The sequence below is a fragment of the Globicephala melas genome, chromosome 6 (genome assembly GCF_963455315.2).
Source record: "Globicephala melas chromosome 6, mGloMel1.2, whole genome shotgun sequence".
Taxonomy (NCBI): Eukaryota; Metazoa; Chordata; class Mammalia; order Artiodactyla; family Delphinidae; genus Globicephala; species Globicephala melas.
This window is the reverse complement of record NC_083319.1, coordinates 42,190,063-42,251,010: the sequence shown is the minus strand read 5'-3', so window position 1 is coordinate 42,251,010 and position 60,948 is coordinate 42,190,063. Positions and strand designations below refer to the sequence as shown.

The following is a 60,948-nucleotide window of genomic DNA, read 5'->3' as shown; positions in this document are numbered from 1 at the left end:
TGTTTAAGAATACCTAAAAATATAGCATAAATCTAAAGACATCCATGGCAGTGATGGAGACCAAGTTCAGAAGAGTGGTTACCCAGGGTCAGCTGGGGAGTGGCTGTGTTTGGGAAAGTGGTCACACCAGACTCTTCAACAGGAATGGTAATGTTTCACTTCACACACTGGCTGGAGGACGGAGGAGTGTCTGCGATGTTATAATGTGAGCACGCTGCATGTGAAAGCCATTGCTGACCACATCTAGGGGATCTGATGCGCGGGAGATGGTAGTGGATGGAGGCATCCAGAAGGTGGTGGTAGAAGAGGAACGTTGTACACGTAACACCTAAGGCCTGACCAGAGGACGACCGCTGTTCTAGACACTGGATACGGTTTGGAGCATCCAACTTCTACGGCCAATGTTAAAAGACAAACTGAGGCATATTTAAAATTTTAAGAGTTTATTTGAGCAAAAATAGATTCAATTCAGGCATCACCAAACTGAAAGTGGTGAGGAGCACTCCAGCCACAGGAGCTGCAGAGGTTTTTATTTTAAAAGGGCAGAAGCAAAGCAAGTAAATTACTGACTTGCTATGGCTTTAAAGCCTAGTTGGTGGTTTGTGACTGGTTGTCCTTAGCGGTTTTCGTAATCCTGAGGCATTTACAGGCTTAGATTTTGGTTGGTTTATGCAGGCGGCCACATCACTAGTCTAACGGCCTCCTTGCAGGGTTAATTTATTAACACCAATTGTCTGAGTTCTTCCTCTTACTTAGTTACTTCACTTCCTACGCCTCAGTTTCTCTTTTGTAAAGTGGATATTCAGTAGTAAATTCTCTGTGGAGTTGTTAGGAAAACTGAATGATTTCATACTGAAACAGTGCTTAAAATAATGCCTAGGAGACAGAAAGTACTAGTTACCAGAGTTAGCCATCATTATCAGTACAAAACAAAGTGATTATTAGTAACCACGATCATGTCCTGAATGCATGGAACACGTGACCATTTGCCAACCACCTTGTCAAGTCAGCAGAAATTACAGAAATTAAGAGCTCTCCGCAGAAATTTACACACCCGTGCACGAGGTAAGGGACCACAGGCACTCAGCTTTTCATGTGTCCCTCACGGAGTGCACGCTTTCTCCTGGGCGGGGCGAGCACAGACACTTATCAGGAGTTTAACTACTTTTAAAATGCATTGAGGGCTTCCCTGGTGGCGCAGTGTTTGAGAGTCCGCCTGCCAATGCAGGGGACACGGATTCGTGCCCCGGTCCGGGAAGATCCCACATGCCGCGGAGCGGCTGGGCCCGTGAGCCATGGCCGCTGAGCCTGCGCGTCCCGAGCCTATGCTCCGCAACGGGAGAGGCCACAACAGTGAGGCCCGCGTACCGCAAAAAATAAAAAAAAAAATAAATAAATAAAATGCATTGATACAACCATATCTCACTTTTATTTGGATCAGTCAGTAAACGCCTTCTGGAAACCCCCAACTCTCCAAACCACCTACTTTTCGCGCTGCCCTAGTCTCGAAGCTCCCTCCCCTGCTCCTCAGGCCGGGTCCCCATGGGAGCCGGGGCTGCGTGCTGACGCACGACGAGCGCGCTGACGTCCTCTAGCCCCGCCCCCACGGCGCCGCCAACCGGCTTGAACCGCAGCCCCGCGGCGCGGAGGGCGATGAGGCTGGCGCCAACTGCCTGCTCTGCGGCGCGGGAAGCGGCGCGGGAGCGCGGCATCGAGGGGCAGGCCTAGCTGGGGCCCGTAGCCCTCCGTCTTCTGGCTGGTACGCAGGTCCTGCGCACGCTGCGTGGCCGCAGCCGCCGGGCAGTGGGCGCCGGAGGGACCGGGAGGCGAGCCGGGGTCCCCAGGCGGGTGTGGGCATCGTGCCCGCAGCCAGCGTCCCCCGAGGCCGCGCTGGGGCCATGATCCACTCGGTGAAGCTGCGCCGCGATAGCGCGGCCGACTTCGTCTCGCACTATGAGTACCTGTGCGCGCTGCAGGACTCGGTGCCTCTGCCCGCCGTGCGCGCTTCTCTGCGGGGGGGCGTGCTGGACTTCAACGCCGACCGCCTCCGCGGGCTGGACTGGGCGCCGCTTCTGAGCACCCTCAAGATTAATAAAGATCTGCCCCTGATCTGTATCAGGAGCTTCTTCCAGCCATGGCTTGGCGAGACAGGTTTGTAGTTCCCGCTTCCAGGGGCTCTGGTGTCGGCGCTGCGAAGCGGGGTTTGATGGTGCAAGGTGGAGGGTGGGCACTAGAACCGGTGCCCAGTGCCCGAGTGTGCGTGCACCAGACGGGGCGTGCGGCCTAGGACTCCTGCGGAGTGCCTTAAGGCTTCTAGGTCTCAGTGTTCTCATCTGTAGTATGGGCTTAACAGGACCCACTCTCTGTGGCGGTTACAAGGAGGCACTCTGTTAATGCTTGTAGACTCTACAATGTAGAACACTTAGCACAGTTTGGAGCATCGTTAATTGTTCCACAGATGTTACTTGGTCTGTTGCATGACTTTGTCCCGTACAGACCAAAGCGATTAGGAAATTGATATATCCCAGCTTCATTTCCTTTCCATTAAAACAGGGCTCAGGAAAAAAAAATTTTTTTTCGAAATAGTCGTATCATATAGTGGGAAGAGCACAGGTGTGAAGGCAGCTTAGGGTTTGAATTCTAGGGCTTATGCGCTCTGTGGCCTGGGCAGGTTACTTTTGAACTACATTCCTCACACTTGTAAAATGACATTAAAAACCACTCTTTCTGTGGGTTCTTAGAATTAATGAAGTAGGTTATGTGGGTAAAGTATCCTGGCACTTGAATGAGTTGTCAGAACCAAGGGCTGCTGGAGACGATGCTTCTGCCATAGGTAATCTTCCCTTCTACTGGGTGGCAGGTAAACACAAGCACAGTAGTCAGTGCTCTGGAAGAAGTGAGTTCTGGTGCTAAAGAGCACAGAATCTTTCTTTTTTTTAATTTAATTTTTATTTTATATTGGAGGACAGTTGATTTACAATATTGTGTTAGTTTCAGGTGTACAGCAAAGTGATTCAGTTATACATATATCCATTCTTTTTCAGATTCTTTTCCCATACAGGTTGTTATAGGATATGGAGTAGAGTTCCCTGTGCTATGCAGTAGGTCCTTGTTGATTACCTATTTTATATATAGTCGTGTGTATATGTTAATCCCAAATTCCTAATTTATCCTTCCCCCCCACCTTTCCCCTTTGCAGAGCACAGAATCTTGGAAGGGAAAGTTCAGGGTAGGCTTCTTGGAGGAGGTGCCATCCTTTCTAAGGATATGTAGAAGCTCCTGGGGTAGTAGGAGGGAGAAGTGTGTGTCAAAGTTTGAGAAATATAAGAAAAAATGGCAAAACTAAGGTACAGGAGTGGAACTCAGGGTTTGGGAAAGAAATGAGAGTTGATACTGGAAACCTAGTGGGGCCCAACAGAAAGGGGCCTTGTTTGTCCTGTCAGAAGTTTGGATGTTTATCCTGAAGGCTGAGGGAAACACTAAAGAACAGTGAGATGGACTTCTGGTTTAGAGGCTCACTCGGACCTCCGTATGGAAGGCAGTTGATTGGGTGCAGGGTGAATTGTAATCTAAGGGTCCCACTTAAGTTATAAAAGGTGGGACTGGATTTTAGAGATCCGAGAGAGATTGGGTGGGGCCTGGTGACCAGTTAGAAAAGGGAGGGCAGCAAGTGTGGGTGACAGTTTACAGCTGCATCTTTTTGTGAGATACAGAGCACAGTAGGAAGGGATTGGGGATGGGGAGAGGATCTTACTTCATCTTCAGTGCTTTAGAGGGGCCTGGTAGATGGGTCTGGGCCCAAGGTACAGATGTGGGCTTTTTGGGAGGACAGGTGTTTGAAGGCATGGGAGAGACTTAGGTTACCCACAAGAAGATCCAAAGAATCATAGGTCTGAGAGTTTTTTAGGTGGGTATATTTGAGGATGTTTATAAGCTGAGAAAAAGTAGCCAGCAGAGGAAGGGTGTGAAGATCTAGGAGAGGAAGTGATTGTTCATTTGTTTTCAAAAACCTGAATACTTGTCATTTGCCTGGCCCTTTTCTAGGATCTGGGGTTCACACCATCTGTCATCTCTTCTTCAAGGACAGTTCAACTCATCCCCTGGTGAAGAGAAGTCAGATTATTCTTTGCATCCCATTCAGGTGTAGGAACTGTTCTGTACCTCTGAAGGGACTTTACTTAACCAGAGTACTAACTTAGAAATCAAAAGAAATTATAGCTGGAAGGGACCGTAAAGGCCACTGTACTTAATTTTGCCTAATATTTTACATTGAATGTAAGAAAAATTTATTGCAGAGCCCATTCTCTTCAGAGCTCCTTCACTGAACTTTCTTTATGTCTTGCATCCAGTGGGTCTAGCTTGTAGATTTTGGCCTCCTCCTAAATTTGCTTCTTCATCCATATTACATTTTGCCAGGACTATGGCAGAAGCTCCTAGGTGATTTCGCGGCCCCTGGGCTCAGTTCCTCTAAGTTCATCTGCCTACTTGGGTTGAGTGATCTTCTACAATAGAAAGATACGCTTAAAACAATGCTGCTAATGGCTTGCCCACACAGATTTAGTGCATACTAGCCGCCAGCGTGTGCTCTGCACAGAGGCGTGTAGTCTGAACTGTGCTCTTCCAAGCCTCATGGGGCTATTTGGCCCTGAGGAAGGGGAGCTTTCTGTGATCACTCCCTTTATCTAATCGGTCCTTCAGCAGGCCTCATCACCTGTGGGATGCAAGCCATGCTCTCTCCCAGGCTTGCTTCGGCCAACATCTCTATTTTAATTTCTGTCTCTTCTCACACTTGGACCCCTGGCCTTTAGTCATCCCCACCTGCAGTATTTACAGTGCCCAGCAGGTGTCAGGCTTGAGTGTCTTTGCACAGGTGCTCTCTCTGCAGTTAATGCACCTCCTACTGCAACTCTGCATAGTCTCATCTTTCTAGATTCTACTTCAGGGTTATCATGAAGCCATCACTTAGATATAACTTTTTGCCTCCAAAAGAATCTCTGTGCATAAAGGTTATGTTTCTTTATCTCATGTGATTGAAATTTTGAGTTTACACATGTCCCTCCTTAATCAAGGCTTTAAGGGCAGGAGTCATTTCTAATCCTTAGCACAGAGCAGATGCTTTTTTTTTTTTAGGTGCTTTTTAATGATGATAAAATGTATGGTTTAAATCACTCATCTTACAATAATTTTGCTTTAGGTTCTGACAGAAATAAAGTTTACAGAAGTCGTGTTCCTGCGATAAGAAATAAAGATGTGACCTTCCAGTTGTGTAAAGCTCTTAAATGCTGTGTGAGTGCGTCGGGTGCGCTAAGGAACCTGGAGCTAAATGGGCTAGTTCTGAGAGAGAGAGACTTAACTATGTTAACAAAGGTAAGCCTTCATTGTGTCCTGCCAACATTTGATAGTTGCTTTTGGGGCATACTAAACCAATAAAATTTTAAACTTTTTCTCCCCATTAAAGGGATTGAATAAATCGGCCACTTTGGTGCACCTGTGTCTTGCGAATTGTCCAATTGGAGATGGAGGTTTAGAAAGTGAGTTTCAGTCTTGTTTAAGTCTCTTCCCATCAGACTGGTCTCATGATTTCCTACACACCATGTTACTTCCTGTCCACCTTTTCTTGCTGTTGTTCATGCCTGGATTGTCTCCTGTACCTGCTCAAACCTTGGTCCATTCTCGTTTGTACCATGGAAGTTTGTCATGCTGGATACTGTCACAACTAATATTACTTAAGTTTGTGTTAAGCCACAAACCACACATTTTGTATATTTTCTGTTTTTTGTGTTTTTTTATATTTTTATGGTTTCTCTTCAAGAAATATTACGGGAAGGGAAATAACAAGATGTAAAGAGCAAAAAAGTCATCATTATCTTTAAATTGTTAAAACATCTATCTGCAATCATAATTATAATGCACTGTGGTATGTGTTAAAATAGGAAATATTTGTAACGTCCCATAGGAGCAGCAAACTCAGTGGTGTTGGCGGGGGTGTGTCATGGAAGTAATCACAAAGCAGGTGACTGTTGGCTGGGGTCCTGAAATATTAGTGTGTGTTCCCTGTGTCCAGTAGTGGTCTGGAGGGGTCAGGAAGCCTGCCTTTCAATTTGAGGGAACAGAGTGTTTGAGGTCCTCTATCTTCTATTGCTCTAGTATATTGCATAGCACCTAATAAAATACTAGATTTATAGTTGACATTTAAATTGTTGATTGATAATCAAGATTGGGAAGTATCATTGGAAATGAAAATCGGAAGAGTCTTATGCTTTTTAGGTTTTTCTTTTTCTTCCTATGTCTCAAAAGGTATGTAGTACTTTAGTGGTTGGGAATAAAGTTTGCAGTATTCAGTGTATTCAGTTTTAGTATCTAAATAGAATTAAACTGTTGCTGTAAACTGGAATAACACTTTGTTACTGACAAGTTTTAGAATGTATTGGTTCGTCAATTACCTGTTTGGGAAGATTGTAGTTAATGATTTCAAGAATGTGGCTATAAACCTCCAATTGACTCAAGAAAAGCAAATAAGTCAAGATTGACAAATGTATAGGCTCTTCATCTTATTGTGTGTGTGGTTTTTTTTTTTCCCTTTTAGTTATTTGTCAAGGTATAAAGAACTCTATCACTCTTAAGACAGTAAACTTCACGGGGTGTAATCTGACATGGCAGGGAGCAGATCACATGGCCAAGATCTTAAAGGTGATTTTATGTTTAAACTTTCATGAAAACATATGTGATTGAAGCACATTAACATATTGATACAGATGGCAGTTCATTTTTGTGTGATACCTGTGAGTGCAGCTTTAGTTTTGTTGAAAGAATGTGACCAGTTTTCAGTTTGGGATTCTACCATTTAGTAAAGATAGTCCACTTAAATTTAGAAATCAGACATTTAATATATAATACATAATAATACTTTCATGTATTTTTAGTTACTGAAAACATTGATTGTGATGCTGTGCAGAAACTATGCCATTATAGTCTTCAAGACTTAAATGAATCCAGTGTTTATTAGCTGATGTAGTTTATAAACTAATAAAAATCACTACATCAGCAATTTGTAAATACAGTTTTTAAAATAATGCCTTAACAACTTTACAGTGGTTATAATTACTGTATTTAGGCTTAAAGTTATTTAATAATTTTACATGAAGCCTTTTTAATAGTTTGCTGGTGCAGATCAGGGATAGGTAAACTATGGCTGGTGGGCCAGATCCAGCCCGTCGCCTGGTTTTGTAAAGAAAGGTTTTTTGGAACATAGTCGCACCCATTGTTTACATGGTAGCTGTGGCTACTTTTACCCTACACCAGTGGGGTTGAGTAGTTGCAACAGAAACTGTATAGCCCACAAAGCTGGCAATTTTTAAATTTAGATTTTAAAAATTGAAAAATTCTTTGAGCCCATACAGGGCAAGTCCATTGACCCCTGGGAATGAAAGCAGTCAAGAACTTGGGTGCCAAAGCCAAATGGCCTAGGTTCAAATTCGCTTTCTCCCATTTCATAGCTAGTGACCATGGACAAATCACTTAACCTCTATGCCTCATTATGAGGTTTAAATGAACTAATTTGTATAAATAGTGCCTGGCACATACTAAGCACTGTGTAAGTGATTGCTGTTATTTCTGCTTGTAGCTTTTATAAGTTATTGTTAATAGAAAAATGACACTAATGATTTTCCTTTTAGAGTGTCAAAGGCACTTTGAGTCTTATTTTTTCAAGAATGTAATAAGACTTTTTTCATTTAAAGTCAGTGTTCCCTGTTACCAAAATTTATTTTATAAATATAAAGAATTGAATGTCTTTAAGACAATACTTGTGGTTAAATGTCAAACCATTATTTTCCCAAGGCACATCAAACTGGCTCTGCATAGTCCAGGCCTCTGAAGTTTGTGTGCATACCCTAGGGAGCATGTGAGATCCATTTTTGTAAATATAGTTTTTAAAATAATGCCTGGGACTTCCCTGGCGGTCCAGCAGTTAAGACTCTGTGCTCCCAATGCAGGAGGCCTGGTTTCGATCCCTGCTCAAGGAACTAGATCCCACATGCATGCTGTAACTAAGAGCCCACATGCCACAACTAAAAGATCTGGCATGCCGCAACTAAAGACCCGGCACAGCCAAATAAATAAATAAATATTTTTTTAAAAATAAAATAATGCCTTAGGAGTTAGGAAAAGAAAATATTAGAACCTGTTTACCTTTGTATCACTTAAAAAATATCTGTGTAGTTTATAATGTACATAAATTATATGTATAGAACTTCGTGTATATTATTTGTTAATAAATAAGATGCATATTAAAAAGTTTTCTTATGGGTTGCCCAGTTAGGTGTTTGGAGACCGTAGGACAGAATGATGAAATTTAGAACCTCAGCAATGATAGAATTTAGAACCAATTTCCTGACTTAGAAGATAAGGAAAATAATTCATGGACTGTAATTGAGTTGTCCAACTTTACGTAAGTGTTCAAGAACAGGTCATCCAGTGGCTGGAATCTAATCACTGACCGACTAGACTCTGGGTCACTGGACTCGTAAAGCAGAACTGACTGTTTAATTTCTCAGGTTGATTCTCCTGGCATATATGCTTGATGTGTGTGTGTGTAAATCTCTGACATAATAAGCCATACTCAGTAGGCACACCGTGTTTCCTTATTCAAGCATCTTAATTTCATCCCATTAAATCTTTGAAGTATCAGACTATCAGAAGGCATGAAGAAACCTGGGCTGAGAGTCTTCGTTACAGGAGACCTGATCTTGACTGTATGGCTGGTTTGAGGCGCATCACTCTGAACTGCAACACGCTTATTGGTGACCTGGGTGCAAGTGCTTTTGCAGAATCTCTTAGTGAGGATTTATGGCTTAGAGGTAAATTCTAAAATTGAAAATATTGAATTTTTAATATTATATGTGCTTAGCTTTTGGCATGATACGTTGTGATAGGATTTTTCTTAAAGCCTCATTTCTCTGACAGCTTTTATTTTGCTTTTAAACTTTCTCTAAGAGTTGCATATATCCTTTATAGAAAATACAGAGTAACAAGAGAACAATTACCTATAATCTGAATACCCAGACATAATCACTGTTCATTTTGGTGTATATACTTTAAGTCTTTTTTTTTCTATAAATATATTTGTACACTTAGGGATTACAAAAATAGAATTGTAGTATACTTGCTATTTCATATTCCTGCTTTTTTCACTTAATGATGTATCATGTAGTATTCCATCGTATTGATGTCCCATAGTTTAATCAATTCTTTGCAATTAGATTTAGTTTGCTTTTCCCTGTCAGAAACAATGTGAATACGTTGTATGTACATCTCTGTGTCCTTCGGGATTACTTCTGTAGAATAAGTTACTAGAAGTGGAATGACTAAGTGTGACATATTTTTAAGACTTTTGATACACGTTGCCAGCTTACCATCCAGAAATGCTATGCCAATTTGTAGTCCACCCCAACAGTGGATGTGAAGCCTCCCTCTCACAAACACTGGCTTGTAGCACTTTTAAAAAACTGTAAAACTACAAAAATGAGTACCTCTCCCTTTTTTATGCAAGTAGGATTACTCCAAATTTTATAACTTGTTTCAGTTAATTTAGTATGAGCATTTTAGCAAGTCAGTAAATTTGCGTTTACTGCATCATTTTTTGTGACTGTTCAGTGTTTCATTATATGAATATGCCACAGTACACATAGCTTATCCATTCTTGTATATAAGCTATGTCCAGTTTTTCAGTTACAAATAGTACTCTGATATATATCCTTACCTATATCTCTGACTATTTATTTTGGTTAAATTCTTAGAAAGACAGTTGTTGGATCAAAAGGGTATAGACGTTTTAAAGGCTTTTCTTACAGAATCGTGGCTTAATCTGATAGGAGAATAACCACATTTTATTTTGTATTCATTTGATTTACTAGAGAGGTTTACTGGCTGTTTGTATTAATTTGGCTAGTTGGTTAATTACACCGTGTGTCCATTCTTCTGTAGTGAGAGTTTGTAAGGGTTGTATCATATCCTGTCAGATCCATATGTCTGACTTGCTATTTCTGGGTGTCGTGGGGTGTTGAAAGACTTCAGTTATTTTAATGCGATGGTACACACAGCACTTAAAAAAAAGACTCATGATAGTTTCCTTTCATGTAATATTTTTTAATACCTGTGCTTTTGTGATGATCCCTTTTGTTTAAATGAGTAGGTTGTTCAGCCCCAGAACTACTAGAAGTCATGATCATTTGTTCTGGTTTTAGTCTGACCTTTTACTGAGAAAGTTCTTGACCATGATACTTTCAAGATAGGTTTTCAGTATGTATTCTCTATTCACACATTCTTTGAATTTGTTATTATTTGTATCCTCTTAGACTTGTCTTTTTGTTCTAAAACTAACAGAACAATGGAAAAGTTGTTACATTTCTTCTATTTTGTTTTCCCCTTTTAACTAGTTTCAAGTGTGATTTGGAGCTCAAGATCATGATCAAAAGAATGCAGTGCATTTCTGAGCTCCACCAGTTTTTGCTTGTGAGGTTTACATGCCACTGCCGCCCTTGCTAATTATGAACTGAGATTCATTTTGTGATGTTTTTTGCTCATAGGTTATATACAGTTATTCTTCAGTTCTTTAATTGTAAAATATGTTGGATGATTTATTGGCACTAAAGGCAGGGTTATCATTGCACATCCAAGAAGAGGTTTTTAAATTAGATTATGCATTATGTGTGTGTGTATACGTTTCTGTTTTTTTCCATACCCAAAATTACAAACCTGCCATGACTGGTCTTGTGCAGGACTCTTCCACACGTGAGAAAATGAGAGTTGTCTATATGTCAAATCTGTATAGAGTTAGCAAGTGACCTTTTGTCTTTCATCCAAAGCACTTGACCTGCAGCAGTGTGGCCTCACCAGTGAAGGAGCAAAGGCTTTACTAAAGGCCCTTGAAACCAACAGAACTCTGGTCGTTTTGGATATAAGAAAAAACCCACTTGTCGGTATGTGGTCACTTTTTTTTTTTAATTGATTAACACCTAGCAAAACAAAAAGAATTTGTTCACATATTGACAGTTTTTAAAACTTCGTGTGTTTAACTTTCCTGATCGTATACAGTTGGTCCTTGAACGACGTGGGGGTCAGGGATGCCGCCCCCCAAGCAGTTGAAAATCTGGGTATAAGTTTATAGTCAGTGGTTCCACATCTGTGGATTCAACCAGCCTTGGATCGTGTAGGACGATAGTACATACTTATTGAAAAATATCTGTGTGTCAGTGGACCCGCGAGGTTCAAACCCATGTTGTTCAAGCGTCAACTGTACTTTTCTAATGTTGCACTTCCTGTACATTTTTAGCAGATAATTTACCAATTAAAGTGAGTTATACTTGTAAATTTTTCTTATCTCTACTCTGAATAGAGGTGAACCTAGATACTAAGCCTGCTTCCACCAAGAGCATTATTTCCTTCTTGTGCAACCTCTGAATTCTTGCAAGGAGTACTTTATTCATTTGTCAGTTTAACAATATTTTTAATACCTTCTGTGTGCCAGGTACGGGTTTAGGCACTAGGGAAAAAGCAGTGAACCAGACAGACAAAAGCCTTGCCCTCATGGCGCTTACATTCTAGTGAAGGAGTTCAGATAGAAATGAGTAAACAGATAAGTAATATAATTTTAGATAGAAGGAAGTGCAGAAATATCTTAATGTAAGGAGAGTGGCGGGGGGCAGGTAGGACTCCATTGGATAGGTTTGTTAGGGGACAGCTTCACTGGAGAAGTGGCATTTGAACGGAGACCTGAATGAAGAGAGGAGCAAGCCATGGAAGATATGCGGTAAGCACATTCCAGGACAAGGAGGCAATGCGTATGCAGGCATGTAGGTGGGTGGAGTATTCAAGGAAAAGCAAGGAGGCCAACATGGCCAGAGTACTGAGTGAAGAAGAGTGTGGCATGACATGAGGTCAAGGAGCTAGCCAGGGGTCTGCTCTTGTAAAGTCTTCAAGGCCAGAGTAAAGATGTGGATTATTCTAAATGAGTAGACGGTTTTGAACTGGAAAAAGGCATGATCCAAATAGTATCTCAATAAGATGACCTGGTATAGAGAATAGACTTGGGGGGATAAAGAAGAGAAACAGGGAGACCAGTTAGGAGACTATCACAGTGGTCCAAATAAGAGATGTTTATGGCTTAGCTTAGGCTGGAAGTTTGGAGCAAGTGAAAAGTGGTTGAATTCAGGTTGTGTTTTGAGGGTGTAGCTAACAAGACTTGCAGATAGATTAGATGTGGGGTATGAAGGGAATAGTAACAAGGAGACAAGTCATTGATGATTATGTGTGCAACTGGGTGGTATCACATAGAAGAAGGGAGCTGATGGGAGGAGCGGCTTTTGAGGGAATATCAGGACTTTGGTTTGACATCTTAGATGCCCTTTAGGTATCTAAGTGTCTGGACAATGCTCAGACTGTACTTTCTATCCAAAGGTATCCAAAGCCGCTTTAGATGCAAAATGTTTAAAGTTGTCCTTTGCTGCTGCCAAAATAGTAGCCATTGGGGGCAGTCTGCAAGATGGCATCTTAGGTTTTTGAGGAAGAAATTAGAATACACAAAGGGGGAAATAAGTGTATGATTACGTAACGTAGATTTCATATTTAAATTTATGGGAAGCGCAATAATTAGTTGGCTTTTGGTTTTAAATGGAAATAGCTACTCATTGGGAAATAATTATTCTAATTTCAATTTATTTTACTTTAGATCATTCTGTGATGAAATCAGTTATCAAAAAAGTTCTCCAGAATGGAAGGAGTGCCAAGTCAGAGGTATATAATGTGTTTTAGTTCTCTCGGAATAATTTCTCTTTAATGGTTTGTTTTTCTTTCTTCCTTAAAAGGAAATTATCAAGGTACTTTCTGCCATCTTAAAACTAAGTTTTTAGTCAAATCAAATGGCTTTTCTGTCTTTGAAAATGTTGTGTGATTCTTTAATTTAGGTTCTGAGAAATGCAGATTGAAAACCTTTTATTAACTTAAAATATCTTAATTTCCAGTTAAGATCAAACCCTCATAAATTACCTGGAACTTAAATGGCATATTTATTATTTCTCAGTACCAGTGGATAACTTCTCCATCTGTGAAGGAACCATCCAAAGCTGCTAGACAGAAAAAGAGAACTATAATTTTGGGAAGTGGTCGAAAAGGAAAAGCTACTATTAGAATTGGTAACTTTTTCTTGTTTTTAATGCTACTAGAATTTATACCCCTTATGTTTTCCAGTGTGCTAAAATTAAAACAGCCAATATTAATCACATGCATATTAGGAGGACTATAATTATTTTGATACTTATGAGAATTTATAGAATGTAGATATAATAAATGAATTTAAAGAGATATTAATATTAACCAACATTATTGTTTGGATTTCATAAAAAGTTCATTATTTTGAAAATATTTCCTGGTTGATGATTACTTCTAATACTTTGCAATTGAAATTTGGGGTGCACTTTGATGATAATTTTAGTAGTGGTGCTTTTGAGGGATGATTTTTTTTTTTTAATGCAGAATTACCTTTTGCGCTATAAGAAACAAAATTTCTTCCCAGTTCCAACCTTCCCATTGTTCCCTTCTTCTTTCTTAGAAATTCTTACCTAAATTTTTGATTCAGGTAATATCTTGTTTCTCTCAATGATAACAAAAACTTGAAATATGTATTATCCTTATAAAAGACTTCTACAGACAAGTTTATTGACCTAGATGGAACATTTTAGAAAAACATTTTCTAAATGCTTACTGTAATGTGTATTTAATTTTCCAAATGATAGTTAACCCATAGATAGTTAGCCCATGAAATCTAAAATGATAGATTTTACAACTAAGCCTATAATTTTGTTACCAAATGTAATAAAAAGCTTTTAAAACCCTTTAACAATCAATGGAATAAGTTTCACATTTCTCCTGAATATATAAATGTGGTGTAATTCACTTCTACTGATAACGTTTGTATTGTTTCTAAGAGACCTTAACTTTTTATTTTCTGGAACATATTATCTTTAGTCACAAATAGTCTTTTTTTGTTGTTGATAAGAATGAATAGCAGGAGCAGCATTTGTGAAACCAAATCTAATATGAAACTGACTCTTTCTTGTGAGTAAATTTGAATTTTGAAACAGTAAAACAATAAGGTTTAATATAAACCAAAATAAATTTTTTATGTTTATGATCTGCCAATTTCCCAAAAAAAGTTTTGTGGTGACTTTAGTTATATACCAGATACATTAAAAATGGACAACAACACATCTTTTATTTAGGTGCCATCTGAAAGTTTTAAAAATTTGTTGACTTAATATCACTGAACTGTCCACTTTAAAATGGTTAAAATGATAAATTTTCTGTTTTGTGTATTTTACCACAGTTTTTAAAAAACATGTTGTTTGAAGATTTTTAGGTTTTATAAAGGTATTGTATTAGCATAAGAATGAAAAATTTAAAAGACCACCTCTAGTCTCATTATCCTATCAAGCAATATTTACATTTTTATTTTCTCTTCCTGTTGTCTATAAACATAATTCCACATAGCTTAAATATAATTTGCCATTCTTATCTTTTCATATTAAATTTAAATTTTATGATTCATAGTTATACTTTTTAACGTTGTATTCACAAGTTTTCATTGAGTTGGTCAATTTTTTAAATTGGTGAAAAATTGGAAATAACCTAAAATAAACTATTGTAAACATCTTCATAAGTACAGCCTTTTTTTTTTCTACTTAAAGGTGTATGTTTTTGATTCTCCATTAATCAACTTGCTTGGACAATAGTGTATTAAATAGAAGTTGTTAAGAGTGTTTATTAAATCAAAAAAAAGCTTATGATTTGTCTGCCAGTTATTTCAAGACAGTGATATTTTAATAATCAAATAGTACATACAAAGAAGATTTGTGATATCACTAATTACATATTATTATTAAAAATTTATATCATATGTAAAGCATTCTTAAAACAGCTAAGTTGACTTTTGCTATAATATTAGAAATAAAAATATATATAAATAAAACATGTATATGTAAAACATATTAGGAATTCTATAATATTAGTACCTGGTGGTATATAATAGGGCATCATGGAATGAGAATAAAACAATTAAATTTTTTTTTATTTAGCATGATTAAACAAAGTGGAAATGTAACTGAAGTATACGAGCTCATTGAGCTATTTTAAGAGTAATTTTATTTCTTGGGCTTTTTTTTGTATTTGCCTCAGTTATTTGGAGACATAGAGGTAAGCCAAATCAATGACTGGGTATATAGTTAGATCCCGGTGAGTATAGGGGTGAAATAATGGTGTGAATTGTGTCACATTTATATTGTAATTATGTATGCCTAAAAAAAGATGGGAACTTTTATTAGAAATTTTTTTTAGCTCCTAACAAGAAAAGTGTAATTTTAAAAAATTTTATTACAAATGTATTTTCATTAGTTTCTGAAAGTAAAGGAAGGGTATACACATACAAACCACATGCATATAAACATTTTTTTTTGAGGGTAATTAAGTTAGACAAAATAGAATAGCACAAAATGAACTGAGCTCCTATATATTTTTAAGAGACATGTAAGTCACACAGGATCATATGGTGATTATCAATAAGCTACACTCTATGAAATATTTGTCCTATATTACCACATGCACTCTATTTTGCACTCCATCCTAATGCTGCTAAAATATAGTAGAAAACAGCAGCATAGCACAGGGAGATCAGCTCGGTGCTTTGCAATGACCTAGAGGGGTGGGATAGGGAGGGTGGGAGGGAGGCTCAAGAGGGAGGGGATATGGGGACATGTGTATGCATATGGCTGATTCACTTTGTTGTGCAACAGAAACTAACACAGAATTGTGAAGCAGTTATACTCCGATAAAGATCTATTAAAATAAATAAATAAAATAACATAAAATATAGTAGATTTGAAGGATAAATATAACCATTTTAACCTATGATGTTTGTTTTCAGTAAATACAAATTAAATATTTAAATGTGAATTTTAATATATGGCTTGTTCTAAATAAAATATTAACACGTAAGTCTGGTTTTTGCTACCAAATATTTCATATAAAGATACTTGACTCTCTACTACTGAAATATAGGATGTCTCCACATTTCACTCTTTTATCCAGTGGGTTTCATTTGTTTTTTGTGTGTTTTCTATATGAAATCAAATGAGCAGTGAATGTTGACAGGCTTATAGGAGGGTAACGTTGACTCACCTACCACTTGTAGTCTTATAACTTCTATTGTTTTTACATAGAAAAATTCATCTTAAATTGAAATTTTGGTCTAATTCTAAAGATTCTGTTTGTCAGAAGTCATGGGTGTGTATCTGTGTTTCTCTATCCTGGAGATTCAGAAATGCCAAAGGTGTTCTAAGAGTCAATAAACTTGAGTGTTTCTGCATGATACATAAAATGTATCATTCTTTGGGATTTTTTAAAAATTTATTTTTGCATTTCTGCACATCTCAGTACTTTTGTTTTAGTTAAAATAACTTGTTACTGTAGAGAACTTATATTTTTTAAAAATGCTGGCTTATGTAAAACCTTTTTACAAAAAGATCCTCTTTTTAATGGCCTTGGCACCATTGTCAAGTGCCTGTTTGATTCCTTTCAAAGTGTACACGTGTGACAGTTGCTCTGTAGACCTTTGGTGCATCTTGATTCCTTCTTATCATGCTTTGTCAAACATAGGCTTGGCCACAAAGAAACCTGTAAGTAATGGAAGGAAACACTCTGCTGGTAAAGAATGTTATGCTCCTGAACCTCTACCACCTGGTGTGTCTGGTTTCCTGCCATGGCGTACTGCAGAACGTGCAAAAAGGAACAGGTAACGTGCTTGCATTCCCTGTCTTTTTCAGTCATTCAGAATTCTTTGTTTTGGAACTTCTATTATGTGGGCAGTCTCTGGTGCTTTCTATAGAGCAAAAAAGATAACTCACACATGGCTTCGGCCTAATGAGCCCTCTAAGAAAGAAAAACAAAAAATAATTGGGAGTTTCAGCTTGTTTCTCAAGTGTCACAACAGAGGTAACCCGTGGGCATCACGAGGAGACTAAAATTATCTCCAATTGTGCAGGTGAGAAAAGTTTCACTAAAGGCAGGTGTAGTTGAGCCAAGCCCTACAGCACAGAAGTAGGAATTTGGATATGTACGAATGGGAAAAAAAACATTTTAGGCATGGGAAATAGTTTAATGCAGAATGGATGAGAAATATGGAGTAGAGGGCTTCCCTGGTGGCGCAGTGGTTGGGAGTCCGCCTGCCGATGCAGGGGACGCGGGTTCGTGCCCCGGTCCGGGAAGATCCCACGTGCCGCGGAGCGGCTGGGCCCGTGAGCCATGGTCGCTGAGCCTGCGCGTCTGGAGCCTGTGCTCCGCAACGGGAGAGGCCACAGCAGTGAGAGGCCCGCGTACCGCAAAAAAAAAAAAAAAGAAAGAAAGAAATATGGAGTAGATCTATTCTAAACCAACTGGCTTAACTCAGTAAATCAGCTTTAGTGAGTCAAACTAGCTTTAGCTGATTACTTATCCAGGGGATAGCTGTTCATAGTAATTTTTGTCATAGAACTGTAAATAAAATTGTTGAACTATAGCTTCAGGCTTGCTAAGTGAAATAGATGGCTCTAGATTATTTTCAAGTGACTTACCTGGTAGTATTCACGAAATTGGAGGTTAACAATTGCTTAAGAAAACAAAGAGAATTGATTTTAAATAGTACTTGAAGTAGTTACTGTGTAAAATATCTGTTCAGTTGCTCATGTTAAATGGATGTTTATAATCCCCATTGGACAACCGACTACTTTTTTGCAAATGGTAATGTGAATTGCTGTTGCATAAACTATAGTGTTGAATCCCCAGTCTTTGCCCTTGAGTTTAACAACCCTGTGGTTTCCTATCTTCTTTCTGAGACACTTCATGTCAGGTCCATCCTTGTCACATGGAGTGGTAAATTAGAGAATGATTAATATCACCAGTTAAAGAAGTGAGCCTGAAATCTCAACCATCCTGAACATAGGAACTGAAGGGGCCTCTCAGCAGTTCAGAGAGTTATTACCAAGCCAGTCGGCTGAATTCTGCTCAGTTTTCTCCATAGCAGAGCCCTCCAGGTCCTTCTTTTGAGCTTATTTTCATACACAATTCTGTATGGATACTGTACATAATACTAAATAGTTGCATTAACTGGGTTTAACTGGTGATGTATTTACATCAAGATATAACTTCATTTTGTTGATATCTTTTTAGGGGTTTTCCATGCATCAAAGCTCGTGATGTATGTAATCGGTTGCAGGTATGTAGCTATCATATTTATAATATATAGGGGGTTGAATTGGGAAAGGGGGATGGTCATTCTTTTTGCTTTTTAAACTGACAGAGCCTTACAAGAAGCATTTCCCTCTCTGAAATAAATCGATTTAAAACTTGTCTGGTCGCTCTCCCAATGCCACTGTGTAGTTGTGTGGATTTGCCACACAACTGGCAGCCTTGTGGTTATGTCTGTAAACAAGGAAGCCTGTTCTCCGGTCCACAAATCAGCTGTTACCCAGTGAAACGAACTTGACTGCCATTTCTGAGCCCTCACATGGAGCTGTCATACTCAAGAATGTTCATATGTTTTCAAGAAATGTTGTTTGTGGGCTATATGTACAAATTCCTGATCTTAAAGCCAATATAAAGCAACATATACCAAACCTCTGCTCTCTCACCAAGGCCACACACATTCCCTCTCTTTTGGCCTCATGGCAAGCTAATACTGTCAGTATCAGATTCTCCTTCCCAGTGGTCTTGGGAGACTGCATAGTTGCTCTGTGAAAGGCAACACTGCTGAGACTGAGAGAAGAGCACCTTGGGTGTCAGTCCTGCCCTTGCATGCCCAGAGGGAGGGGTGTGTGCCTCGTTCTACCTTTGGGATTTTCCTGTGCTGCAGGGTTTGCTGCTTGTTGTCAAAATGATGTCCTAGTGACTTGTCTTCTGCGTGGTTATATAATCCCAGTACACTTCTTTATGATCTGTAGACTTTTATGGGGTTGTGACCAGGTCAGTTTTTAAATGTTTGGAAATGTCATATTGAACAACATTGCAGTGGCAGTGAAGCTTGACAGGAGAATTGTATTACTATTACACTAGTTTGGGCTTAAGGGTGATGAGAAGATGAAATTTTTGATGGGTCAGTTTTAGTTGTGTATGTGTATGTGATTTATTTTTTAAAATTCTAATGTTTATTATTCACAGCTTAGATATGTTGACTTTCTGATTATTCTTCTGATTCTTTATCAGTCCTCTTACTGATGAATTCTCCTCCGAAAAACTACATTTTCTTCCAGACTGTTTTTGTCTGATGGTAAAGAATAAATTTTTCATTTGCAGTATAAAGTTGATCTGAGAAAAATGTTTACCTTGGCTCTTCACTTGGCTTCTGCGAAAGAAACTTAATAAAATAATATGGGCAATTCCCATTACTAATCCTAACCATGTACAACAGAGGTCTGTACAGTAACATAGCAAAAATAAGTTCCTGTAATTTTACTTAGTCATTGCCTGTTTTAGACTAAGGAGCAGTGAGAGACATTTATAAATAATGATACCTCAGATCACTTTTGTTAAATGTCCTCTAATATTTGGATATTTGGTATCTGCTTGTGTTATCTTTTATACAATCTTGTCTTCTTTCTTCAAGCAGTCAGAATTTCCTGTGACTGTGACAGTAGAGAGTCCTTCCTCCTCAGAAATCGAAGAGGTCGATGATTCCTCAGAAAGTATTCAGGAAGAGCCAGAGAAAATCAGTTTGAAACAAGAAGCATTGCAGGTACAAAGTTATCACTTTAAAGCTATAGAGAAGATTATTTTTCAAGTGGAAGCCTGATTGCAACACTGCATAGCTTGTGTGAGGGTTCTGTTTTCCCCTCCCATCTGCATTGTATCCCCTTGAATGGTTCCTTAAGCTTAGACCAAGGTGAATGGTGGACATTTGAACTCTAAGAAATAAAAATCAAAACATGTCATTAGTAATATATTTTTCTTTCCTTAGAACCTTAGGATATTAGGTTTAGGGAGAACCTTAGTGATCATACGATAAAGAAATTAAGTTCTGAATATAGTCAGCTGATTCAGTGCTCTTGTTTTACAGATGAGAAAATTGGCAGTTCTAGTTGAACTCTCTTTTTATAAGAGGAAAATACGATCTCATTTTAAATAAAAGTAAAGTTGAAAAAAGTTTTAAGGTTGATATTCTCCTTTCCTAAAATAAAAAATATCAAGAAGCTACATTATATTACCTAATAAACCTGATATCTTATGTCATTCCATACTTTTGTTTGTATGGACAGAAAAGAAAAATTGATTTTCATAACAAATTTTTGAACCTCAAAAATAATACATTCATTGTATTTCAACTTTAATGCAGAGCTGAAAATTTCTAGTAAATAAGGGAACACCATTTGGGGGGACCTTGTCTTTGTGCTACAAAGTCCATGTTTAATTTTAAAAAATTACTTAATATGATTTTCTTTTCATATGAAACATGAAACTTGACAGGTTTCAGAACTAATTATCCTATTATTGTAGGACTATGGAAATTACTATTTGATTTTCAAAAGAGAAAGTTAGATTTTTATTTTTTTAATTAAAATTAATGATAATATAGAGAAATTTTAAGAAAAGAACTTAGAAAATTATGAAATGTTAGAGTAGGAGTAATCTATAGTTCATGTAGAGTTACCCCCTTTTGTTTTATAAATGAGCACCTAAAATTTGTAGCACGTAAGTGGTTTATTAGTAAGTTGCAGAGTACGACAAGACCCTAGAGCATCTAACCCGCGTTCCTTGTCATTTTAGATGTGTTGTGTTCATTTCCTTCACGAGTAGACAAGGAGATTGTATTTCTAAAAGCAGTTATAGACACTGGGGAAGACTAAGAAGTTTAAACACTGGGACCACAGAATAGCAGATTCAGAATATGCACTGAGAACCCTTTCAGCTCTTGTCTGTTTTGACAATACACTAAAATGATGGTATCAAAGTGTTTAAGTATATAAGCCCACAACAATCAAGAGATTTCAACATAGTTTTGAAAGACGGAAGACAAGTGGAAGAGTGTGAAACTGAAGCAGTAGAACAGAGGAAAACCATCACCTAGAATATGCACACGGACCACCTTCAACTGAGGAGGAATCTGACCCCACCTGCAGAAGCAGCTCCGTGCTCAGATGCGTGTAGGAGAGAGGGTGGAGTTAGTTAAAAGCGTGACTCAAATAGGGGAGCTCATTGAAGGGTTGTGTTTGGAGGAGTGGACTCCCAGCCCCGCCCTCACGCTCCTGAAATGAGATGATTTCATTTTGAAAACAGTGAAACTGGGGAGAACTAAGGCAGCTAGTGTGAGTTTTTACACCCTAGAAAGGAGTGTTTCGGGGGCATGCTATTACAGTTACTCCCAGGTTCTTCCTGCATAAGAAGCCAATCAGTCGTTGACTTCAGGGAGCTTTCTGCGCTCATTCTTACATAGAAAATAAATATCATTTGCCTGATAGTTGAGTAAAGCTTACAACATGAGAGAGGGGGAAAAAGAGTGAAAGCATATCCTAGTAGGACCAGGGACAATTTAGGGAACAAAATAATTTAAGAAAAGCCCCAATTAGTATTCTGAGAGAGGTTTAAAAAGAGCTAGCAACTATAAAATAAGACTAGGGGGTTAATTAAAAAGAGAATGGTTAGAAAGCAAAAGAGGTCTCTTGGAAATGAAAATATGGTTGCTGAAATAAATTCAGTAGGAATTTAAAAAATTTCTCAGTATATAAAAAAGTAAGACATAATGGAAAATGTGATAGAAATATGTTAGAGAGGCTGCATCTGGGAGATCCAACATGTTACTATTAGAAACTTTAGACCCACAAAAAAAATGGAGGGAAGCTGTCAAAGGGCAAGAAAATTCCCCACAGCTGAAAGTAGACATCAGGCCTCAGATTGAAAATATCTGCAAGATGAACAAAAATAGACTCATACCTAGACACCCTTCATTGTGAAATTTTAAAATACTGAAAAAATAAAATAGAATAAACTACTGAGAGGATACATCCATTCCAGAGAGAAAAATACTGGTCACCTAAAAAAATAAGTTAAAATCTGCCTTTATCATAGTTGTCATCAGCACCATGGATCCTGGAAGGCATTAGAAAGATACCTCCAAAGTTTTTCAGGCACATAATTTTCACCCTAAGGTTTTGTATCTAGCCAAACTATCAGTCATAAGTGGAGGCTGAATAAGATATTTTGTACGTAATTTGAAAAATTTACCTCCTGTGCTACACCTTAAGCTATTTATAGAAATAATCCAGCAAAATGAGGGAATAAACCAAGAAGGAAGGTAATAGGGGATTCAGTGCAGAGAGCAGCTAGTTTAGATTTGAGAGGCTTCTATTGAGATTGTGTGATTAAGAGCTTAGAAACACCTTGAGACATATTGTACTTACTAGGTATTAGGCACTGTTGGAAGGGAGGAGGGAGAGGAAGGGGAGAAGGAACTTGAACTCCAGAGAAGGAAAGGCTATACTGACATAAACATGAAGCAAACTAAACTATGGTTGATTTTTAACCTACCATTGGTGAGCAAGAGAAGAATCCACTTAGACTTGACACTATAGATGTCCCCCTTTTCAGTGACACACAGGGGTAATGACCACCTATCTAATTTGTGGTCCAAACCAGAACACTTCAATAGTGTAAGGAGGCGCTCTAATGCTGTAATATCAGGACAACAGGTATAAACTGGAACAGCCCAAGGCAGCTTGGGGTATGTGGTCACCCTACACAAGGGCAGTGACACTGAAACAGTATAGAAGGAGGTATAGTCTATACACAGAGACACAGTACATCTGCAGTGGGCAATATTAATTTAATTGTAATAATGGAAATAACTATCTTGGTTTGCAGCTTTTATTGTCAACTTGCATGTAATAACAAATAACTAACCATAACTATACTTAGTATGTATTAGTATTAACTTGGTATGTACTGAAATGTATTGTGTACTAGTATGTACTTAGTATATATTATGCTCTAAGTGTTTTTGCATATATTAACTCATTTAATCCTCTGAATAGCCTTATGAGGTTGGTGCTAATATCATTCCCACTTTTCAGAAAAGGAAGCTAAGACAGGGAAGGAACTTGCCCAGACTGTACCTAATTTAGGGCTGAATTGAGGCTTTGAGTTTAGGCGCTCTGCCTGTTCTCTTAAACATTACTCCGTACTGACTCTCAAATAATGGAAGACTTAACTGCACATAGAACAGAATATAAATTTCAACTTTGAGAATGTAAAAGCTAGGTTTGGAAGGTAGACAGGAGGTAGAAAAAAGGGAAGATGGTATGAATGTCCTCGTTTTACAAAGCATGATGTTGAGAGAGTTTATAGTTGATCAACAATGTAGGTTTTTAAGTATATCACTACAAGTCAAAGAGATCATGAACAGTGGAATAACTAATGATGACATAACTTTACTGAGCAGTGTGGACATAGGAAAGAGTGTAAAGGAACTAAACCCTTACTTAGTAAATTAGAAAGTTAACAGATAATGCCTCAAATTTAGTGAGAAAATAGTTATGTAAGAGTATTACTTGGAAATGGAGAAGAATTCAAAATAATGATAGTTGGGCTTCCCTGGTGGCGCAGTAGTTAAGAATCCACCTGCCAATGCAGGGGACATGGGTTTGAGCCCTCGTCCGGGAAGATCCCACATGCCGCAGAGCAATGAAGCCCGTGCGCCACAACTACGGAGCCTGCGAGCCACACCTACTGAAGCCCGCGCGCCTAGAGCCTGTGCTCCACAACAAGAGAAGCCACCGCAATGAGAAGCCCACGCACCGCAAGGAAGAGTAGCCCCTGCTCGCCGCAACTAGAGAAAGCCTGCAGGCAGCAATGAAGACCCAACACAACCAAAAATAAATAAATAATAATTTAAAAGTTTAAAAATAACAATAGTTGACTTAAACCTCGTAAAAAAAGGAAATCCAAACAGCCAGTAAACACGGAAAAGCGTACGACTTCATTAAGTAATAAGAGAAAAGTGAGTCAAAACCAGTGAAACTACATGCCAATCAGATTGACAAATACATAAATAAAGTGTGGTAGTATCAGGTACTGTAGACCTGGAGTACTATGGGAATCTTCTACCCTGCTTATACTGGAGTATAAATCAACACAACTACTTTGGAAAGCATTTAGCACTCTCCATCACCTGAAGGTGTATAAATACCCCGTGACCCAGCAGCCCTCACCCCCGCCCTGTATAAATGCACCAGGATAACCGGTACAGCAGGATTCGTGTGCATTATTTGCATTAGCACAAACTGAAAAAAAATACAAATGTCCATTAAGAGTCAAAAATTAAATAAGGGCTTCCCTGGTGGCACAGTGGTTGAGGGTCCGCCTGCCGATGCAGGGGACACGGGTTCGTGCCCTGGTCTGGGAAGATCCCACATGCCGCAGAGCAGCTGGGCCCGTGAGCCATGGCCACTGAGCCTGCGCGTCTGGAGCCTGTGCTCCGCAACGGGAGAGGCCACAACAGTGAGAGGCCTGCATACTGCAAAAAAAAAAAAAAAAAAAAAAAAAAATGAAATAAATTATGTGTATTCGTACAGTGAGAAAACTATCAAGCAATAAAACTGAATGAACTAGAGCTACAAGCAGCAATGTGGATGAATTTTTTAAACCAATGTTGAGTGAAAGAAATAAGATAGAAAAGACTTCATATACTATGATCCTCTACATAAAGTTAGATGTTGACAAAACTAAACTATTTTGTTAGGGATGCATGCAGGTTAAGGGAAATGATTGTCAAGAAATGAGGATGGTGTTTAACTGGGAAGAGGGAAGGAGCTTGTGATGAGAAAAGGATATGGGGGGTTTTTGAGATGCTGACAAGTATCAATACTTTCAGATTTGAGTGGTGGTTATGTAAGGATTCTCTTTTTATTTGTCACATTGACAAGTTTTTTTCTGTGTGCTTCTCAGTACGCATATCGTATTTTACAGTTAAAAACCTGTTTAAAGAATCAGTCGCTTCTTGAGTGCTGGATGTGGGAGTGGGATGAGACCATTTCATTTTAAGCCCTTCACTACTGTTTGCGTTCGCATGTTCATTCATTCAGCATTAATTGAACATATTGTATGTACCAAGCACTCTTCTAATTTTATATGTGTTTTAATTCATGTAATCCTCACGAGAGCTCTGTGATATGGGAGCTTATCTCCATTTTATAGATGAGGAAGTTGAGACCTAGAGTTACAGAACTTGTCCAAGGTTATATAGCTAATGGGTAGGGCCAGGCCCATTTGCCTCAGAGAATCTGAATTTTTTAAATATAATCTAAAAGAGAATTTAATTACTAATTATAAGCAAAAAAATTGTACATTAAAGAAGATGACAAGTTTTCATCTATCCAGTTAGAAAAAAACATACAGTCTATCTTTCACACACATACATCTTGTATTGGCAGGGATTTTCCTTATTAAGCAATTATTTATTGACCGTCTACTTTGTGCTAGGCACAGGTGCTGGGGATAAACACTGAATAAAATACACTCCTTTCTTCAAATAACTTGCACTCTGAGGAGGTAAGCCAACAGTTATAGTGGAAGTTATATACCAAGTGATACATCACTGATGGCAGTATAAAATCTTAGAAATCTTTTGGAAAGAAGTTTGGAGATAGGTACCTCAGAGCCTTAAAAATGTTCATTTGCTTTGATCTCAAACTCATTTTTATGGATTTATTGCAAGAACGTCATTCTCAATATGGAAAAAGCCTTCATGCATAAAAACGGTTATTTTGTCTTATAATATTGAAAAGTTGGAAAGAATTTAAATGTGTAAAATGGTTAACCAGTAAACCCACTCAGTGGAATATTTTGTAGCCCACAAAAAAAATCAAGGTTGTGAATCCCCTGATTATATGAGAAATGATTTATTTCAATGTTAAATGGAAAAAAGTTGAACATAAAATTTAATATACAATATAATGGGAGCTTTGTCCCAGAAAAATCACCCTAGCCGGTGTACAGAAGGGAGGAAGGAGAGCAGATGACAGGAAGGAAAATTATTCCAAAGCCTTATCATTAGTCTTACTTAAGTAATAGAATATCAAGCAATTTTACTTTCTAACTTTTTTGGTTCCATATTTCCATGTAAGGGACATGAATTATGAATACTTTGTAGGAGGAGGGTACACTTTTTCACAAAAATTTAACACTGTGTTCTAATTCCCTCCACTAGAGGGAGAAACTGTTTCATGTAATTGCACTTTGATGTGCTATTTAGAACCAGTCAGGAATTTTTAGTCTACTTTCCTCTGACTGTGGTGAGGTTTTTTTGTTTGTTTGCTTATTTGTTTAGAATTTCTTTGAAATCAGTTTTAGAAGATTTATTAAACCATTATATAAAAGCAGAGGAATTTTGCAATTTTTTTCCCTTTTTCGCCATTGAAAACTTGGCTGGCTTTAGTAATGAAACATTAAAGAATTTGAAGTTATTAGACTGTCAATTTTTAAAACACGTTCTAAATATAAAAATATATGTTCAGGGGCTTCCCTGGTGGCGCAGTGGTTGAGAGTCCGCCTGCCGTTGCAGGGGACACGGGTTCGTGCCCCGGTCTGGGAAGATCCCACATGCCACGGAGCAGCTAGGCCCGTGAGCCATGGCTGCTGAGCCTGCGCTTCCAGAGCCTGTGCTCCACAATGGGAGAGGCCACAGCAGTGAGAGGCCCGCGTACCACAAAAAAAAAAAAAAAAAAAAATGTTCATTGAGCAAATTTTTGAAAGCAATGAACAACTTATTGAGGGAAATAAAAGCCACCTCTGCATGTACACACACCTGATCTGCTCTTTTGTCTTAAAAAAGTATGAAAAATACTTTGTCTTATCACTAAATACTCTTCTACATCAGAGAATTTGATGAAGCTTATGCACCATCTCCCAGGAAAAACGCACAGATATATTTTGAATGTAGAACTCCTGAAGCCCATTCATTAACTCTGGTTGAGACCTGTTGTCATTCTTTTCTTAGTGGCTTTATAGCGCATTCCTTCATACGGTGAGCTGTTTTTGTTTAAACCAATCCCAATTTGGAGGCTCTTAGCTTTCTTCTAGGCTTTGGTTATAAACAATCTTATGACATCATGTTGGTACATAAATCTTTGCCCACATCTTTGATTTCCTTAGGGTATACTCCTGATGTAGGATTGTTGTTAGGTACCAAAAGCCACTCTCCAGAAAGTGATACCAGTTCCTCTCCCAATGATGGCATATAATAGAGTTCCTCATTCTTTAAGTGATTGTTCAAAGCAGTTAAAATGTATAAATATACCGTACTGTTTTCATAAGTATAGGTATTCTGATTGTGTATCGCTGCATAAGAAACCATCCCGAAACAGTGGCCTAAAACAATGACAATCATTTATTTTATTCACGAACCTGGAGGTTGAGTAGAATATTAATTCTTTTACTACACTCCTACTGACTGCAAACAGTACCTATTTTACTAGCTCACAGTTCCATAGGTCAGAAGTCCAGGCACAGTGTGACTGGGTTTCCTGCTCAGATACACACGGGAACATGTGGGTTCCTTCCTGAGAGTGTTAAAGCACGTGCAATTTAAGTGTAAGACATTGAGCCCCAAACGATGGATGTTCACCATAGTTTGTGTGGGTCACAGAGCTGAAATCAAGATGTCAGTCTGGCTGTGTTAGCATCCAGAGGCTCTGGGAAAGAATGCCTCCAAGCTTCTTCGGCTTGTTGGCATAATTCAGATTCTGCAGTTGCAGGACAGAGGTCCCCATTTCCTTGCTGGCTGTCAGTCGGGGGATGGTCTCAGCTCCTAGAGGCCTCTCGCTTGCCTTCCCTGCTGCAACATTGGACTTCTTTAGAGCCAGCAATGGAGCGTCTCCCTCTTGTCCCTTTTGTACTTCAATTCAGGAAGAGTTCAGGTCTTTTTTTTTTTTTTTTTGTGGTATGCGGGCCTCTCACTGTTGTGGCCTCTCCCGTTGCGGAGCACAGGCTCCGGATGCGCAGGCTCAGCGGCCATGGCTCACGGACCTAGCCGCTCCGCGGCATGTGGGATCTTCCCGGACCAGGGCATGAACCCGTGTGCCCTGCATCGGCAGGCGGACTCTCAACCACTGCGCCACCAGGGAAGCCCTCAGGTCCTTTTTATGGGGTGCCTGATTAGGTCACATCCACCTAGAATAATCTCCCTATCTTAAAAAATCAACTGATTTTGAACCTTAGTTATATCTGCAAAATCCCTTCACCCCAGCACCTAGATTTAGGGTTTGATTGGATGATTGGAAGGTTTGTGTACTTCAGTAAGTAGGAGTCTTAGGAGCTCTTATAGAATTCTGCCTATTGCAAGCAGTGTCCCCACTTCAAGGACCTGAGTGTCTTAGTTCTTAAAACTCATAAGAGAGTTTATCAGTTCATTTTATTTCATTGACCTTGGTGATGGGAAGACTACCACCTCCATGAACAGGAATGGCACCCAGCTTCCTGAGTTCCCAGTGTGGCTCTGCTACTTAGTGGTGTGACCTTGGCTGTTACCCTACTTCTCTGCCTCTGTTTTCCTCATCTGTAAAATAACATGGAGCTAGTGATCATTCTTTCCTCGTAGGGTTTTATTGGTTTTTTTAATATAAATTTATTTTATTTATTTATTTTTGGCTGTGCTGGGTCTTCGTGGCTGCTCGCGGACTTTCTCTAGTTGCGTTGAGCGGGAGCTACTCTTTGTTGCAGTGCACAGGCTTCTCACTGCGGTGTCTTCTCTTGTTGCGGAGCACGGGCTCTAGGCACACGGGCTCAGTAGTTGTGGCACATGGGCTCTAGGACGTAGACTCAGTAGTCATGGCACACAGGCTTAGTTCCTCCGCGGCATGTGGGATCTTCCCGGACCAGGGCTCGAACCCTTGTCCCCTGCACTGGCAGGTGGATTCTTAACCACTGTACCACCAGGGAAGCCCCCCTTAGGGTTTTGATGATTAGATTATTTAATGCCCAGAGAACTCCAGGAACAGTGCTTGACTGTAAATTGCTTTAAAAGTGATTACTTTTTTAAAAAAAATGCTTTTGAATCTGCAATTATGCAATTCAGTTATGTTAAGCATGTTCATTAATAGGACTTCCTACTATAAAGAGATCCACAAATAAAAATAGAATTTTTCTTTCTTGGTCTTAACTTTTTATTTCTGACTTACTATGTTATACGCATATGGCTTTTATGGTGGGCTGCCACAAATTTATGTTGGAAAGAGTGGGATTTAAATAAATCTTTACTATGCTAATTTGATAGATTTTGATAATTCATTTCACTAGCATGGTATGATATTACCAGTAGCAGACTAAAATCTGAGTTCACTTCTGGCTCTGCCCCTAAATCCTGATGAGACCTATAGCTGGAAAGGCTTTTGGATATTATACTACGCATTATCATAATATTTACTCTGTTTGTTTAGGAAAAACTGGAGGAGTGCCTAAAGCAGTTAAAGGAGGAAAGAGTAATAAGACTTAAGGCTGATAAACGAGTCAGTGAGGTAAACAAGTTTCTTACTTTTGAGAGTGTTTTGGTTTTATTTTGATTAGATTTTAAGCCATATACACATAGTTTGTATGTAATATGTTGTAATATGTATATAAAACTGTAATATGGACTTTTGCATTTACTGGTATTTAATGAGCTATATTCCAGAAAGCATATTTTTTAAAATGTGAAAATTTGGTTTTGTGTGTGTGTGTGTGTGTGTGTGCGCGCTTTTATATGACATTAGCTTATTTTCTGTTCATGGTTCTTTGATTCAAGAAAGCACTTTTTGTGCATATACTGTATATACAGTAACATAAAAGACATGATGAGACTCCTGGCAATGAATTACGAAAGGGAATCATTTAAATAAATTTAAGATATTGGAAAACTTCTAAGAATGCAATGAAAGATAAAAATATGTACTATGATAATTACATTAGGTAATGTACATGAAAGCAGGGCATAATCTAAAAAGTTCTATATAAATATAATTTATCACAGGGTGAGTGTACGGAGGAATTTTTGAAAGTGCATCCATTGGATTGGCAGACACTCATTCAATAAATGTTGAGCACCTGCTTATATAAGGCAAAAGGGGCATCATGAACATAATGGCCTTTCTGAGAAATACTAGAGTTGAGCTTACAGGGGGTTTTAAGTGCATAGATGATGAGCGGAAGGGGAAGAGTGCACGAGGGTGAATATTTTCAAGAAGCCAAAGAAAATATTGGTGATCCTACATTTAATAAATTGGGTTGGGTATGATTTAGGACTTTTAAACGTAAGCATTAGATATTTTGCTCACTAAAGTTAATTCTTAACATTCAGCAGAGTTGTAATATGTTTTGTCCAAATCAGATTCTATATTTCATTTTCTAATTTAAGGGAAACTTAAAGCAGGTAATTTTCTAATGTGGAATGAGTCTTCAGTATGATTTTAACCAGTTAGAAATGTGATCTTTTGTGAAAGATCATTAATAAAACGATAACTTTGGTTTATTTATATACCACCTACGTGTTATATAGGAAACTTTGTTGGGTGCCTTTGGGTTTTGGTTATTATGTGATGCGGTCTCTGTCTTTACTGGTGGAGAGTTAGGTTAGTTACAAATTAATTACATTTTGAGTGTTTTAGTTTTGTTCCTTGAAACTAGACAAGGCTACTTTTGATGACAATGAGAAAAAATCATGTCAGACATTTTCAGTTTTCTTTTATAGCTGGAACATGAAAACGCCCAGTTAAGAAATATAAATTTCTCTTTGTCTGAAGCCCTTCATGCCCACTCATTGACAAGCAAGATCCTGGATGATGAAGGTGTTTTGGGCAGCATTGAGAATTCTTTTCAGAAGTTCCACGCTTTCTTGGATCTCCTTAAAGATGCCGGGTTAGTTCATTTCTCTTCATGGCATTCTTCTCTTTGTGACTCTAATGGTAGTTTGCTGAGGAACTGGAGCAGTTTTCGTCACTTCCATGGGCATATTTTGTGTAATTATAGGTAATATAGTTGACTTTTTAAAATGAGGAATTAAATTTTTTAAGAACTGCAGATAGGGGAGCCTGCTTTGGTAGAGTGGGGAGCCCATTATAGAAGAGTAACCTGTAGACAGAGTAATTAGTAGGTATAGTTTTTTGTAAAGACTAAATTGAAGGCAATTTTCATTGAAAATATTTGGGAATGCATAAGAATTTTCCTATCTTTTACTTATTTGCTTGTTTGATAAGTTTAAATTAAAGTTATTTTTGTCTTAGACATAAAAATTAGTATTAATCTGCAGAGAAGATATAGGTTAGTGGTTCTCAACTGGGAGCAATTTTGCTGAAAGAGGGAAGTGGAGATTGATAGTTGATGGAGTGGTGTTTTGTCAGTGAATGAATTGGTGTTGGGAAGGAAGGAACAAACACAACTGGAGGAAAGGTGGTAAAGAGGTGTGGGAATGGAGGTGTGACAGGCAGTGGACGAGGTGCGTGGTAGATGTTGAAGCTGCTAGTGAGACAGTGTTTAAAATGGAGCGGTAATAGGTAAGGAGATGGGATGTCCTAGAGGATGAATCTGGAAAGGGCTGAGAATTTGGGGGAGAGAGAGGTTTGTAGTCAGGGGTAGGATGTTGACTTTTAAGATTTTAGAAGTATTTCATGATTGTAGGTCCGGGGAAATCTAAACTGCTCTTACGTGATTATAATAACCTTTGTCTTTTCTCCTTTCCTCCTCTGGTCCAGGCTTGGGCAGCTGGCCACAATGGCTGGTATAGATCAGTCAGATTTTCATTTACTAGGTCGTCCCCAGATGAATTCTACTGTTAGTAGTCCACCTAAAGAAGAAAAGAAGGCACTTGAAGAAGAAAAATCAGAATCAAAACAGGGTGCCCCAGGACAAATGCAAAATATCCAAGTAAGTGGACAGAACAGCACTTAATGATTCTAAGAGTGACTAGCAAAAAGGAAATAACCAGGTCAGGGAGAAAACAATAATGATCAGTCTCTAATAGTTCACATGCTCGGGAACTAGAAGACTCTGGAGTCCTTTCCAAATCTGAGATTAGTAAATATGTGCCCATTTCATGACACTGTATTGTTGTAAATAAAAAACTGGAAGTTCTTCAGAAAATTTATGAGTTAAAGCAAACTATTCTTAATGAAGAAAGAAACCATTAGAGAACATATTCCAAATTTTAAATTGTATAAATGTCTATTCTATTCATATTTTATCTAGGTTTCTATTTGTATGCAGTCAGCTTACAATGAAGGAACACTAATGAAGGTACACGTACTGATATAGATAATTTTTAAAATAAGTAATTCAGACATACCTAATAGGTAACATATTATACTGACTCCCCTGGTCATGGGAATGGGAGGGGAAACCTGTCACCTCTTCCTCCAGCCTCACTTGGAGCCCCCTTCTCCCACCTCAGCCAATCTCAGACTGGTCTTGGGAACTGAAAGCTTGAGAACACAGTCTGGTCACAAACTATATACTGTTTACATGTGCCTGGAGGATAGAAAAGAAATTAATTTTCTTACAGAGTAGGGTTTATTTTTAGTGAGGGAAAGGAAATGGGTAATAACTACCCCAATCACCAAAGTCTGAAAATATAGCGGACATAGCCTTGGCTATAGCTAGGTTAAGTTGAGAATCACTTGGCAAGATATAATTAGAAAGAAACTGGCTCTGAAATCTTCTGAATAATCATTTGACTGTCTTAATAATAATATCGCACAGTAACATTGAAGTTTTGAACTCTTCTTTTTAATGGTTAGCTTTGTTCATCACTGAATTTTTGTCTTGTCTTTTGTTTTTCCTTCCAGTTTCAGAAAATTACAGGTGATACTAGGATTCCTTTGTCTCTCGACTCCTTCCAGGTCCCAGTCTCTACTCAGGAGGCCTTAGAAACTTCCAAAGATAACCTGGGGTTCCCAGTCACAGAGCAGCGGCAGGAGTCTTTTGAAGATTTCATTGCTAGAACATGTCCTCCTTCAGCAGATGTCATTTCTGGAACTGGAAGTCAAAGAAAAGAAGAGGAGTTATCTAGAAATAGCAGGTCTTCTTCAGAGAAAATGACCAAAGCAGGTGAATATACCAAAATATACTCTGCTAAGAAACAACCTGGGAAGGACCTGCATTCCTCCTCCAACTCACCTGTAAAGCAGAAAAACAAAGAAATTGGGCAAAATAATTCTTTGGTTAATAAAGCAATTAAAAGTGAGTCTTCGAAAAAACACATTTCTGTTAAGAAAGAGAGTAGAATAGTGACTGTTTCATCAAAGACAACTAAAAGTAAATGCAGTCTACTAGAACATTCTGAAAGTGATACTCTTGGATCTGATTGTCAATTTCCAGAAAGCATCCATACTCTATCACGCCTAACATAGGTCTAAATCTTTTAAAATTATGTTTTTGCCTTCAAATTTTAATAAATTACTTATGTTTTTAGTATAGCATATGGTATTTTAAAATACTTGACTGGAAGCCATTAGAGAAAGATTTATCTCTACTTTTTTATTATAATGAAAGTTTGGGTGTATTTTTCCTTGTGACAGTTTGCACCATTCTTCAGCTAGTGTTTACTGAGGGCTTCATATGTACAGTAATTTTCTGGGTGCTATTGCTTTCAGCAGTGAACAAAAAAAAGCCTTTACTCTCCTGGAACTAACACTCTGATGGGAGAAAACATAAACAACAAAGCAGGGTAAGGGGTAAAAAGAGATGGGAATAATAAATAGAATAGTTTTACCATTTGGTTAACTGTCAAGCTATTATAAATCGTATGGCCAGAAGCCATTGACATATTTTAATTCACAATAACCAGAGAGCATCAAACAATTTACCAAGGCACTTAACCGGGTTTATGGATTACAGCAACGCTCTGAGGTAGGGAACTGTTACCATCCCCATTTACAGATGAGGAGTCTGAGGAGACATTATGTGAGTTGCCCAGAATTACACAGCTGTAAGTGGGAAGCTGGGATGTGACCAGAACCCATGCTCTTTTTTTTTTAATGTATGGGCTTTATTATGTTTCATTTGTTTCTGCTTTATTATGTTTCATTTGTTTCTGATTTATGTGATTTTTTTTAAAAGATTTTTTTTGATGTCGACCATTTTTAAAGTCTTTATTGAATTTGTTACAGTATTGCTTCTGTTTTATGTTTTGGTTTTTTGGCCACACGGCATGTGGGATCTTAGCTCCCCGACCAGGGATCGAACCCTCACCCCCTGCGTTGGAAGGCGAAGTCTTAACCACTGGACCACCAGGGAAGTCCCCCTTATGTGATTATTTTTATGACAATTTTTTAAAATTTTATTTTTTATTGACGTATAGTTGAATTACAGTGTTGTGTTAATTACTGCTGTACAGGAAAGTGACTCAGTTATACATTTATATACATTCTTTTTCATATTCTTTTCCATTACGGTTTATCACAGGATATTAAATATAGTTCCCTGTGCTATACAGTAGGGCCTTTTTGGTTTTTTTTAAATACATCCACTTTTTTTTAATAAATGTATTTATTTATTTTTCATTTTTGGCTGCATTGGGTCTTCGTTGTTGCGTGCGGGCTTTCTCTAGTTGCAGTGAGCGGGGGCTACTCTTCGTTGCAGTGCACAGGCTTCTCATTGCCGTGGCTTCTATTGTTGTGGAGCACGGGCTCTAGGTGCATGGACTTCAGTAGTTGTGGCACGCGGGCTTCAGTAGTGACTCACGGGCTCTAGAGCACAGTCTCTGTAGTTGTGGCACACGGGCTTAGTTGCTCTGTGGCATGTGGGGTCTTCCTGGGCCAGGGCTCAAACCTGTGTCCCCTGTATTGGCAGACGTATTCTTAACCACCGCACCACCAGGGAAGTCCCATGTAGGACCTTTTTGTTTATCCATCCTGTATATACACCAGTTTGCATGTGCTAATCCCAAACTCCCAATCCAACCCTCTCCCACCCCCTCCCCCTTGGCAACCACCAGTCTATTCTCTATGTCCCTGGTTCTGTTTCTGTTTCACAGATAGGCAGAACCCAGGCTCTTAATTACTTTGTTACCCTGTTTCCTTGTTAAGAGAGGAAGGGTTTAAGGAAGGCACCGAGAGAGAAGCCAGTGAGCACTAGAAGTGCAAAACAGTGGGGCTGTCAGAAAGCACACCTGTCTCCTTCCCCCATCGTGAGCAGAATTTTTAAACGGCAGAGTATGTAAGAGTATGTGATGACACATCTCTGGATTAAATTATGTCTCCCTGGTAAACATGCACAGATAAGTCTTTAATTCAGCCAGACTGAAAGGTGAGATCAGAGAAAAGCTGGAGTGTCAGATTTCTTCTAGAAGGTCCTGCCTGATTGTTACTAAGAGGGCTACTACAGTTTAGTTCATTAGTCATGTATTGAGTGTTAGAGGAGTGAAACAATGAGCAAGATGCACTTTAGCAGTGGAGTGAGAGGGGAAGACGCACAGCAGATGTCTCATCCTGCACGTGACATGCTATGATGGGCATATTCAGGACGTTTGGTCAGTGTTTGTGGAAGAAGAGGGGGAGCTGTGAGGCAAAGAAAAGTCATCAAAAGAGGCAGTCCCTAAGTTAAGTCTTAAAGGACTCGTGAAAAACTGGTGAGTCAGCCGGTGAAGGGCAAGGACACTCAAGGCAGAGAGGACAGCGGAAGTCCAGAGCCGTGAGTGTGTGAGGGGTGTGTTACGGAGCCACAGGCACAGGCTCTGGAGGATCAGTGCAGTGTCCCCAGGCAGTGGCAAGGGCCCCTAAAGGAGGCAGCAAGGAGGAGAGCGGGTCTTAACCACCCATGTGCGTGGAGCTGGTTTCCTCAGAAAGTAGCTAAGAATGGAAAGGACAAGTTCAGGTGGCATTTTAGACTACTGACGTCAGTATGGATGAGGAATTTGAAGAAGCCTGGAGATAATTATGCCCCACTCTTCTGAGGAGCAGTGTTTTCTGTTTTCAAATGGGACTTTCACGCTGCCACCTCCTCTCCTGTCCCTACTGAAAGGTTTATAGGCCGGCAGAAGGGAGAACCTGGCTTAAGTAAAGTTAATCAGGTTTCTTTACTGTACAGCTTCTCGGGGCTGCTGTAGGCTAGTGTTCATTCTGGATCGTCACAGCAGGCGCATGGTACACAGGCATCCTCAAATATATTTGATTGTAGAGTCCTTTTTTAATAGAAGTGTCTAACAACTGGTTCCACCAAACAGCAATTTGGTAACTTCTAGACCAGGTAATAGCAAGAAGAAAGGGGTCTGAAATAAGGTATAGATGAAGGGAGGAAATAAGTTCTAATTGTATTTAGAAAATTACAAGCAAGACTTGGTCTTGGGAAGTAAGGAAGAAGTAGGAGGCGGAGGCTGGACCCCCATCTGTGTGACTAAGGTTGGGTGGTGGTATCATTGAGTTTGGAAATAGGGAATAAAGAACTGAATTGGGGAAAAGACTTTACTTCTGGACATGTTGAATTTTAAAGCACCTGTAGAATTCAGGAGATAAACTGGTAGATAACTGGATATGCATGTGAAGACATGGAAAGATAAAAATTTGAATGTCATCAGCACATATAAGCAGTCATTAAAATCATGAAAATGGATGAGATTTCAGAGAATTGTGGTACTGTCAAAGTTTAGGTAATAAGCAGAGAAAGAATTCTGGGAAGGAGAGAGGTGATAGAGTTTCAAGAAGGAGGAAGTAGATGACAGTGTCATACTTCAGAGACTGTAAGTGTCCATTGGATTTGGGCAGTTAGGTCCCCAGTGACCTTAGAGCAGTTCAGTGAAGTGGTGGACAAGAAAGCCAGATTGCAATAAATTGAGGGTGTAGGGTGGCCAGGCAGGGCTAGTGAAGACAGTGGGAATAGGCTACTCTGAAGGAGTTTGGATGAAAAGAGAAAATAATTAGCAAAAAAGCATTTTTTAGAATGAAAAGGACTTATATTTTATATGTTGAAATGAAGGAACCGATAAAGAAGATCCTGAAGATGTAGATAAGTAACTTAGAGAATTGGGGAAACTTGGAAATATGGATAAGAAAAAAACCTTGCACAGTATATAAAAAGCACTTATATCCTTCGAGTTGGATGGATACTGGTAAGTTTGGGAGGAAATAGAGGTAAGAAGAGATAGAAGTTAAATGAGTTTATACTGATAGCCTCAGTTTTCTTTGACACAGATTTTTCAGAGACATATATACACATACATAATTATAGTTTTAAAATTCATATTTACATGTTTTATTGATCATTTGAAGTGATTCCATTAAAAATTATAAATATGGATACTTTGCTGCTTAATATGTACAATTTCAGTGCTTTGTTAAACTTTCAATACTCAACCTAAAGCAATGTCACTTAATTGAAATTAAATATTTTCATTTGGGTTAGAGTTTATGAGCATGTACTTTCACTGAGAAATTACTGTGTACCTTTGCTGAGTGTTTACCAGAGCATACGCAATCTATGGAAACAGGAATTCTGTTTTTTTTTTTAAACAGTGTCAGATGTGATACAGTAGCAAAGAGCTTGTCATCTTGCCCTAAATATGCCATAATTACTTTTGGTCAAAAATTACTGTTGTATGCATACCCAATACTATGGCCAGGAATCAGTCTAATTTCAAATGGATATTTACAAAATAATCCCTAATCTCAAAATAGTAACACTTGATTTTCAGAAGATCAGCAAGATGGTTAATTTTTTAGAAGATCCTGATTATAAACTACATACGAGAACTTATGGTTTAACATGGATCACTGAACACATTCTTTTACTCTTCCAGAGTCCCATTGAAATGACTGGAGAAATATTAAAACAAAAATAAATTAATAGCAGAGTTGGAAAACCAGAAAATGAACAATGTGGACTTCCTAGAAGATAAAGAGCAGATTATTGAAAGATGAGTTAATTGAAGAGTGGAACAGCTAAGCCATTCCAATCACCTCTTTGTGGAGTACCTAATTATGGAGTTTGCCACCAGGCTCAGGCTAAGAAAGCAGCTCTCTGAAGTGGGGGTCCTGACACAGGAAACACTGGGATTGGAGAACAAGGGCATTATCCAAAATGACTCCAAGCAGGAACTGAAGATAAGCTGCCACACTTCTGGTTACGGTGACCTGCCGCTCCCTTTATAATCACCAGAGTGCCCATAATCAGAATTTGTATTCATTGAAAGTGACCCAGAATTCTCATTTGGCTGAGGAAAAGCACTTCAAACCTTAGTCTTAGGCCCTCATCTATAAATATGCCAAGAATCATCAAATTTGAAGAAAACCACTAACATAAAAGGAGACACCAAATTAAAACAAAGTAACCTGTTCAAGAAAGTAGTTACTAGAAGAAACAGAAGAAGTTTAAAAATTAGTACAATTAGGATCTTCAGAGAGTCATGAGGATGTTGCATCCATAAAGAATAGGATGCTAGGAAAAAGATATTTAGTCGTTGGAAATTAAAAATACGATTGTGAAAACAGAACATTCAGAAGACGGACTAGATAGCAGAATAGATTCAGTTGAAGCTTGAATTCATGAAATGGAAGATCTGATTGAGAGATCCCCTTAATATGCATTGCAAAGGGATGAAAGATAAAAGTTATGAAAAAGAAAGACTCCTAGAAGAACACGGGAGTTGGCATACAGTAAGTGCACAAATATTTGTTGTATAAGATAGTGCAGATATCAGTATGAGCAATGAATCCATGGAAGATTTTAAATCAAAGGAACTGATGATGCCATGTGATCTGTGTTTCCCCTTTATAATCACCATGGATGCCTATAATAAGGAAAAATCTAAGTAAATATTATGCATATATAAAAATGAAGTGAGCTAAAATTCTAGGCTTTAACATGAATGGAGGCAGGATATAGAAAGTGGAACAGTGTTCAGGATCTTGTCTTATTCAAGGCAAGAATATAGTGTTTACCTCTAGGTGTTGATAGAAAAATATATTTAAGTATATTTGAAGTGAAAGGCATATCAGTAAGGATAGGTTATGTGACGATACTTCAGCCTCAAGCCTGAAATCTTAGTGACTTAAAGCAACATTGGTTTATTTGTGCTCATTCTGTATGCGTTTGGCAGATTGGCTAGAAGCCCTACTCCATGTCCCCCTCAACCTGGGAGCCAGCTGACAAAGCATCACTATTTGGAACATTGCTTGTTACAATACCCAAGCAAAAATAGATTGTGATGCAACATACCCTGACTTAAAGCTTCTGCCTAGATGAACGCATGTCACTTCTCACATTTCATTGGCCAAAGAAAATCACATGGCCACGGCTGAATTCAACTGAGCAGGGAAATGCAGACTTACTGTGTGCCAAGACAAGGAGAGAGAGAAGCAAATATATGTCAACAACTTTAATAGCCCCCAAACCACCAGGAAAGGGGGGATGGAATTTAAAAGTCCAAGAAAAGGCAGGAAAGAAGAAAGAAACAAGATAAATAGGAACACACACACACACATACAGACGGTAGCAAGACCAAATGCTTTTCTCACAATAAATGTAAATTAAATTCTGGAATTCCTTAAGCTTGAGTAAAAAAAACAATCCAACTATGTGCTATTTGCAAAAAAAAAAATCTAAAAGACTTTCATGGATTATAAAGAAGTAAACGAGCATACCAGGCAGATGCTAACAAAAGTGTATGTGACTATGTTAACCTCAGAATAAACAATAAATAGGACTCAAGATGAAAACCATTAAGTGGGAGAAAATAAAAGCATTTCGGCTGATAAAAAGTATAGTTTTGCAGAAAGATTATTTGAAATCGGATCTGCAATCTAAAAACTCAGTTTCAAAATGTATAGAGCAAAAACAGAAATACAAGGAAAAGTGAGCAAACCAATTATGAGAGAGACTTTAACACATCCCTCTTCCAAATCAGTGGATCTACTGCTACTCACTAAATAAGAAAATACTGACAGAACCAAGGGCTGGTGAGGATGCGAAGTAACTGAAATTCTGGTGGAAACACAAAATGATGTAGTCCCTCAAAACAGATTGGCAGTGTCTTTAAACATAAATACACCAGCAGTTTCACAAGTTACGTGAAAACTTACGTTCATGTAAAAACATGTATGTGGTGTTTATAGCAGCTCTATTCATAATCATCAAAAAGTCTTCCTAAAGGTGGATGGATAAACAAATGATGGTGTGTCCACACAATGGAATACTACTCGGCAATAAAAAAGAATAAATTATTAATACATATGTCAACTTGGATGAATCGCAAAGTCATATGCTAAGTGAAAGAAGCCAAAAGGTTACATCTTGATGTAATCTCAAAAGGTACATACTTTATGATTCCATTTATGTAATATTCTTTTTTTTTTTGGCTGCATCGGGGCTTAGTAGCAAGATGCGGGATCTTCACCAGGGCACGTGGGCTTCAGAGCGCGTGGGCTCTGTAGTTTGCGGCACACGGACTCTCTAGTTTAGTTGTGGTGCATGGGCTTAGTTGCCCCACGGCATGTGAGATCTTAGTTCCCCAACCAGGGATTGAACCCGCATCCCCTGCACTGGGAGGCAGATTCTTAACCACTGGACCACCAGGGAAGTCCTATTTATATAATACTCTTGAAAAGGCAAAACGGTGGTGATAAGAGACTAGATGAGTGGCTGTCAGGGGTTGGGGTGGGAAGGTTTGGTTACAAAGAGGCTGTGCAAGGGAGTTTCAGTGATGAGCTGTTCCTTGTTCTGGTTGTATTGGTGGTAACATGAATCCATACTTAAGTTAAGGGAACTGTACCCCCCCCAAGAAAAGCATCATTTTTACTGTATAATAATTGTAAAACAAAAATCTCAGGCCCACCCCCCTCCCATCAGTAAGTTAGGAGAGGGAAGATACATAAATATTTTGTATCCATCATGAATTCAAAACATTCTTTATATTTTCTATCCATCAGGAATACAAAATGTTTTCTTGGAAAACTTATGAACTGTTTACAGAAGGGATTCATATAAGGGTAAAAAAGTACAGAATGCAGACCTGTTTGCTTTCATAATACAATAAAACATAACAAAAGTCTTGTCCACTTGGAAATTTTTAAATTACCTTTTAAATAACTCATTTTAAATAACTCATTTATAGGGGAATTCAAAACAAATTACAAACTATTTAGAATTAGTAAAAAACTACTTCTCAAAACCTACAGGATTCTGCCAAATCAGGAATTAGAGAAAATTTTATAGATTTTATTTTTCAGGGAGTAAGAAAACTGAAAATAGGTGAAATAACAATTTAACTTTAGAAGCTAGAAAAAATGATGAACTAGAAGAAAGACATGAGGAATTTTAAATGTTAAAAGCAGAAATTAATAAAATAGCAAAAAAATTTTGATCAATGAAACTAAAAGGTTTTTAAAATAAAAACCAATAAAAGGCAAACCTTTGGAAAATATGACAAAGAAAAATAGCTAGCATTAGGAATAATTTTTAGAAAGATACCTACAAATAGACTTTTTAATTACAAGGGAGTACTGTTTATAATTTACTCCTGATATGGTTGTATAACTTCATTCCAATAATTTTGGAAGACTAGATGAAATGCGCTAACTTAAAAAAAAATAGAGAGTCTAAAAATTGGCAAAAGATAGAAAATGTAAATAGACCAAACATCTTAGAAGAAATTGAAAGAGCAGTATGAAACTTTTTTTTAATATAATTTTATTTTATTTATTTATTTTTCACTGTGTTGGGTCTTCGTTGCTGCGCTCAGGCTTTCTCTAGTTGTGGTGAGCAGGGGCTACTCTTCGTTGTGGTGTGCGGGCTTCTCATTGTGGTGGCTTCTCTTGTTGTGGAGCACAGGCTCTAGGCTCACAAGCTTCAGTAGTTGTGGCTCGCAGGCTCAGTAGTTGTGGCTCACAGGCTTAGTTGCTCCACGGCATGTGGGACCTTCCCGGACTAGGAATTTAACCCGTGTCCCCTGCATTGGCAGGTGGATTCTTAACCACTGTGCCACCAGGGAAGTCCCTGAAACTTCTTTTTAAAAGGCATATACTATTAGGCACACCTTTAAGGAACACATTTATTTGTAAACCATTGCAGAGGATAGAAAAAAGACATAAAACTTCCTAATTCATTCCATGTGGTTAGCATAATCCTAATACCAAGACTGCACAAATAAAACAAGGAAAAGTATAGGCCAGTCTCAACAGAAGTGCAGAATCACCATGGCTCACTAAATTAACAGATTAAAGAATACCATATCATCTTCAATGCTAAAAAAAGCATTTGATAAATTCAACATCCTCTGATACTCAACAATCTAAAAGTGGAAGGAAACTTTCTTAGCATCCCATCTTGCTGACTCAGAAAGAAGACAAAAATAGTACTAAAAAGTAAACTCGATGGAAAGTGAGACAACTATGATTGTAAAGTTTTTTTGGACAAAAAGAAACCTTGTAGTTACCTACTGGCACGCTGTTGCAACGAATGAGAAAGCTTGTTAAAGAGGCAGGGCACACCACCAACACCGCAATATCAAAAGCTTCTGTATACACTGGCAGTAACCAATTAGGAAATGCATGGTGGAAAAGAATGCATTCTCTAGAAAAGGTCAGCAGAAATCTAAGGCCTATGTGAATTTTAAAAACCTATACTGAACGGTATAAAAGGAAACCCCCAAAATGGAGAGGCATGCCACATTTCTGTATGAGAAAACCTAACATAAAAAATGCCAGTTCGGGCTTCCCTGGTGGCGCAGTGGTTGAGAGTCCGCCTGCCGATGCAGGGGACACGGGTTCGTGCCCCGGTCCGGGAAGATCCCACATGCCGCGGAGCGGCTGGGCCCGTGAGCCATGGCCGCTGAGCCTGCGCGTCCGGAGCCTGTGCTCCGCAACGGGAGAGGCCACAACTGTGAGAGGCCCGTGTACCACCAAAAAAAAAAAAAAAAAAAAAAGTTCTGTCAAATTAACATAAATTCAAAGCAATTTCATATAATCATAGCAAGGTTTTTAAATGGCTATAACAATATAATTATAAAGATCATCTACAAGACAACGCACGAAACAATTTTTGCTATCAAAGCAATCCATGGAGCCAGAGTAAATGAAATAGTGCACTATAAGCACAGGAATAATCAAATAGGTTAAAGGCACAGAACAGAGAATCCAGGAACAGAGCAGTATATATACATATGGGAATTTAATATTTGGAAATGGCGTTATAAATAAGTAGGGAAGAGTTGAACTATTCAGTAAATGATGTTGAGATTATTTACTACTTGGAAAACATTTTCTTCTTTCATACCATGGACCAGAAATGAAATCCAGATGAATTAAACATGGAAACATAAAAAAAAGAAGGAAATATTGGAAAAAATCTCTAATAAATGGGTGAGGAAGGCCTTCCTAATCAAGACACAAAGCCCAATATCCATGAAAGAAAAAAAAAAACTGATAGATTTGATTACCTTAAAAAAAAAAACAAACTTCTGTACACAACTATAAATAGGAGACAAAAGATTGGGGGATTATGTAAAATATAACAAAGTTAAAGATCCTTAATATAAAAGCACCTAGAAACCAAACAAAAGGTGAACAAAAGATATAAAAATATTTTTATAAAGAAGAAATATAAACAAACATGTATAAACTTCCAACTTCATAAGCAGTCAGAAATTAAAATGAATACCATTTTCCCACCCCTTGAAAAGGCAGCTATGAAAGGATTCGTAATAACTAGTGCTGGACATAATGAACACTCTGTCATTGTTGGAGAAGGTATACATCCATGTAGCTTTTCAGGTGGACAATTTGTCAGTGTATATCAGTACTTAAAAGGGGTCTAGCCTCTGATTTAACAGCTCTGACTGTAGGCATCCAACCTGAAGAAATCTTCACGCAAGTCCTAGGAGTCAGGTATAAGCATGTGTATTGAAACATTTTTTGAAATAATAAAAAATTTGAAACAACATGATTGTACATAAATGAAGAAATTGTTGAAATAATACATACCAACTTCTACCATGCAATACTCTGCAGCAGATAAAAACAGCTCTATGGTGTGGACATAAAAATATTCCTAAAAAAAAAAAAATATTCCTAAGACGGTGATATGAAAAACAAGTTGCACAATAATACTGAATCACACAATCCTGTTTACGTTTATATGGTTACGAACCCGTTTACATATATATGGCATGTGTGTGTCTGTGCGTGCCTAGAAAAACGTCTGTAGTAATGTATATCAAGATGTTGACGGTTTCCTCTGCCCAAGGCACTAGGATTGGGAGAGAAGGAATGAAAGGGGCCTTTACGTAATTTACTTCATTTACTTCTAGGTTATTTGGGTTTTTTTAATAAGTATATTTTTATGGATGACAAGTAATTTTCATTATCACAGAAAGCTTGGAAAATGCAAATATATAATCTCTGATACCCTATGTCCTATGTCCACTTATTTTTCAAAATGTGTCTTTCCTAATATCTCTGTAGAAAATGAGCTTTACTATGTAACCTCCTCTCAGAGCTTTGGACCCCTGAGGTGTTCCTGCGTAATAGTGTATTTGAACTTTTTTTTTAAAGCCACAACCCAGAGTAAAAATTGTATTTATGCAAAAGGAAGGGTAATTGTCCTGGCCCAAACCTACCTGTGAGCACACATAATGAATGGAACATTTCACCAGACAGTTCTTACTGTACTTCTAGTGACTCACTCTGTGTTCTTTTATATTGCATTCCTTTAAATAGAGTTGTGTTTGCAACCTGCTAAGTGGGTTTCACAATCCACTCACTAATGGATCATGTCCTACAGTTTGAAAACACTGGCTAGAGTGCTTCAAACATTTGCTGTGTCTGTTGCTGACAAAACTGCTGCACGGAGAACCCAAGTCTTTCCCCCGTTTGCTTTGTTATTTTATGGCTGAAAGTCCTTCTCCATTTGTGCATTATTACTTCCAAAGCCCAGCTTTTTTGAGCTCTTTAACTTTCAATAGTCTTAAGGTAACTTACATTAGATTCCCCTTTTAAAAGCCCTTTTGTTATACTGAAAGCTTGAGTTTTCAAATTGACACACCTACAGGAGAAGTCTAAAATATAATTTGGTCAAAGAGTTTTAAAAAACAAGAGGACAAGTGCCCGGTGACTTCAGGCAACCACTTGGTTTGGGTGGCTGGCTGCTCGCCGGCACATCATGTACTACAGGGTTGAAAGGGCTTGACCTAAGGCCCATGCTCTCTTCGTACAGTTTGTAAGTTTTAAACCGGTGTGAATTCAAAATACAACAACAAAAAACCAAGCAGTTTAGACGTAGGTAAGGATACCTATAGACCAAATAATTATTAACTTTGTTCCTGAGAGATCAGTGAGGATTAGTTGGGTTATTTAATGTCTTAGAAAGATAGTCCTCGAAGTCCTTGAAATGTAGAGGAAGTTTTTCTCTCTTAAAAAAAAAAAAAGGAAAACAAAAAGCAAACCTTCACAAAATCTCTTTAAAAAATTTTTATTGATGTACAGTTGATTTACATTGCATTAATTTCTGCTGTACAGCAAAGTGATTCAGTTATATATATTCATTTTCATATTCTTTTCCATTATGGTTTATCACAGGGTATTGAATATAGTTCTCTGTGCTATACAGTAGGACCTTGTTGTTTATCCTCTGGAGGTTAACCTTTAACTTTAGGTTAAAGCGTCAGGCCTAAGACTCTCAGTTTTCCGTGCCTTTTGAGTATTTCCTTTCAAACAGGACAAGGATTGAACTTTCCACTAACCTGAGGTAAATCTCCACAGCTTACAGAGACATTATAATCATTTAGGGTTTCTTCTCGACTTGAAACCCATAATTCTTTTTTTTTTTTTACATCTTTGTTGGAGTATAATTGCTTTACAATGGTGTGTTAGTTTCTTCTTTATAACAGTGAATCAGTTAAACATATACATATGTTCCCATATCTCCTCCCTCTTGCGTCTCCCTCCCTCCCACCCCTCCAGGGGGTCACAAAGCACCGTGCTGATCTCCCTGTGCTATGCTGCTGCTTCCCACTAGCTATCTATTTTACGTTTGGTAGTGTATATATGTCCATGCCACTCTCTCACTTTGTCACACCTTACCCTTCCCCCTCCCCATATTCTCAAGTCCATTTTCTCTAGTAGGTCTGTGTCTTTATTCCTATCTTACCCCTAGGTTCTTCATGACATTTTTTTTTCTTAAATTCCATATATATGTGTTAGCATACAGTATTTGTCTTTCTCTTTCTGACTTACTTCACTCTGTATGACAGACTCTAGGTCTATCCACCTCATTACAAATAGCTCAATTTCGTTTCTTTTTATGGCTGAGTAATATTTCATTCTATATATGTGCCACATCTTCTTTATCCATTCATCCGGTGATGGACACTTATGTTGCTTCCGTGTCCTGGCTATTGTAAATAGAGCTGCAATGAACATTTTGGTACATGACTCTTTTTGAATTATGGTTTTCTCAGGGTATATGCCCAGTAGTGGGATTGCTGGGTCATATGGTAGTTCTATTTGTAGTTTTCTAAGGAACCTCCATACTGTTCTCCACAGTGGCTGTATCACTTTACATTCCCACCAACAGTGCAGGAGAGTTCCCTTGTCTTCACACCCTCTCCAGCATTTATTGAAACCCATAATTCTTATCTACAATGAAAAGATGCCTCTTACCTATTTCTCCATCTCTCCCATTCTCCCTTGAAGGAGAGTCGAATGCCTTTGGCCTTGGGTTACAGAGCCTTGGTCTTGCAGGTCGTTCACCTTCTAAGTCTGTGACAGCTTTCATTGCTGCTCCTGTCCTGCAGGCTGCTCTTCATGTCACAGGCCTTGCCAGTGATGTTAGCACCGCAGGCCTCCCTTCTTGGAGAAATGAGAAACAGCTTCATTTCTTCAGGGACTGCAGAGTCCCATGTGGAAGAGGCAAGGTGCTTGCTGGAGCTGGGCAAGTCTTACCTCCAAGCAGGCAGAGATGCCTGTTTGCAGTGGTTGATGGTTTTCAGGAGAAGCGGCTTCTCAGGAGAGCTGCCACCGTGGCACACAGGCCTCAGCCTGCCTTGGACTTCCGCCAGACAAGGAGAGGGCCCCATGGCAGCAGGACTGACCCCGTGAGAGTGGGTTTCTCCCAGTTGAGTTTAAGTTCATAAGTTACTCCAGACAACCGGCCAAGGGAGTGACAGCCTGGAGAGCCTGAAGCCAAGATTGTTCTGCAGTGCAAGCAGCTGTGGAAGGAGCCAGACTCTACCGCCATCGCTGAATGAGACCCTCTGACTGACCCTGAACCAGAAAGGAATTGGGCAGGAAATAATTGTGGACTTTTAATTTCTCTAGAGCTCAACCTTCAAGAGAAAGGATATTTATTTTGGGGGGACTTTAATTCCTTCCTGAGAATTTAATAATGTGAGGCATTTCATATAGTTCAAATCAGGGCATTTTAATATTGCTGGCATTCGTTATTTGCAGTTTTTTCATGACTTCATCTGAGTTCCTTGCATAATCTCCAGTGAGCTCTATTGAATGTCCTCCCTGGGAGAATGTGAAATGGAAGACAGACTGGGGAGTGAATTTTCAGGCTAGGCCATGGATAGCCTCGAGTAAATTTAATTGGTGTTCTGTGCAGACCCACTTCAGAGGCTTCAGGTCCCATAGCTGACCTCGGGAGGATTCACAAAGAAGTCGTGATGATGTCAGAGAGCAGCCTCACAAGGGGGTGAGCAGCCCTGCTCCCATGCACTCAGCATTCTTTAGCAGGAAGAACAGCTGCATTTGTGCAATGCTGAGTCCTACTTGTTAAGAAATCCAAATGTTAAATACCGTATGCTAACACATATATATGGAGTCTAAAAAAAAAAAGGTTCCGAAGAACCTAGGGGCAGGACAGGAATAAAGATGCAGATGTAGAGAATGGACTTGAAGACAGGGGGAGGGGGAAGGGGAAGCTGGGACGAAGTGAGAGAGTGGCATGGACATATATACACTACCAAATGTAAAACAGATAGCTAGTGGGAAGCAGCCGCATAGCACAGGGAGATCAGCTCGGTGCTTTGTGACCACCTAGAGGGGTGGGATAGGGAGGGAGGGAGACGCAAGAGGGAGGAGATACGGGGATGTATGTATATGTATAGCTGATTCACTTCGTTATACAGCAGAAACTAACACACCATTGTAAAGCAATTATACTCCAATAAAGATGTTAAAAACAAGCACACCCCAATGTTAGAACTGCTGGGGAGGCTGTGGGGGGCGACATTTCCTCCTCCCTTGGTGTGTCTGCTGAAGCCCATAGAGATGAGCGTACGTCTTCTCAGAGCTTCTGGGGGCTACGCTTCTATTCTTCTTTTCAAACCCCCTTTTTGCTTCCAGGATGAAGGAGTGGCTTATTCTGGCTGGTGAGATCAGCAAAGGGGTGGTTACACAAGCATGGCCCCTCCCTCTGGCTCTCTTGCGGACCCTGCCTGTCCCCAGGCAGCATGCAGCATTTCTGTGCAGTAAACCCACCAGGCCTTCTCTGCCTCTGTCGTAAGGTGGACAGAGCAGGCCTGCCATTGCCGGTAAGTCAATTCCACTTGGTGGGGGAAGAGGAATGGGAAGACTGGCCTGGACTTGGCTTTCAGTCCTCGTCTCCAGTCCTCCTTGAAAAGTATTGGTACTGCTATTTTGATCCTTATTGGAGTCTATTTGGCTTCTGTGAACAGATTTCAGTTGGGTTCCAAACTTTGGAGGGGAAAAGGGTAGAATTAATTAGTGCCCTAAAAACTCAACACAGGCTGTCTTCCTACACATGTCAAGAAACATGACAATTGAGAGTCTCACCTCCATAGCTTCTGTCATGGGAAGAGACTGACTTCCTTAGTTCCAGTTAAAGATCCTGGGGAAACCAAATCACACCCATTAGGATGGCTACTATAAAACAAAGAACAAAAAATGAAAGTAACAGTCATTGGCAAGGATGTGGAGAAATTAGAATCCTTGTGCACTATTGGTGGGAATGTAAAATGCGGTAGGCGCTATGGAAAATAGCATGACGGTTCCTCAAAAAACTTAAAAATAGAATTACCATATGATCCAGCAATTCCACTTCTGGGTACGTACCCAAAAGAATTGAAAGCAGGGTCTCAAGGAGGTATCTGTACACCCATATTCATAGCAGCATTATTCACAATGGCCAAAAGGTGGAAGCAACCCAAGTGTCTCTTGACTGATGAATGGGTAGACAAAATGTGGTATGTACATACGATGGAATATTCTTCAGCCTTCAAGAGAAAGGAAGTTCTGACATAAGCTACAACATATGCTAAAGAAGGGAGTCTGAAAAGGAACCTTGAGGACACTATGCTAAGTGAAATAGCCACAAAAAGACAAATACTGTATTATTGTGCTTATATGAAGCACCTGGAGTAGTCATAGTCAGAAACAGAAAGCAGAAAGGTGGCTGCCAGGGGCTGGAGGAAGGGAGGACTGGGGTGTTGTTTAGTGGGTGTGGAATTTCAGCTCTGTGGGCTGAGGAGAGTTCTGGAGATTGCACAACAACGTGCATGTACTTAACATTATTGATCTGTACATTTAAAAATGGTTAAGATGGTAAAGTTTTTGTTATATGTATCTCACCTTAAAATCCTGGAAGAGATTTCTGATGAACGCCCCTTGGATCTGGGGATAACTCGTACACAGCAATCAATTGTGGCCAACGGCAGAGTCAGCTCAGAACATCTGAGCCTCCCCTCACATGGAGGGAAGAGTCTGTTACTCTTGGCCTTCTTATTTTAAACTAGTGAGCCATTGGAAAGCTCTGGAATCCTGTGACTGACAAATATCTGTGGCACAGAAGTTCATACGTGGAACTGAAGAGTCTTTGAGATTTTGGCAGAACAAACAATTCTGTAGTTTTTTAAACCAGTCAAAAGGAAAGGGTGAAATTTCTCTTCTTTTTGAGAAGAATGGAGAAGAATAAAACTAATAAATCTCAGAAGTTCAATCTGAAATGACAGGACAGGGAGTGCAGGAAAGACAGATTTTTTTGCCGAAGCTTTGGGATAAATAAAATGTCCTTGCCTGTGATAAATATTTTCTAATGATATATGGTCTTCTGAGTTTAGCCATTTAAGTTCATGTGCAATTTGCAGCAATAAGGACTTGGTGATTTAAAAATAAAAACGTCTTTCTTTTGGAATATGACTTAGAACTTTGGTTCAGAATATAATGTTATTTATTGATTTTCTGTTGAAACGTGGATTTCTGCTGGGCTAGTATCTCACTCTAAGGAGTCTGCCTACACGGTGATGAACCGGAATGTCTGGAGGACCGGGCACATCAGCAGAACATGTCAGGATTCTGGTCACTGACACGAGTTGGGGTGAGGTCACCAGGCCCAGCTGTGCAAAGGAGGGGAAGCTGAGGAGGAAATGTCATGTTTGCCTTCCCAGCCCTCAGCCTTTTTTCTACCAAGAGCATCCCCTTTTGGGGTTGAACCAGGCCCCTCTCACTTCAGTATTGTGATTCAGTGGATGCTGCCAATCCTATTGCTCTGCACCCCTGAGTGCAGGAGTGGGCGTGAGACCCAAGCGCCCTGTAGTCCTTCCACGATGATTTTCACAGCAGAAGCAAAGGAAGAGAGTCCCAGCACGTGGGTTTCTTGTCTAGGTTGTCCCTGAAGCAAAGCCTTACGCTTCCACCTGCCCTGAGGTTCCAGGTTCAACAAATGGATTCATTTCCCTTCTGATGGTTGGAGTGGGATTTGTGTCGATTGCAATTAGAAGAGTCCAGGGACGTAGCTAAGTGAATTGAGCACAGGCCACCCAGCATTCCTCTGAATATGGACTAGCGACAGGATTAGGCTACTGCCTTCCCTCCATAAGGAAATGAGGAGTAGCAGGAAATGGTCCCTTGAACAGTGGTCTAAGAGCAAAGGAGAGCATTCTGGTTTCTGCCTCTGCCATTAATGTGCTGTGTGATCTGGGATGAGTTACTTTCTAGTCTGCTATAAGATGGGGGACTAGACACCACCATCTGAAGGGCACTTTCAGCCCTTATAGTCTTTCAAATACCTAACCCTCAATTTGATCCATGCTATAGAGGTAGGAGATAGGTAGGAGAGAGAGAAGCACCAGGCTGAGCAACTGCAGCTGGTCTCCTAACGCTTTGAGATGGGAGTGGGAGCACGGGGCCCTGATGGGGTGCATTTCTGTGGATTTCCCGGCCTGACACGTGTGAAGAGAAGGCCCTCAGTCTACAGGAAGGACAAAAAGGAGGGAGAAGACGCCAGCTGGAATCCACCTTGGCTGAGAGATGTGCGTGCACACCAGTACCAAATGTGGAGATGATTGGCCAGAGACAACCTAGAAAACTGCCCCTATATAAGCAACCTAAGCTGCCCCTATGGTGTATAACTCACTCTGAGTCCACCCGTGTGTCCTTTCACACTCATTCTGTTTCTAATAAACACTTGTATTTTCTTCACAATCTTGGTCTCTTTGCTGAACTCTTTCTTCAAAGAAGACAAGAACTGAGGTCCTTCTTCCAGCTTTTCAGTGTTTGGATCACTATTGAGTCTTCTCTTGATTTTGACCCCCTTTCAGTTCTTTGCTCAAGTTTTGCTCACTTCTTTTTTTTTAGATTTATTATTTATTTATTTGAATTTTATTTTATTTATTTTTTTATACAGCAGGTTCTTATTACTCATCAGTTTTATACACATCAGTGTATACATGTCAGTTCCAATCTCCCAATTCATCCCACCCCCACCCCCCACCGCTTTCCCCCCTTGGTGTCCATACGTTTGTTCTCTACATCTGTCTCAATTTCTGCCCTGAAAACCAGTTCATCTGTACCATTTTTCTAGGTTCCACATATATGCGTTAATATACGATATTTGTTTTTCTCTTGCTGACTTACTTCACTCTGTATGACAGTCTCTAGATCCATCCACATCTCTACAAATGACCCAATTTCGTTCCTTTTTATGGCTGAGTAATATTCTGTTGTATATATGTACCACATCATCTTAACCCATTCGTCTGTTGATGGGAATTTAGGTTGCTTCCATGACCTGTCTATTGTAACTAGTGCTGCAATGAACATTGGGGTGCATGTGTCTTTTTGAATTATAGTTTTCTCTGGGTATATTCCCAGTAGTGGAATTGCTGGGTCATATGGTAATTCTATTTTTAGTTTTTTAAGGAACCTCCATACTGTTCTCCATAGTGGCTGTATCAATTTACATTTCCACCAACAGTGCAAGAGGGTTCCCTTTTCTCCACACCCTCTCCAGCATTTGTTGTTTGTAGATTTTGTGATGATGCCCATTCTAACTGGTGTGAGGTGATACCTCATTGTAGTTTTGATTTGCATTTCTCTAATAATTAGTGATGTTGAGCAGTTTTCATGTGCTTCTTGGCCATCTGTATGTCTTCTTTGGAGAAATGTCTATTTAGGTCTTCTGCCCAGTTTTGGATTGGGTTGTTTGTTTTTTTAATATTGAGCTGCATGAGCTGTTTATATATATTTGAGATTAATCCTTTGTCCATTGATTCGTTGGCAAATATTTTCTCCCGTTCTGAGGGTTGTCTTTTTGTCTTGTTTATGATTTCCTTTGCTGTGACAAAGCTTCTAAGTTTCATTAGGTCCCATTTGTTTATTTTTGGTTTTATTTCCATTACTCTAGGAGGTGGATCAAAAAAGATCTTGCTGTAATTTATGTCAAAGAGTGCTCTTCCTATGTTTTCCTCTAAGAGATTTAGAGTGTCCGGTCTTACATTTAGGTCTCTAATCCATTTTGAGTTTATTTTTGTGTATGGTGTTAGGGAGTGTTCTAATTTCATTCTTTTACATGTAGCTGTCCAGTTTTCCCAGCACCACTTATTGAGGAGACTTTTCTCCATTTTATATCCTTGCCTCCTTGGTTATAGATTAGTTGACCATAGGTGCATGGGTTTATCTCTGGGCTTTCTGTCTTGTTCCATTGATCTATATTTCTGTTTTTGTGCCAGTACCATATTGTCTTGAATACTGTAGCTTAGTAGTATAGTCTGAAGTCAGGGAGTCTGGTTCCTCCAGCTCTGTTTTTTTCCCTCAAGACTGCTTTGGCTATTCAGGGTCTTTTGTGTCTCCATACAAATTTTAAGAGTTTTTGTTCTAGTTCTGTAAAAAATGCCATTGGTAATTTGATAGGGATTGCATTGAATCTGTAGATTGCTTTGGTACTATAGTCATTTTCACAATATTGATTATTCCAATCCAAGAACATGGTGTATCTCTCCATCTGTTGGTATCATCTTTAATTTCTTTCATCAGTGTCTTATAGTTTTCTGTATACAGATCTTTTGTCTCCTTAGGTAGATTTATTCCTGGATATTTTATTCTTTTTGTTGCAATGGTAAATGGGAGTGTTTCCTTAATTTTTCTTTCAGATTTTTCATTATTAGTGTATAGGAATGCAAGGGATTTCTGTGCATCAATTTTGTATCCTGCAACTTTAACCAAATTCATTGATTAGCTCTAGTAGTTTTCTGGTGGCATCTTTAGGATTCTCTATGTATAGTATCATGTCATCTGCAAACAGTTACAGTTTTACTTCTTCTTTTCCAATTTGTATTCCTTTTATTTCTTTTCTTCTCTGATTGCTGTGTCTACGACTTCCAAAACTATGTTGAATAATAGTGGTGAGAGTGGACATCCTTGTCTTGTTCTTGATCTTAGAGGAAATGCTTTCAGTTTTTCACCATTGAGAATGATGTTTGCTGTGGGTTTGTCATATATGGCCTTTATTATATTGAGGTAGTTTCCCTCTATGCCCACTTTTTGGAGCGTTTTTATCATAAATGGGTGTTGAATATTGTCAGAAGCTTTTTCTGCTTCTATTGAGATGATCATGTGGTTTTTATTCTTCAATTTGTTAATATGGTGTATGACATTGATTGATTTGCGTATATTGAAGAATCCTTGTATCCCTGGGATAAATCCCACTTGATCATGGTGTATGATCTTTTTAATGTGTTGTTGGATTCTGTTTGCTAGTATTTTGTTGAGGATTTTTGCATCTGTATTCATCAGTGATATTGGTCTGTAATTTTCTTTTTTTGTAATATCTCTGTCTGGTTTTGGTATCATGGTGATGGTGGCCTCATAGAATGAGTTTGGGAGTGTTCCTGCCTCTGAAATATTTTGGAAAAGTTTGAGAAGGATGGGTGTTAGCTCTTCTCTAAATGTTTGATAGAATTCGCCTGTGAAGCCATATGGTCCTGGACTTTTGTTTGTTGGAAGATTTTTAATCACAGTTTCAATTTCATTACTTGTGATTGGTCTGTTCCTATCTTCTATTTCTTCCTGGTTCAGTCTTGGAAGGTTATACCTTTGTAAGAATTTGTCCACTTCTTCCAGGTTGTCCATTTTATTGGCATAGAGTTGCTTGTAGTAGTCTCTTAGGATGCTTTGTATTTCTGCAGTATCTGTTGTAACTTCTCCTTTTTCATTTCTAATTTTATTGATTTGAGTCCTCTCCCTCTTTTTCTTGATGAGTCTGGCTAATGGTTTATCAATTTTGTTTATCTTCTCAAAGAACCAGCTTTTAGTTTTATTGATCTTTGCTATTGTTTTCTTTGTTTCTATTTCATTTATTTCTGCTCTGATCTTTATGATTTCTTTCCTTCTGCTAACTTTGGGTTTTGTTTGTTCTTCTTTCTCTAGTTCCTTTAAGTGCAAGGTTAGATTGTTTCTTTGAGATTTTTCTTGTTTCTTGAGGTAGGCTTGTATAGCTATAAACTTCCCTCTTAGAACTGCTTTTGCCACATCCCATAGGTTTTGGATCATCGTGTTTTCATTGTTATTTGTCTCTAGGTATTTTTTGATTTTCTCTTTGGTTTCTTCAGTGATCTCTTGGTTATTTAGTAATCTATTGTTTAGCCTCCATGTGTTTGTATTTTTTATGTTTTTTTCCCTGTAATTGATTTCTAATCTCATAGCATTGTGGTCAGAAAAGATGCTTGAAATGATTTCAGTTTTCTTAAATTTGCTGAGGCTTGATTTGTGACCCAAGATGTGATCTATCCTGGAGAATGTTCCATGCACACTTGAGAAGGAAGTGTAATCTGCTGTTTTTGGATGGAATGTCCTATAAATATCAATTAAATCTATCTGGTCTATTGTGTCATTTAAAGGTTGTATTTCCTTATTAATTTTCTGTTTGGATGATCTGTCCATTGGTGTAAGTGAGGTGTTAAAATCCCCCACTATTATTGTGTTACTGTCGATTTCCTCTTTTATAGCTCTTAGCAGTTGCCTTATGTATTGAGGTGTTTCTATGTTGGGTGCATATATATTTATAATTGTTATATCTTCTCTTGGATTGATCCGTTGATCATTGTGTAGTGTCCTTTCTTGTCTCTTGTAACATTCTTTATTTTAAAGTCTATTTTATCTGATATGAGTATTGCTACTCCAGCTTTCTTTTTTTTTTTTTTTTTTTTTTTTGTGGTATACGGGCCTCTCACTGTTGTGGCCTCTCCTGTTGTGGAGCACAGACTCCGGATGCGCAGGCTCAGTGGCCATGGCTCATGGGCCTAGCTGCTCCCCGGCATGTGGGATCTTCCCGGACCGGAGCACGAACCCACGTCCCCTACATCGGCAGGCGGACTCTCAACCACTGTGCCACCAGGGAAGCCCATGGATCTTGTTTTTGTATCCATTCAGCAAGCCTGTGTCTTTTGGTTGGAGCATTTAATCCATTCATGTTTAAGGTAGTTATCGATATGTATGTTCCTATTACCATTTTCTTAATTGTTTTGTGTTTGTTTTTGTAGGCCCTTTTCTTCTTTTGTGCTTCCCACTTAGAGAAGTTCCTTTAGCATTTGTTGTAGAGCTGATTTGGTGGTGCTGAATTCTCTTAGCTTTTGCTTGTCTGTAAAGCTTTTGATTTCTCCATCGAATCTGAATGAGATCCTTGCCGGGTAGAGTAATCTTGGTAGTAGGTTCTTCCCTTTCATCACTTTAAATATATCATGCCACTCCCTTCTGGCTTGTAAAGTTTCTGCTGGAAATCAGCTGTTAACCTTATGGGGCTTCCCTTGTATGTTATTTGTTGTTTTTCCCTTGTTACTTTCAATAATTTTTCTTTGTCTTTAATTTTTGCCAATTTGATTATTCTGTGTCTCTGCATGTTTCTCCTTTGGTTTATCCTGTATGGGATTCTCTGTGCATCCTGGACTTGGGTGGCTATTTCCTTTCCCATGTTAAGGAAGTTTTCGACTATAATCTCTTCAAATATTTTCTGGGGTCCTTTCTCTCTTCTCCTTCTGGGACCCCTATAATGCAAATGTTGTTGCATTTAATGTTGTCCCAGAGGTCTCTTAGGCTGTCTTCATTTCTTTTCATTCTTTTTTCTTTATTCTGTTCCACAGCAGTGAATTCCACCATTCTGTCTTGCAGGTCACTTATCCGTTTTTCTGCCTCAGTTATTCTGCTATTGATTCCTTCTAGTGTATTTTTCATTTCAGTTATTGTGTTGTTCATCTCTGTTTGTTTGTTCTTTAATTCTTCTAGAGCTTTGTTAAACATTTCTTGCATCTTCTCAATCTTTGCCTCCAATCTTTTTCCGAGGTCCTGGATCATCTTCACTATCATTATTCTGAATTCTTTTTCTGGAAGGTTGTCTATCTCCACTTCATTTAGTTGTTTTTCTGTGGTTTTATCTTGTTCCTTCATCTGGTAGATAGCCTTCTGCCTTTTCATCTTTTCTATCTTTCTGTGAATGTGGTTTTTGTTCCACAGGCTGCAGGATTGTTGTTTTTGTTGCTTCTGCTGTCTGCCCTCTGGTGAATGAGGCTATCTAAGAGTCTTGTGCAAGTTTCCTGATGGGAGAGACTGGTGGTGGGTAGAGCTGGGTGTTGCTGTGTTGGGCAGAGCTCAGCAAAACTGTAATCCACTTGTTCACTGATGCGTGGGGCTGGGTTCCCTCTCTGTTGGTTGTTTGGCCTGAGGCAACCCAACACTGGAGCCTACCAGGGCTCTTTGGTGGGGCTAATGGTGGACTCTGGGAGGGCTCACGCCAAGGAGTACTTCCCAGAACTTCTGCTGCCAGTGTCCTTGTCCTCAGGGTGAGAAAGAGCCACCTCCTGCCTCTGCAGGAGACCCTCCAACACTGGCAGGTAGGTCTGGTTCAGTCTCCTATGGGGTCACTGCTCCTTTCCCTGGGTCCCGATGCACACACTACTTTGTGTGTGCCCTCCAAGAGTGGAGTCTCTGTTTCCCCCAGTCGAAGTCCTGCAATCAAATCCCGCTAGCCTTCAAAGTCTGATTCTCTAGGAATTCCTCCTCCTGTTGCCGGACCCCCGGGTTGGGAAGCCTGACTTGGGGCTCAGAACCTTCACTCCAGTGGGTGGACTTTTGTGGTTTAAGTGTTCTCCAGTTTGTGAGTCACCCACCCAGCAGCTTTGGGATTTGATTTGATTGTGATTAAGCCCCTCCTACCATCTCACTGTGGCTTCTCCATTGTCTGTGGATGTGGGGTATCTTTTTTGGTGAGTTCCAGTGTCTTCCTCTCCGTGATTGTTCAGCAGTTAGTTGTAATTCCGGTGTTCTCGCAAGAGGGAGTGAGAGCATGTCCTTCTACTCCACCATCTTGAACCAGCCTCCCTTTATTTATTTATTTAATTTATTTTTGGCTGTGTTGGGTCTTAGTTGCAGCCCGCAGGATCCTCGTTGAGGCATGCGGGGTCTTTTGTTGCAGTGCACGTGCTCTTTGTTGTGGTGGGTGGGCTCTTCTCTAGTTGTGGTGTATGGATTTTTTCTCTTCCCTAGTTGTGGCATGCAGGCTCCAGGGTGTGCAGGCTCTAGTTGAGGCATGTGGGCTTAGTTGCCCCGTGGCATGCGGGCTCTTAGTTCCCTGACCAGGGATCGAACCTGGGTCCCCTGCATGGTAAGGCAAATTCTTTACCACTGGACCACCAGGGAAGTCCCTTGCTCACTTCTTTAACAGGGTTTAACTTTTGTTCTTCCTGAGTTGGCTAGAGAAAGTAAAACAGAGAAAAATAGCATACCCTCTATCTCCCCTGTTAAATTGACTTAGTAAAGAAAAGCCAGCTATTCATTGACAGTATAGGGCATAAAGAATGCAAAAGAAAGAAGAATATCAAACTGTCCTCCACATATTCTGGTCCCAAGGTCGGATGCTGTCCCTGGCTGATGTTTTGCTGCAGGGTAGAAATGGCCAAAGATGGAAAAGATATGTAGCCAGGAGCTGAGTTCTGCTGATTGAAGAGTGGTTTGAGTTGCTATTATGGAAGACTCTTGGGAAAATTCCCTGTGTAGGTCTGAGTTCCCCCAACAGACACATATAAGATGTTTTTAACAGAACTGGGACTATTGTTCTTAAGCAAAATGCACTAGAGCTTTTGTGTTCCTTTCAGGAAATAGCTTGTCTGTGTTGTGAGGAAGGAGAATAATGTGGTTTTTCTTGAAAGGGCTAAGTCCCTCTGGAAAAATAGGCTTGGTTGTTCCTTTGAAATATGTGTGTGTGTGTGCGTGTGTGTGTGTGCGTGTGCACACACATCCAAAAGAAGTTAAGGAAGATTGTGATTGGCTGAAACCATGAAATTTTAGTTTTTGTGTTGGGAGAAATAACAAAATGGGAGGATTTCTCAGAACAATTATGTTTTCAGAGGCGTGACTTAACTTCTCAGCATAATCCCTGGTTGGCCACATGCTAAGGAGTGAACTTCACCAGCTCTGGACCCTGGGATGGTTTGGCCTGTTGAAAAGTTTCACTCTCAGACAGATGGTGAGTTCTGTAATTGTACTGACATTGTATTTACAGGGAATAAAGAAGCAGCCCATTTCCCAATTTCTGTCTCTCCGTGTGCTGTGATTTCTCTTTCCTGGTGATAAAAAGAATCAAAGGGTAGAGCTGCTCAGAGAGGCATCCCCAGTTTTGGTTGGCCCTAAAAGAGTTGAGTCTCAGTGTCTCTGAATAAGCAAAACATGAACCTGAGCAGTTCTGGCTCGTAGATGGGCTCACCTGCCCCCATCTTCTGCTATTATCTGTCGAACAGGATCTTCTCATCCAAAAGTGTTGCATCAGAAATGGAACATCAGACCTTCTCCTAAGGCCCATAAGGAGGAGCAGGCTGAACAATTACTGGCTCAATTAATTTGTCCTGCTTAGTTATACCAAAAAAAGAAGTGTGTGTATGCACACATGTGTATATGGCCTTTTATTTCTGGTTTCTTTTTTTTTTTTTAATAAATTTATTTATTGGCTGTGTTGGGTCTTCGTTGCTGCGTGCGAGCTTTCTCTGGTTGCGGCGAGTGGGGGCTACTCTTATTTGCGGTGCGCGGGCTCCTCATTGCGGTGGCTTCTCTTGTTGTGGAGCACGGGCTCTAGGCATGCAGACTTCAGTAGTTGTGGCACGTGGGCTCAGTAGTTGTGGCTCGTGGGCTCTAGAGTGCAGACTCACTAGTTGTGGTGCATGGGCTTAGTTGCTCCGCGGCATGTGGAATCTTCCTGGACCAGGGCTCAAACCCGTGTCCCCTGCATCGGCAGGCGGATTCTTAACCACTACGCTATCAGGGAACCCTGCTTATTTTTGGTTACTTTACATTCTAAACCAAATTTTGCTCTGCTGTAAAATTTAAAAAGCAAGATGCAAAGAAGTGCATGTAGTGTGCTACCTTTTGTGTAAAAGAGAGGGAGGGAATAAGTATATATTTGTATTCGTTTATATTTGCTAAAGAAACTCTGGAAAGATACTAAAGCAACTGATAAAAGTGGCTACAAGTGGAGACGGGGTGGGACCTGGAGGGTTAGAAGACTAGGACATTTTCCCTGTACACCTTTTATATGTTCAACTTTTTTTTTTTTGTGGTACGTGGGCCTCTCACTGTTGCGGCCTCTCCCGTTGCGGAGCACAGGCTCCGGACGCGCAGGCTCAGCGGCCATGGCTCACGGGCCTAGCCGCTCCGTGGCATGTGGGATCCTCCTGGACCGGGGCACGAACCTACGTCCCCTGCATCGGCAGGCGGACTCAACCACTGCGCCACCAGGGAAGGCCCTATATGTTCAACTTCTGAATCATATGAATATATTATCAATTCAAAATATATACCTAAACTAAAATTGTCTTGAAGTTTGGACATTCTCTGTCTACACTCTGAATTTCTAGAATGCTTGAGTATTTTAAAGCGCTCATATGTTACATTTGTCTCAGGAAAACTGAAAATAAGGGGAAAACCATTTTAGAACAACAAATGCTATTTACATTTTTCATATGTAAGGAGATCTAGGAAAACAAAGGCAAAGTACCGTATGTGTCTCCAGGGACCAAAACAGTGTGTAAACAAGTGAAGTTCAAAAAATAGGGAAGGAACTTCCCTAGTGGTCCAGTGGTAAAGAATCTGCCTTCCAGTGCAGGGGATGCGGCTTCAATCCCTGGTTGGGGAACTAAGATCCCACATGCTGCAGGGCAGCTAAGACCCAACGCAGCAGCCAATAAATAAATACATAAAAACTTTTTTTAAAAATAGGGAAGAAGAGAGAATCTCCCAAATGCTGGGCCTTCTATATAAACGCGTCTCAAAATTTATATTGCAAAAAAAATTATATTGCAAACCGGTCAGAAAGCTTCTCCTCCGAGCCATCCCCTTAAGGATGATTTAAAATGTCCCCATGGCACTGAGCAGTTGCAGAAAGATTGAGGACTAGCAAGATGGCAACAGCTAACTTGGAGAAAAACGAATGAAAAGAGGTGAGAAGTAGCTTAGGGTGACAGGGGACCAGAGATCTACAGAGAAAAATGGAAAAGCTTAACCAAGGCTGCTTGAGATATCATGGATCAACTCTGGGGCTGGCAGACTAGGAAGCAGCACCGGTTAAAAGTCACAGGAATGCTGTCTGCAGCCTTGCCTGCTGTCCTGAGAGGATGCAGCCTGTTACTGAGGGAGTGGCCGCATTCCAGGGCGC

General features: G+C 39.3%; 1 protein-coding gene across 8 annotated transcripts; it reads left to right on the top strand.

Annotated features, from left to right (window-relative positions):
• The first annotated feature begins 1,650 nt into the window (after nucleotides 1-1,650).
• On the top strand, nucleotides 1,651-51,398 carry CEP78 (centrosomal protein 78). 8 transcript variants are annotated; one of them, XR_009564297.1, is made up of 18 exons: nucleotides 1,651-2,151; nucleotides 5,195-5,367; nucleotides 5,459-5,531; nucleotides 6,587-6,690; nucleotides 8,684-8,858; nucleotides 10,866-10,979; nucleotides 12,728-12,792; nucleotides 13,079-13,190; nucleotides 15,229-15,246; nucleotides 16,705-16,840; nucleotides 18,253-18,298; nucleotides 19,685-19,813; nucleotides 29,502-29,579; nucleotides 30,788-30,954; nucleotides 31,788-31,959; nucleotides 32,877-33,138; nucleotides 37,823-40,332; nucleotides 48,366-51,398. XR_009564297.1 is itself a non-coding variant. In XM_060300815.1 (17 exons), exons 1-17 carry the CDS (start codon nucleotides 1,899-1,901, stop codon nucleotides 37,831-37,833), a joined length of 2,220 nt encoding a protein of 739 aa, XP_060156798.1. In that variant the 5' UTR covers nucleotides 1,651-1,898; the 3' UTR covers nucleotides 37,834-42,804. The 8 variants fall into 8 exon arrangements, 7 of the variants coding, with proteins under 7 accessions (XP_060156798.1, XP_060156796.1, XP_060156797.1 ...); XM_060300815.1 differs by lacking the exon at nucleotides 48,366-51,398 and having other exon boundaries at nucleotides 32,877-33,270; nucleotides 37,823-42,804; XM_060300813.1 differs by lacking the exons at nucleotides 37,823-40,332; nucleotides 48,366-51,398 and having other exon boundaries at nucleotides 19,688-19,813; nucleotides 32,877-37,308.
• Nucleotides 51,399-60,948: the final 9,550 nt, after the last annotated feature.

Coding starts and splice junctions, on each gene's coding strand:
- CEP78 (XM_060300812.1), top strand. CDS start 1,899: ATGATCCACTCGGTGAAGCTGCGCCGCGATAGCGCGGCCGACTTCGTC. Junction 5,532..6,586: donor TGGAGATGGAGGTTTAGAAA/GTGAGTTTCAGT, acceptor TTTCCCTTTTAG/TTATTTGTCAAGGTATAAAG. Junction 29,580..30,787: donor CTGATAAACGAGTCAGTGAG/GTAAACAAGTTT, acceptor TTTCTTTTATAG/CTGGAACATGAAAACGCCCA.